This window comes from Coenobita brevimanus, chromosome 48 (genome assembly GCF_032717465.1).
Source record: "Coenobita brevimanus isolate Jiangsu-jjx chromosome 48, ASM3271746v2, whole genome shotgun sequence".
Classification (NCBI taxonomy): domain Eukaryota; kingdom Metazoa; phylum Arthropoda; class Malacostraca; order Decapoda; family Coenobitidae; genus Coenobita; species Coenobita brevimanus.
This window is the reverse complement of record NC_137001.1, coordinates 21,632,643-21,704,731: the sequence shown is the minus strand read 5'-3', so window position 1 is coordinate 21,704,731 and position 72,089 is coordinate 21,632,643. Positions and strand designations below refer to the sequence as shown.

The window sequence follows — 72,089 nt, the reverse complement described above, 5'->3', positions numbered from 1 at the left end:
GAAAAAAACAGGAAAACTGGTGTGTATCCTGGAAGAAAAATAAGTGTAGAATCGCACGTGATGTTGATGATGCGTTTGACTGGCACCAGAACACGTAGCGTAGGTTTGGTGGCGATTTATTTGGTTAACACACCGTATCGTGTAAGGTACGCTGTTGTTTTGGTTGATGTTGTAGCGTCACCTTAGTCTGTCCTTCCCACGGCGAGGTGCAGGGAAATATGAGCAGGTTTGGCCCCCTGGTGGACGCCGCAGCTGCTTCCCTCGACCAACACAGTGCCATCGCGTGTAGGCTCCCCATTGTTCTGTACAAGCTTCACGTTTAAGTAACTTTGCTATCACACGCAGTACTGTAGGAAACAATTGATGGAAAGTAGACGTTAGATAAATTGGTAGTCAACATAGGCAGTGCTGTAGTAGACGGTAGATACACAAATGGACGATAGATGCACAAGTAGACGATAGATAAATTAGTAGGCAACATAGGCAGTGCTGTAGTAGAGGTAGATGAGTAGTTTTGGTCCCAGACGAGTTTATACAGCCGTAGACACGTTTGGTAAAGGCTAGTGAGTAGGTTGGTAGATTGTGACGTAGTGAGGATGTGACGAAAGCACTGTGGTGGTGTGGTGGTGGTGGTAGTGTGGTGGTGGTGGTGGTGGTGGTGGTGGTGTGGTGGTGGTGATGCACTGACTCATGTCCTTTTATGCTGACGTGAGGCTGGGTATGCTGTCTCTCTCTCTCTCTCTCCCTTTACCACGCCCAGCACATTACGAGGTGGCGTGAGTTTGTGTGATTGAGTGAGTCATGAGGAGGGTGCCACTCAGGGTATCTATCTATCTATCTATCTGTCCGTCTATCTATCCATCCATCTATTTATCTATCTGTCTATCTATCTCAGTTAATTTTATTCAGTTTAAAAACCACCTCAGTGAATGTTGTTGTTGTTCGTTATTGTTTTTGTTGCCAGTGGAGAGAGAGAGAGAGAGAGAGAGAGAGAGAGAGAGAGAGAGAGAGAGAGAGAGAGAGAGAGAGAGAGAGAGAGAGAATTTCCCCTCCCCTATAAACGTAACCTTTTCACCTATTCTACAACCCCCCCCTCCATTCCCCTCGTTCTTCGTTGTTTAGAGGGTAAATTATTGAAGGCTGAGTCATAGGAGGTGGAAGGGTAGTGGTTAGCGTATGTGTCGCGAAACTGGGAGGACTAGAGAGCGAATTTTCCCTCTCTCTCTCTCTCTCTCTCTCTCTCTCACACACACACACACACACACACACACACACACACACACACACACACAAACACCTTCTTCTTCGTCTTTGTTGCCTAGAGGGTGGATTGGTGTAGTGGTTAGAATCTGTGCCTGACAAGTACAAGGACGGTGGTTCGATTAGCATGGACGATGTGTGGAGGGATCTGTGTGTGTGTGTGTGTGTGTGTGTGTGTGTGTGTGTGTGTGTGTGTGTGTGTGTGTGTGTGTGAATGATTCAATATTGACGTCACGAAGGATGAGATTATGGCACCATCCTTTTTGCTTTCCCACGCTACTTGAGAGAGAGAGAGAGAGAGAGAGAAGGAGTTCCCTACCTTGACATCTTGACCTCAGATGGAGTGAAACAGGGAGGTAGATAGATAGATAGATAGATAGGTAGGTAGGTAGGTAGGTAAGTAGATAGATAGATAGATAGATAGATAGGGGAGGAAGGAGGGAGGGGTGTAGGTAGGTAGGTAAGTAGATAGCTATAGAGAGGTTGATAGGAAAATAAATAGTAGGTTGGTAGGTAGACAGGTAAGTAGGGAACAAAGTAGGTAGGTAAGTAGGTAGGGAGGGAGGGAGGGAGGGAAAAAGGTAGGTAGGTAAGTAGGTAGGTAGCTAGGATAGAGGCTGCCTACCTTGCATATTCCTGTACCGTTACACACACACACACACACACACACACACACACACACACACACACACACACACACACACACACACACACACACACACACACACACACACACACACACACAGGAAGCTGCAGCAATTAAGCTTATAGGAAGGAAGCTGTGTTGATAATGTTAGAAAGTTGATTCTCTCTCTCTCTCTCTCTCTCACACACACACACACACACACACACACACACACACACACACACACACACACACACACACACACACACACACACACACACACACAGAGGAAGCTGCAGCAATTAAGCTTATAGGAAGGAAGCTGTGTTGATAATGTTAGAAAGTTGATTCTCTCTCTCTCTCTCTCTCTCTCACACACACACACACACACACACACACACACACACACACACACACACACACACACACACACACACACACACACTTCTTTCTGTTCCTTATTGTTTCTTCTTTTTTGTGCGATTTTTTCATTAAATATTTTGCCTAAGATGGTGGCAATGATGATGATGATGATAATGATGATGATGATGATGATGATGATGGTGATGATGATGATGATGATGAGGGAATGTAGATCGTCCCATTGTTTGCTAGTTTCAGTAATGACAGTCACCCATCTTTCCCCATTTTATATTCCCATTTATATTGCCTGAATAAGGATGTAGTGTGGTAATGACGTGTAATTTATTTTTATCGTTTATATTTCAGGCGCCGACGTGGCGGTTATGGGGCGAGGAAAAGAGCGAGGGTGCCATCTATACTGTATATTTGAAAAAAGTCCGATACCACCACCCATCACGATCCATTACACAGGTACGATACGGCAACATTGTTTTGAATCAGATTAGGCAAAGATCCTTAATGGTACGTCCACACCAGACACATGCTGGTGTGGGTGGGTGTTGTGTATTGCTGTAACTGGTGGAAGTTCTCACCCACACCCAACCACACCTGCCCACACCAGTAGGTTTTTGGTATGGATTAGACCTAATCCCTTTCAGCTCAGATGATGGCCAGGTGTAGTCTGATTGGAGGGTAACTTTGACACTAGTTCATTCATTTTGATTTGGCTGAGATTCAAATCCTTTTGCTGCTAATGTCCTGTAGCTCAGTGGCTGAATAGGACATTGCTTAGGCTCCACATCCTTTTCAGCGCTCTTCTTTGTGACTGTCATCATATTTTAGTGAGATGGAGGGATGGCAGTTTTAGGCCAAGTTAAAGTCAAAGGAGTATAGTTATGAAGAAGTGCCATAACTGTCCCTTAGCTAACAAGAATACACTGGTCTTTGAATCCTCCACTTATGGTTCTGTTGACATAATTCCACTGCCTCATCTGGTATCATTCTTCATCACTTAACAGCTGTTGGAGATCATTTACCCTTTCCTTTCCTTCCCTTCCCTTGCCTACCCATCCCTACCCTACCCTTCCCTTCCTCTCTTCTCCTTTCCCCTCCTCTCCTCTCTTCTATTCATAACTTGTACCCCATTTTCTTATCTTCTCCCTCCCAACTGGATTCTCTCTCTCCCCTTCAATCTTTTCCTCCTTCCTCTTTCCACTCTCTCCCTCCATTCTTCCTCCCTCCTACCTCTGTCTCTCTCTTCCCATACTTTCCCTTCTTTCCTCTCTCTTCCTTCACATTCCCTGCTTTCCAGTCATCGTAGTAGTACCCATGTTTTGGTGGAAACATGGGATGATGATGATGATGATGATGATGATGATGATGATGATGACACCTTACTGTACTTACACCTTGAATGGGAGATGGTTCAAGTTCATTTCCTAAAAATTGGAATATTACTGATGATGATAATAGTGATAAGGATAATGATGCTTTACTTCCAGGAATGCGACGATGACGAAATCTCTCACCTGGAGTGGGAGACGGTGCGAGTGCGTTTCCTGAAGGCCGGGACGCTAGAAAAGCTGGTTGAATCCCTGGCCTCGGATGCGGGAGAACTGGAGTCCACCTTTGTCAATGTCTTCCTGGCCACGTACCGCACCTTCGCCTCCACCTCACAAGTTCTCAACCTCGTACTTGACCGATACTTGTCCCTTGAGTCAGGCCAGGCTAATGTTCCACAGAATCTCACGGATGACCATAAAAAGTAAGTTATTTCCTTGAGAGAGCAGTAGTAATAGTAGTAGTAGTAGTGGTGGCTGCAAAATCTTGTTGATGAGTACAAAGTAGTTTTTTTTTATCTTTGACTCTGGATGTATCTGACTGAGGATGAGACAGAGGGATGTAGTGAAGAGAGTTAAATTTAAGTGAGGGAGGTGCAAGTTGGAGAGAGGGCAGCCTGATAGGGGAGAGGGTGACTAAGGATGGGATGGAGGGATAGAATGGAGAGGCATGTGAGAGAGGGCAGCTTAATAGAGGAGGAGGAGACTGAGAATGAGATGGAGGGATGTGGTGGAGAGGAAACCCCATAGTTTAGGGCAGTACAGGTGGTAATGATGATGATGTTATGTTACTGCCTCATCTTTAGTAAGAAATAAAGGTCAGATTGATGATGATGATGATGATGATGATGATGATGATGATGACGACATTGATGGAATATTTCTGTTGCATTCAGGGCACTGCGACTTACACTACAAGTATGGCTGGACGCGTACCCCGAGGATTTCCGCGACCCACCCGACTTCCCTGGGCTACAGAAGCTTTGGGAGTTCACCGGTGCACATCTGTCAGACTCAGACCTGCACATCAAGGTCGGCTACAAGCTGGACAAGATGAAGCGCGAAGAACGGACCAAAGGTTAGAAGCACATATTATCCATTGTACAGCACATGGTGTCCTGAGAGATTTTTGAGAAACTATCAGAGGCATTTTTGGGACCAGTTTTGAGTCTATTTCTTTGCCATTACAGAACAATTACTGATGACCTCAAGGATGAAAATGGTCCCCCTTATATCAAACCTCTCACTACTTGACACCATCCTCATTTATATACCTCTCAGTACCTTCCTTCCGTCTCATCCTCAGTTTTCCCCTCTCCATCACCTCCTTCATCTCATTCACATATATGGTGTCAGTGTTATGTACTGGAGTGAAGTGTAATGTAATGTAACTTTTTTTTTTTTCCATTTTCAGGTTCACAGATGTTAGAACAAATGTTGTCATGTGAGGAGATGCGTGTGCACTGCTCGTCTCCGCTGACCAATGGATCCCCAGCTGGCACGACCCTAAACCAACCCTATGAGTTCCTGGATATACCTGACACCACCTTCGCACAGCAGCTGACACGCATGGACACTGTGAGTTGAGAGAGAGAGAGAGAGAGAGAGAGAGAGAGCACATGAAATACAAAAGAGTGATGATGATGATGATGATGATGATGTTGATGGTGATGTGGTTTCAGGTACTGTTCAAGGGAGAGAGAGAGAGAGAGAGAGAGAGAGAGCACATGAAATACAGAAGTGAGCGACAAAGATGATGATGATGATATTGATGTTGATGATGTTGATATTGATGTGGTTTCAGGTGCTCTTCAAGGGTGTCATGGCGCATCAGTGTTTGGGGTCAGTTTGGTCCCGGCGTGACCGTGGGAGAAGCGATGCGGCTGCGACCGTGACTGCGACCATCGACCAGTTCAACGCGGTCAGCTTCCGAGTCCAAAGTACGATCTTAGTGGACACGGAGCTCAAGCCATCCCAGCGCGCAAGACTCATTGTGAAGTGGATTGATATTGCACAGGTAACTACACTCTGCACATTTTATCTCACTTTAACTCACTTTATCTCACTTTAACTTACTTTATCTCTCTTTAACTTGCTTGAACTTACTTTAACTCACTTTATCTCACTTTAACTTACTTTATCTCTCTTTAACCTGCTTGAACTTACTTTATCTCACTTTATCTCACTTTATCTCACTTTAACTCACTTTAACTCACTTTATTTCACTTTAACTCACTTTAACTTACCATAGAATTCAGTAACCTTTATGTATGATGTAGGAATGAGTCTTCTTGGTTACTAGTCAAATCATTCCTCCAGTCTGACCACATTTGCTCATCACCCAAGCCAGAAGAGGGTTAGAAATCTGTCTTATTATAGGAGGAACACTAGGAGAGAGAGAGAGAAGTGGTATTTGAGTGGGGGAGGGGGGAGAGGAGGAGACTGAGGAAGATGTGGAGGGAAGATATGGAGATGTAAATAGACACAGTGGACAGAGTGATGAAAAGCTGCCAAATGAACCAACTCAAGTGATATGGCTTTAAACGAGAGATAACTGTAATTTTCTCTCTTTCTCACAGGAGCTTCGAATGCACAAGAATTTCTCATCCCTAAAAGCCATCATCTCAGGCCTTCAGTCCAACCCTATTTATCGGCTGAAGAAGACCTGGGGAGCTGTGATTAAAGACAAGGTGAGAGAGAGAGAGAGAGAGAGAGAGAGGTTGATGATGATGATGATGGTGTTGATATCACTGTTGATGATGATTAAGGTGAAGTCTAGATGATGATGATGATGATGATGATGATGATGATGATGTACCCCCAGGCTGAGCTGTATGAGGAACTAGCGAGGATCTTCAGTGAGGAAAACAACCAACTGAATCAGCGAGAGTTGCTGATGAAGGAGGGAACAGCCAAACACGCCCAGACCGCTCATGCCAGCGATAGACATTTGCCAAAAGCCCTGGAGAAGCTGGCAATCAATCCTTTGGTACGTACACACTCACATACACACGCAAGAAAAGTATACACAGATACAGACACTTGTACATATATTGATGAAAACACACACACACACACACACATACACACATGCACGCTTCATATACCAGCAATTGACATTACCAAACACACTGGAGAAGTTGGCTGCCAGTCCTGTGGTAAGTACACACACACACACACACACACACACACACATATATACAGGGAAGAAATGTATGCATACACCCACACACACATACATATACAGGGAAGAAATGTATGCATACACCCACACACACATACATATACACACAAAAGAAAAGTATGCACACACACACACACACACATACACACAGAAGAAAAGTATGCACACACACACATACACATGTACACACTTTGAAGAAAAGATGCACACACTGCACATGCCTATCTGTAGCTAGACACTTGAATCCAGGAGCATTGTCTACAAATAAATTGATCTATGTCACCCTGTCTTTTGCCATTAGACTGCCCTGCCTCCAACTCATACCACCCTCACTGGCATCCTTCCCCACCCCATCCTTCCAGTAGTGTCAAATAACTCTACCAACCATCCTTGTCTTACTCCTTCAGGGTCGGAGTTATGGCACCATCCCCTACCTGGGCACATTCCTCACTGACCTCACCATGATTGACACGGCCATACCTGACACTGTGGCCGATGGACTCATCAACTTTGACAAGAAACGGAAAGAATTTGAAGTGTTAGCTCAGGTGAGAATATTCTTATCAGTTATTCTCAAAGCATTTATTCTTTCTTTTCCTTTGTGTCTGGATCCTGTGCTCTTTGTGCTCTAAGTTGGCCTAATTGCCATGTATTATTAACCCTCCTCACCCCACACCCAATCCTACCCCACCCCACCCCACCCCACCTTAACCATTCCATCCCTTTGCAGATTCGGTTGCTACAGGGTGCGGCAAATGCTTACCAACTCGAACGTGATGAGAGATTTGAGCGCTGGTGGGATTCAGTGTTAGTGCTGGACGACAAGGAGGCGTGGCGGCTCTCATGTCAGATTGAGCCGCAGGGATCCTCAGCCCAGTCATCAACCCGGGAAGGACGCATCAGGAAGAGAGCACAGTCAGTATATAACCTTTTCTGTTACAGTTGTTATGAAGTAATGCAGTACAGTATATCATATATTTTATTATATACTTGCTATTGTTTCTTCAGACCTAACGTTACAACTCATCGGAGCTTTTTCTCATCATTTTTATCATGATAATCATTACCATCATCCATACCCCTTTCCCCACCTAAGGATGGGAAAAGGTGGGATCCAGAGAGCAACAAAAATCTTGACAGAAGAAGAAACTAACCAGTAGTTTGCCCACTGAAATGGGCCACACACTCATTCGCTCACCATTCAAGCCCCCAGAATTGTGACTTCACCTCACAGGCATAAACATTCACATTTAGGCAGTTCATACCACCTGTCAAATAGAATTAGTCCAGGTCAGCTTGAATCATATGCAATGTACCAGAATCTAACCTAACCTAATTTGGTCTGACCTAATCTATTGTATTTTTTTTTAATTCACAGAATTGGTCATCGCAAAAACGACAGCATTGCCAGTACATCGAGTGGGTCATCTAGTAGTCAGTTCCTCTTTGATAGTGAGAGTCTAAGTCCACTGAGCCACAATGACTCTTGTTCCCTGGAGAGAAAGGTTGGTGTTACTGTTCTCTTATGTGATGGGTTATGATGTTTTGTCCTCAGACACCCTTGAATATAAACCCAGTGAACTGCAGGCTGAAATTGCCCTCCTGCAGTCCTTTGTCCTTCTTTTGGGGGACAGGGAGAGAGTTGAGGGATGTTTGTATTACCAGGCACCAGAGCAGCAGAGCCTTGTTGGTGCCACCACATGAAGGCATCCCTCCCCAACTCCTCTGATGTGTGCTGGCTGAATGCCTCCTTAAGTGAAGGGAATGGAGAATGAGAGACTGGTAGGGTGTGCGTGAGTGATATGGAGAGGGGAATAGGGAGGGGGAGACTGAGGATGAGATAGGGAGTTGGGGTGGAGACTGGAGAGGTATATGAAGGAGGGTGGTGTTAGAGAGAGGGGAGCTAGGTGGTTGAGGACAGGGTAACATGAAGGTGAACTGTTTGTGGCCGTGCCTTCTGGGATTAAGGTGTCTGGCTTATGGTTTAATGTTGAGGGATAAAGAGCACAACACACCTTCATGTCTGACATCAGGACAACTACATTTTTGTCATCGATACTACAATGTTTTCCATATTGCATGAGTCAGACGGGGTCACCTAATGTTACTTCTCCATCATGCATTGTGTTGTGCCATCTTACTAGTAATACCTTTATATCTGGTCAGTGCAAACTACCTCGTTCCATGTTAATGAGTCAGTCAGTCAGCCAAATGATGCCATGGTATATGTTCTGTCTTCTATGGACTGTAAGCTAAACCAAGTGCCAAAACCAGTAAATTACATCACAGCAGTTATTGGAAACTGTTAGGAAAAAATGAATATGAGATGTGTAATAAGATATGTAACAATGTGAAAGTTTCAGCTTGGGATTTGATTCTGTGTACTTGTGGCTGCATGTTTTGTGTGCGAGAATAATGAGTGTGTGGCTAGTTACCAAGCATTTAGCATTCTTCACTCTCATGGCAGCACTTCCCAGTATTTCAGCAGCTTAATAATAAAACAGTGATAAAACAACCTTGATACAAATAACTCTAAATGCATCCATACCATAGCCATTTACTCTTTCAGATGTCCACTTCGTCTAGCAGTTCGTCGCTGCCCTCTCTTGATGTTTCCGTTCACTCTGGGGGTACGTCAGCTTCTGGCCGAACCCCAGAGCGATCCCTAGGTCCATCGCAACAACAGCATCAACATCAACAGCAGCAACAGAAGCTCTCTCATCAGTCAACAGCATCACCATACATAACCCCAGATTTCTATATTATCAGAGTGTCCATTGAAAGCAATGCACATGAGGTGGAAGGTTAGTAATAATAATAATGATAATGATGATAATGATAATAATAATGATGATGATGATGATAATGATGTTGGTGATATTGATTATAAGGATATATTTATGGCTGCATATAGAAATCATTTGCCATGCTAGCATCTGTAGGACAAAATTCGGCGCCGAGTTAAGGTGAAAGTGCCATAATATATTTGTATCTTTTCACTTGATGGGTCTACCTCATTGCACAGATGTATTTGTATGGTTTAGGGATAATGATGATGATAATGAAACTAATGACAACCCTTTCCATTTCAGGTGTAAACTTGTACAAAAGCATAATGTTGAGCAACTCTGAGCGAACAACATCGGTCATAAGAAAGGCAATGGAGAAGCATGGATTTGAAGGCAACCCCGAGGACTACACTTTAGCTCAATTCCTGCCTGATGGTGGTAAGTTTATTTGTATTTTTTTTTATTTATTTTATATATATTTTTTTTCCCTCCAGTTTGGTGGTGTAGTGGTTAGCATGCCCCAGTGAGATCACCAGCCTTGCACTGGTGTCTCTGCCCATAGATGATTCTCATTGATGGGTTGATTTTGAAAGGAAAATAATGAGAAATATAAGTAGTAGAATAGTAAGCACGTTTTTATCCTTGACTGTAGAGTTGAGATTTGGAAAATTTGAATGATTACATGATGTAGTGCTGCCGTTGGGTGACTACACTGAGGAACAAGTCAGATAGTTTCATGTAAACCAGCAAACATTTGGTATGTTGGGTGGTAACCATTTAACCAAGTGATGTCTGGTTGTTTAGTGGGTTAGGCACTCAGACTGGATTGAGCTGCAAAGGTTTCTATCTGAGAGATGGTTAGGGTTTGTTGCTTATATAATGCCACTCAGGGGAATGTGAGGGTGGTCACCCTCACTAAATGACAAGCCAGATGGTTTCATGTAGTCCAGGAAACCAGTTACTGTATTGGTTGGTTACTGTATAGCCCAGTGAATGTTGATGGCCTAGTAATATTAATATGACAATGATAATAATAATGATGATGATAATAATGATAATAATAATAATAATAATAATAATAACTACAATAATAATAATAATAATAATAACTACAATAATAATAATAATAATAATAATAATAATAATGAGAACAGTAATAACAATAGGAGCATCATTTCACCCACAGAAATGCTCCTGCCAGCCTCAGCCAACGTGTACTATGCCATCAATACTCAATATGATCTGAATTTTGTTCTACGGCGACGGAGGCACGGCGACGAAAACACAATCATACGCAAGAACCCGGGCAAGGACCACAAGGCACGAAAGAAGCTCCTGGTCACGTAGCATAGACCATACAGACCATACAGACCTGTCCCTTCAGATGGCAACTAAAATCTTTTTTCCGTCTCAAATGGCATAAAATTATCATCTCTCAGTCTGTTGGCATCTATCCTTTGTTCACTTTAGCTTGGCATAAAATTACAGTAAGCTTCCCAATATCCATACTTATCCATACTGGTAGAGACAAAGCCTATACAAATAAGTGGAATCTATGAATAATCCACCACACTGCACCCTTGTTTATATGATCAGTAAGAATTTAAAACATTTTTGTTTTGCAAATTCTGTTTACACATACAATTGCTGTGATGCCCAGCTTCACCTTATACAGTAATTTTTCTTGCTTATACAATTGCTACAAATATCACAGTTGTAAAAGGAGGACATACCATACTGACTCTCAAAAATCCCATATAAAACACAGTATTTCTTAGGATTACCTCAGCCCACAAAAACACAATAAATTAACACAAGACACAGGTAGTCTATGGGTGTTGAGTTTCGGCCTCGCTGTAATGGATATGTAACTAGAAATTAGCAAAGTAACAGAATATGTTTTGAAAAGTAGAGAACCATAAAAAACATGGGTTACAAAAAAATATAATGAAAAAACAAGCAGAGATGATACTTTGAAAAACCAAACTGATGATCTTTGAAAAACTGATGATACCGTAAAAAGAAAAGATGAAAGAAAAAGCAAAGTAAGTGATATTTTGAAAAACTTGAGTTAAACAAAGATATATGGAAAATGAAGTAAAATTTGAAAACTGAAAGAAAGTGATTTTAAAAGAAGAAATGGAGTGGAAAAAGAAAAAGGTGTACTGAAAAAATGAAAGTGCTGGGGCAGAAGGGATCCTGTATGATATATGTGTGTGTGTGTGTGTGTTCCCATGTGTCAGTGCTGTCAGGTGTACCCAGTTGTATGTGTATCGTTCATGGAAGGTATTTATGCGATATTGATATGAGTGGTATGCATGCTAGAATTTCTCTGTCTGTTTTCTGTTTTTAGCTGGCTACTTGTCTCTCTCTCCCTGTGTCATTCCATCTGTCTCTCTGTCCGTCTGTCTGTCAGTTTACTGGCCATTCTGCTTGCCTACCTATCTGTCTGTCTCTCTAACTTGAGTTTCCTTTGTCAGTCATTCACTCCATTCTCTCTCTCTTATCTGTGTAGCTATCTGTCTGATGGTCTATTTGTCTATCTACTTAAATATCTGTTAATGATAATACTCAAAGAAAAGTGCACTCATCTCTGTTATACACACACTTCACATAAACTAGAGATTTTATACTTGTAGTGAGTATGTATTAGTCAGCATTGGCCATTTTGGTGTCACCTGTGTATGTTGACCATTTTGTGTCCTGCAGATGTTGGCCATTTTGTGTCACCTGTGTATGTTGGCCATTTTGTGTCACCCACAGACATTGGCCATTTTGTCACTCACAGATCCATTGTCAACCCCTTTTGGCTGGGGACATAATTTATTTTTTATTCTTGCTACATCCAGGTGATTGTTACTCAGCTTCAGAGACACTCTTTGAAATGGAGGAGGTAGAGAGCAATTTTTTTCCAGAGTAGCTAATATTTTTGTGTCACATTTGAGTCGTGTATACCCATACAGTGTTATTTTTGTCCTTAAGTGCAGTGCAGTGATGTATGTATTGCTCTTTTCATTCTTGTTACTGCCTGACGGTGAATGCTGTATCTTTGTCGCAGCTGCACTGGAAATATCTTCACATGGTGGTGCTGATATAACCAGTCAGTTCGGCTACCCAGCTATGCAAATGTTCCTGTCCTTTCCCCAAAAGGAGGATGGTGGACTGCATGATAAGGGCAGCTTTAGCCTACAGTCCACTAAGTTTACATTTCATTTGAGACCTGGGGCCACTACTACTGTACTATCACCTATATTTTCCCATTACAAGGGCTTTTACAGGTTAGTGTTCAGGGCTAATCCTTTATAAAGCCATGCATTGCACCTCACTTTGAGTTTCCCATTTCCTTGCTGCACCTTGGAAGAAAATGGGAGTGTTGTTCTGTCTCTTTATGTTACAACTTGCTGACACACACACGCTACTTCATTTCAGATTGTACATCTATTCCCTTTTTGCGTACCCTAATTCCAGGGGATGCCTTTTATATTTTGTTCTTTCTGCATTTTTTTTTTCATCTTTGGGAAGAGGTGCTGATAAGGAGCCTACATGTGGTGGCACTGTGCACCCTGGGTGGAGTAACTGCAGCATGCACCGATTAGCCCAACCACCTCATGTTTCCCTGCACCTCGTTATGGGAAGGACCCTAGTCCAACCCTGGTGAGGTGCTGTGTACCACAAGGGGGTGTTGGATCCCTACATGGTGTGTGTACTGTAGGACGGCCCCACCCATGGCTGTATCTAACCTCTCCAGTTTGAAAAGTCTCCCTTGAGCAGAGTAATGTTGTCAGAATGTAAGAAGAATATAATAAAAAAGCCTGTTATTAGATTAAAGGGGCCTGGAGGTAGTAAGAATAAGTGACGGAGTATGTGCTTGAACTGAAAGGGTTAAATCATAATACATGTATTTCCTGTAAGCACCTGGTGGTCTATTGGGTCAGGTGCCCTCATGGCAGTGACAGCCGTGCATAGGTGTGATCCCCAGGAGGTGACTGGAGGTGGTTCAGTCCTGTAATGCCACCAAGGGATATAGGCTGGTCATCAACCCTATAATGTACTGGACTACCCTGGCCTAGCCTTGGCACCGTACACTTTAAAGGTGGTAAAATGAGACTAGCCTTTTTTTTTTTTCTAATGTTTTCTGTTTCTTCAGAGTACTGTACATGTTTATTTAGTTCAAAGATTTTAATTTTGAAATGTATATATTGTGTAGCTTTTTTGTAAAGTACTGTACATGTAAAAGAATTATTGTTACCTTTGTAAATAAAGTTTATCATTTATATTGTTGATTTTCATGTGGAGGTGTTTGGAGAGACTGACAGATGCTGAAATAGAACCTTGTGGTGTTGATGTGGATCTGGAGTTACCTGGAGAGACTGACAGATGAATGAGGAAGTGAAGGAGCATTGCAATGTTGATGTGGATGTGCTGGAAAGCATCAGGAAACCCCCTTGAGGTGGTCTGGCAGTGTGGAATGGATGTGGAGTGAGACACTGGCTAGAAAGGTTTATGTGAGTGAGGTGGAGGGGAGGAGGGGGAGACTGAGGATGAGATAGAGGGATGGGATGGCATGGAGGGAGAATGAGTGACTGACAATGAGAGGGTATTTAAATGAGGTGGAAAGGGGGGGGGGTGGAAGATTGAAGATGCTGTGGAGAGGTGTGTGAGGAAGCGGTAAGGAGTGAGTTGGAGAGAGGGCAGCCTATAAATGAGTGAGAGGGGTGTGAGTCAAAAAGAGGACTACCTGATTGCAGAAAACAAAGTGACATGGAGATGATTTGTGTGTGGCCACCCCTTCTGGAATTAGGCATCTGGCCATAGATAGAGAGAGATAAAACAGACATAGATATAGAGATAAAACAGACAAAAGCAACAAAAACATTAGCCATCCAAAATTCAGACGGAATCAGTATGCATGTCTTCAATTTACAATACTGTGCATCATCAGCCTGCTTGTAAATACTTGACAATAGCACTACAGTATATATTCAAGACATGTTTTACAGATCCTGAATGGGCAACAGGACTGTGGAGTTGAGAAACACCATTTTCTGTCACAGAAGGAGTGATCTGCCCCACCCAGTGCTACATATGTATTGGTAAAAGTGTGAAGGCTTTTGGTGTGTGTGTGTGTGTGTGTGATTTATAATTCACCGGGTCTGTCAGGATCACTTGCTGGTCGTGATGCCATAAAGACATAGTTAGAACCTTGCCCCCTACTTTGGCCCCCATTTAAAGTTCTGATTGTACACTGTACACCAGTAGGCTCCCCAGAATAGGGCATGGTCCCATATCAACATCCTATTTGATAAAGACTGGCTGTGACACTGACTACCAGATAACTATGGCTGGTCTAACGTCTACTTCTTGAACTGAAGGCTTACTGAATGCTATCCAACCCTTCCGGGCAAAAGAAGTGTCTCCTAAGCTGAATAAAATACTGGGAGTGCCAAGAACAAAAATACGACTTCCTTTCTTAAATTTTTTTATGTTCAAATCCTGCTGAAGTTTTGTTGACGACACACGCAGACTGTCACTCACAAACACAGCCGCTCCAGCACCACATTTCTACACACACACACACACACACACATCAGAGGAAATCTGTAGTAAAGACATAGAGGAACACAAAAGGTTAGGGAAATACGAGAAAAGCAAGACAAGACCTCTAAAGGTGACTTTCCAGAGTGTAAACACTGTGGAAGAGATACTAAAAAATGCAAAGAATCTTATGGAAAAAGAGGAGTTCAAAAATGTATGGATAAAAAGATGTCTAACACAAGAGGAACTGGAATTACTGAAAGAGAAAAGGGAGGAAGCAAAAACAAAAAATGAGGGAAGATCAGAAGAGGACAAGAAGAAATTTTTTTACAAAGTACAGTAATAGGATTGCAGGTACGAAAGTGGTACACAAACAGGATGGAAGAAAAAGGAGGAAGTTAGTAGAACCATGTCATGACAAGTATATAAACAAGATGATAAAGTTGATGTACTCAAATGTGGATGGAATGGTATCTAAATTACTAGAGATGAATGATTATGTCAGAGAAAATGAACCACAAATAATATGCCTAACTGAGACAAAATTAACACCAAGGATATCCAATGACATACTAAACTTAGAGGAATACAATATATGGAGAAGAGACAGAAATTTAAAAAAAGGAGGAGGAATTATAATATTAACTAAGAAAAATCTAAAAGTCAAGGAAATAAACCTAGATATACCATCACAAGTAGAACTGATTGCAGTAGAGATCGACACATCTGAAGGTAAAGTAATTGTAGCCAATTTGTATATGCCACCCAAATCAAACACATGGGAAAGAGACGAATATGAGGACCTAGCAGAGAGTACAATTCAGAGTATAAGATCCTTGCTACATAAAATGGAAGAGAAATCGGAAAGAATTATACTAACTGGGGATTTCAATACAAATATAAATTGGAATACTCTAGATATAAATAGCCAAGAAAGCTGCTGGGACCAAAAGCTCCTGGATCTCGTACAAGAGTTTTTCTTAACGCAACATGTGAGGGAAACCACTAGAAAAAGAGGACTTGATGTACCTTCAGTGCTAGATCTAATATTTACTAGGCAAGAAAATGACATTGACAGTTTAATATATCACCCTCCACTCGGCAAAAGCGATCATGCAGTACTAAATTATAACTTCAGGACAGCATATGACATAGTAAACAGCACTGACAGTTACAAAAAGAGACTAAACTATAAAAAGGGAAATTATCAAGACCTAAAGAAGTATTTCTTAGAAGTTGATTGGGAAAATGAGCTTAGAGGACAAGATTTAAATGCTGTATATAAAAAATTTTGTGAATTTTATGAAATAGGAGTCCAGAATTACATCCCACAGCACAAAGAAGCAGATAAGAAAATACAGAAATGGTTCAATACAGAATGTAAAAAATCTAAAGAAAGAAGAGATTTGTTGTGGAATAGATACAGAAGACACAATAGTGAAAGGGCATATAATAATTACAAACAGGCAAGAAACGACTATACAAGAATAAGGAGGGAAGCCCCAAAACAGTTTGAGGAGGATATAATAAATAAAAGTAGTGATCAACCAAAGCTGTTTTACAGCTATATCAGAAGCAAAACCAAAGTAAAAGATATAATACAATCCATCACGGACGAGGGAATCACTTATACACAAGAGAAAGATATTTGTGAAGCACTAAATAAGAATTTCCAATTAGTTTTTACAGAAGAAAAAAATTTTGAGAGAGACTATGTGGAACACGCATGTCCACACATACTACCAGATATACAAATAGCAGAAAAAGTAATACAGGAGGAGTTAAGTAGATTAGACAGAGGAAAAGCAAGTGGTCCTGATGAAATTTCATGTTGGGTGTTACGAGAATGTGCAAATGAGTTAAGTAAACCATTATTTTTAATTTTCAAGAAATCTTTGAGTCAAGGGAAACTACCTGATATTTGGAAAAAAGCAAATATAGTCCCCTTATTCAAGAAAGGAAATAGACAAAATCCTCTCAACTACCGACCAGTATCACTGACTAGTGTTGTAAGCAAGGTAGCCTATTAGAAAAACTTATAAGAAAAGCTTGGGTAAATCATCTAGAAAAACACAGTATGATAACAGAAAGTCAGTTTGGTTTCAGAAAAGGAAAATCATGTGTTACTAATCTGTTGAGCTACTATGACAGAGTAACAAACACAATACAGGAAAGGGAAGGATGGGTGGACAGTATCTATTTAGATTTCAAGAAAGCTTTTGACACAGTACCACACCAAAGACTTTTATGGAAGCTGTACCATCAAGGAGGAATTCGAGGCAAACTGTTTTGTTGGATGCAAGACTTTCTCATAAAAAGAGAAATGAGGACAGTACTAAGAGGAAACTACTCATCATGGAAAGAAGTGACTATTATAGTGGAGTACCACAGGGTTCGGTGCTGGCACCAATCATGTTTTTAGTGTACATAAATGATATAAACAGTAACACTGGAAATGAGAGCTATCTGAATATGTTTGCAGATGATGCAAAAATACAAAGGAGAATTACTAGCACAGACTCTTGTAGGGAGCTACAAGAAGAATTAAATAAACTTCATGAATGGAGTAGTACATGGCAAATGGAATTCAATGTGGACAAGTGTCATGTAATCAAGTTTGGTAAAAGTGGAAAAAGACCTGATTGGGATTATAAGTTAGGAAATAAAACCCTATACACATCAGAAAGAGAGAAAGACCTAGGTGTGATTATCAATAACAGACTATCTCCGGCTGACCACATCAGCGAGAAGGTACGGAACATGTATACACTGCTTGCAAATATGAGAATAGCATTCACATACATAAATGAAGACATGCTAAGAAGGATAATAACATCATTCATTAGACCAACCCTGGAATATGCATCAGTAGTCTGGAGTCCTCATCTCAAAAAGCATATAGACAAGATTGAAAAAGTTCAAAGGGCCGCTACAAGATGGATACCAAGCTTAAGGGACCTAAGCTATGAAGAAAGACTAAATAAACTGAATCTACCAACACTACAGGAGAGAAGGAAAAGAGGTGACATGATAATGCTATATAAGTGCATATCAGGAAAGGAGAAAATAGACATAAATGATTACTTAACATATGGAGAAGCATCAGCAAGAGGACACTGCAAAAAACTGCATAAGAAGAGAGGTGATAAAGACGTAAGGAAATTCAGTTTCCCAAACAGAGCAATTGATCAATGGAATGCACTACCGAATGAAATAGTGTGTGCCAAAACAATTCCCAAATTTAAGGATATGTACGATAAATATGGTTTAAGACACGGAACAGTACGAGCTTGACTCATTCCTGTAAAGATACAATTAGGTAAGAACAATTAGGTAAGAACACACACACACACACACACACACACACACACACACACACTGCTCGCTGGTGCAGTGGTAACGTTCTCGTTTGCCAACTGGTGGACGGGAGTTCGCGCCTCGCTCAGGTTGCGAAAAGTTTCACTGACGAAGTGGGTGGTTACTGTCCCCCTGGAGCAAGGGGACGGGGGTGTGCTTGTGTGAAGGTCACAGCCTTGCCCTTAGATCGGACTATATGAGCTCTCAGCTCCCTTCCGGGAGGGTAAAAGCTGACGATCACGACCATCAAGTGATCCTGACCGACCCTGTGAATTACACACACACACACACACACACACACACACACACAGAGGGGGGGGTGAGAATCGAACATTTAGGCTGTTTCTGAGCTGTTTCACATTCATAATGAGAGAGAGGGGGAGAGAGAGAGAGAGATCAATGCGTTTTTGAGAGATCATGCGTTTTAAATTTGGGTAGTTTTCGCGCTGTTTTCTCGCCGATACTCAATGTAGCCATAGTGGCTTCAAAAGCGAAATATGGTTGAAAAAAGCATATAAAATGATCATGTAATGTTTGTCTTGGTATTTTAGGAGAATAAAACACAAATATATAAACAAAATTTTCATATTTTTACTTCTAGTGGATCCGTTTCGAGTTTAAAAGGCAAAGCAAAACAAACAAGTTACGGTAAAGGCCAAGCAGCTCAGATGTTTTGACCCAATATGTTTCCTACCCGGGAGACTTTCAAGGAGATAGAATTGACTAGAAGTATTGGCGGAGAGTATAAGGTAGGTGTGAGGAACTCTTTGTGCTGCAGGCTTATGGTAATCTCTTCCTCATGTAGTTCACCAGCCTCCTTTCCATGGGTACCGAAGGGAAGTGGTTTAGAGACGTTTGTTTTCCCTAGATTTTAAGGGAAATAGAATTAACTGGAAACTTTGGCGAGGAGTATAAGGTGTTTGTGGGGATCCCGGTGGACTGCAGGCTTCATTTGCTTTCCTTTGCATGTAGTCTGCCTGTCTTTCATGGAGCGGGGAAGTAGTTTCAAGATGCGGAATTCGTATGTTTCCCAGCCTTTCAAGGAGATAGACTTAGTGAGAAATGTTGATGAGGAATATGATGTGGATGTGGGCAGTGGTATTGGTGTTGTTGTGGCCTGGGGCTGATGTGAACCTGGTGGACTGCAGGCTTTAAGTTGCCCTCCACCAGCAGTCTGCCATCCTCCTTTTGAGGGATAGGGATGTAGTTGAAGGATGTTTATAATACCAGGCAGTGAAGCCACCTGGTTATATCAGTGCCACCACATGAAAGCATCCTTTTCTGGACTGTCATGGCAACCAGGAGGGGGAAGGCATTGGAAGAGATTTAATGGACAAGTTTATTGATTATAACTGGGTGAAGATTTGTGTCATTTTTTAGCTTATATCTGTTAGGTTGGTGGAAGAAAACACAGTAGCATCCTTCCCATTAAACGTTTTGTGATTTGCACCATATTCACAATTAAGCTTTATGTGGTTTTGAAGTGTTTTGGTAAAAATTTCACTTTTCACTGTGTACCATGTGTTTTTGGTTTTCCTGTTATTCATAAGTTGCATTTCCTCAGATTAGTGTTTCTCTTTTTCTGTATGAGTTTTGGTTTACTGTATATTATTATAAAAGGCAATAAAGTAAATGCATATTGGCTGAATCTGCTAGCATGGCAGCCTGGAAAACAGACACATGCAGAGAATGGTAAACCATGGCCAATGATTTTAACAAGGCAGAGATTTTGTTATGTTGGCAGTTGTTTCCATTAGGTTGGTGGAATACGAGATAATACTGTGGCTCAACATCCTTGTTATAGGATTTCTTCGTGACAAGCACTGTATTTTACTGGTAATCTCTCGCTGCAGTTCAACATGCAAGAGAATTTGTGAAGTTTCCGCCCATCTGGTACAAGTTCTTAATGTAGCCTGTCTTAACAAATTTGGAGGGATGTTCTTTACATCTTTTCTTTTGGAAATCTATCTATCTGTAGCCAGATTCCTTAATCCCATAAGGAGTGGGCAAAAACATATCGCCTCCATGTTGCCTTGTCCCCTGCCATTTCACCGCCCTCCCCCCAGCTGTCACACCCCTTTTTCTCATATACATCTCCACTCCAACTACTGCATCTGTGTTGAAATTAGGTTGGGTTAGGATAAGGTATGTTCTGTTAGGCAGTGTCAAAAAACAACAAAATATTAAAAAAGCTGGCAGGGCTGTAGTGAGACTGTCTAATAGCAGTTATGAAGTGTACTGTATGTGGAACATTTGCCTATGAAGTGAAGCTTGGATTCTAGAGCAGAGTTAATGAGTGTGTGGCACATTATATACAGAATTTTCATTCCATTTATCTTTTTATTTTATTTATTGTCTTAAGCCTTTATAAAGATATGAAATGAATGGACAGTTCTGCTTCACCCCATCTTTAGGTAGGAAAAGAGGTCTGGATGATGATGATGATGATGATGATGATGATGAGCTACCCTTGTTTCCAGGTTGTCAGCATCCACACCAAGAAGGGCACCAATGTTTTCCCCAAGAGACGGTTGTGTGAGGTGGTGTCGGGGGCGGGAGAGCGAGTCATCATTAAGGCCAAGAACTCCGGGATCATCACGCAGGTTTTGGTGAACGTTGATGATGTTATAGTGGATGGGTGAGTGTGTTTTGCTGTTTGGTGCAGTGTTTGATTAAAGGTTGGTGTGTTGGGGTCATGGTTTTGTGTTTGGTTATATTTGACTGGTTTGGTTAAGTGTTTTGGTGTTTGGTTGTATGTGAGCAGTGTTGCATTGTTATATCAGTGCTGCCATTTGAAGGTGTAATAAAGTACCATAGTGATGATGATAAAGAAATAGGGATAGCAAGGCAATGATTACCGTACTGCTGTTATTATTAGTAGTAGTAGTTTTAGTAGGACGGTACAGTATTAGAATTAGTATAAGTATTACTTTTGGGATCCCACCCCACCCCATCCTTAGGTGGGAAAAGAGGTATAGATAATGATGATGATGATGGTGATGAGAATAATATTGATGACAGTGATAATTTTTTTTTTTTCCACACCCACAGAAGTGCCATAGTGGAGCTGGAAGCATGTGGGCACACAGCGCTGATGGGAAACATTTGCTGCGACTGTGGTGTTTTGCTGGAGGAGAAGGACATGCCCAAAACACAGGCAGTCAGCATGTTACACTCCGTCCCCGATCTAAAAATTGCTAGAAATGTTAGTGGTTTGTCTGTCTGTTTGTCTGTGTATCTGTCTGCTTGTCTGTCTTTGTATAGTATATATCAGTCCATCCTACTTGTTAGTCTGTCTGCACTGTCTGTCAGTTCATCCAACCACTCATCTGTCTGACTATTGGTCTGTGTATACTGTACATAGCTCTGCACACAATTTCCATCAATCTGTGCATCTATTGTTCTTTCGTTTGGTTGTGTATCAAGGCTCCAACATGCTTCGGCCAGTCCCGTATCCCTGAGGTGGCACTGTATGACCTCTTCCTAGGTCATTACCAGTCTGCCTATTGTAACTGTACCATCTCACCTTCCACACCCGGTTGTCATCCTTCTTTCTCTGCACATACCCAAACCATCTTGATCTATCCCTTCTCATTACAGGACTAAAATGCATTAAAGTCTCATCCTAGCTCTCAGCTCTACATTTGCAGCCCTAACCTTCCACAGCCCTGTCATGCAAGGATACACTACACATCCATCTAATGATCATCATCTCTGTATGTTTGAGCCTATGAATATACTCCTTTACCGCCCACGTCTCACTACGGTACAGCAGTACATTCCTAACACATGTGGCATAGAAAGGCCCCTTAGCATGGGGGAACAGCTTTCATAATGTCTGTAAAGTAAAGTAGAGATTTGGAGGCTTGATTGGTGGGTGAATGAGTGTGATGTTCATTTCAGTGGGCATGGCGTTGATAGTTCTCACAGTGTCGTAGTTTCTCGTTCATTTTTTTCAGGAATATACCTCAGCCACTCTTTTTGGTGAGAATTAAGGGTTGGAATGGTGATGATAATGTCTTTGGATTGTATTTCACCCTCTCCTGATAATGAAGACAGTGACAGTAAAGCTGATAATGAAGTTAGCAATAATAATGATAATAATAATGATATGGTAATTTCAGGAAGCGCGTAAACTTGGCGAAGAAGACATTCGAAATTTACTAAAGCTGAGAAAGTTAGTGTTATTGGTTGACCTGGATCAAACCCTCATACACACCACCAACGACAACATACCTCCTGATCTGAAGGTGAGAGACAGTCAGGATTCCTGGGACTATAATAGTAAGTGTGTGAGTGTGTGGCCCAACTTTTATTTTTATTTATTTATTTTTTTTCTGGACTACTTGACCTTTTCTGTGGATTGGAAAAGGAAAAGGGATGATGATGATGATGTACAGAGAGAGAGGGAATTATAAGGAAAAGTTAGTACAGTGTCTCAGAGATCTTGCAGTTGATGATGATAATTTTTCTTTCTTTCTTCCAGGATGTATACCATTTCCAGCTCAGTCAGGGAGGTCCTTGGTACCACGCTCGCTTACGACCACACACAAGGCAGTTCCTGGAGAAGATTTCACGCTACTACGAACTCCATATCAGCACGTTTGGGGTTCGTGAGTACGCACATCACATCGCACACTTTCTTGACCCGGACCGCAAGTTGTTTGGCCAGCGAATACTCTCAAGGAACGAGTGTCTGGATATGATGTCCAAGAAGGCGAATTTGGAGTAAGAAACATTACTATTTATGTATTTATTTATTGTTATTATTATTTTTTTTATCTTTTATCTGTGTATTTCTCTATTGGCAAACACCTTAATCCCTTAAGGGTGGCCACAAATAAATTATGTCCACATCACTTTGTCCTCTGCCATATGACTGCCCTCCCTCAAACTCATATCCCCTTCTCACATACATCTCCAGTCCATCCCTCCATCTCATCCTTGGTCTACCCCTCCTCCTCACCCCATCCACCTCACCCACATACATTCCTCTAGTCAGTCTCTCATTTTTCATCCTTTCCACATGGCCAGTTCAAAATATTTTACTCTTGAGATAGAATGAGGATTATGATGCTAATGATGATGATGATATCTCCCTCTCTCCATCTCAACCCATGAAACTTATTAATTTTCCAGTTCGCTGTTCCCCTGCGGTGATAACCTGGTGTGTATCATTGACGACCGCACTGATGTCTGGAACTTTGCCCCCAATGTGGTACAGGTGGTGCCGTACCACTTCTTCCGCCACACGGGAGACATCAACGCACCATCGGGACTTCAGAAAACAGAGCACGATGACAGAACAGGGATTGATTTCAGATGCCTGGGGAAGGAGGACCTTAGTATGTGGCATTGTTTTTTAGGTCAATGTGGTATTTATTTTATGGGCTTCTGTTTTTTGGTGGTTTTCCTCCTTATAACTTGTTTTGATTTTTTGATGCTGATGGTTGTTGGAACAGTGTATTTAGAAATTAAACCACCCTCGTCTGTCCTGCATAAAAAGCATAATGAAGGGGCTGAGGTGTTTAGTAAGGGATGTTCACCTTGTGTTGTTGCACGTGATGATGTAGTGTCATCTGAATACACTGTTATCCCTTTTGGTTTGGTTAGATGAGATTAGTTTGGTATTTAAAAACACATTTCCGACAACCTTAACACCAAATCAACCCATGCAGGACAAAGCCAAAGTGGTGGAAAGGGGAAGACTGCTGAAATGGAGGAGGTCATAAAGTACTGTAGGTATTGACCGTGTTTTGTTGGTCATTTTTTTTTTCAGGCTCTGTACCTTGTTACACCCCATACAGAGGCGGGAAAAGAGGTGTGGATGATGATGAAATAACCACTCTGATAGATAATTATGAAGCACATGTGTGTAAAAAGATGCCAGTTGTACAAGAGTCAGGATTTCAGGGGCTTGAATGGTTGCTGAATGGGAGTGTGGCCCATCGAGTTGGGCAAACTTTTGTTATTGTTTTCAGTTATTATTATTTATATATTTTTTGTGGACTTTACTTCATTCCATCCTAGAGTGGGAAAAGAGGTATGGATAATGGTGATGATGATGATGATGATGATGATGTGCCTGTGAGGTAGTCAGGATTGCAGGGGCTTGAATTGTGAGCGAATGAGTATGTGGTCCAATTTGTTGAGTGAGTTATTGGTTAGTTCTGTCACAACCATCATTCTTTTTCCTCCCCTTCCCATCCTTAGGTGGTAAGAAAGGTCATGATGATGATGATGATGATGATGATAAACGCACAAGCATGGATTGCAGACACAACAAGAAGGATGATGTAAAGGATGATTTAAGTATGTGTTGCTATGTTTTTTGTAGATCTGTTTTTATCCGATGGAGCTGGACCGCTTTCACAAGTCAGAGTAAGTTGTAGTGACGTTGAGTAGCCTTAGTTTCTTAGTTGTGAGGTCAGAATGAGTCTCCTTGGTTACTATACCTCTTTTACTCTAACTTGGCCTGACATTGCCATCTCTCCACCTTGTATACTGAGATGTAACAGTAGCATAACACTTTGAATATGATGCTAGTCATGAAGAAGTGCCATGGAAAGGATGTTGAGCTGCAGCATTGTTGTTTCCAAACATCAAACTGCACAAAAGGATAAAAATGGGCCAGGTTAGTGTGAAAAAACTGTAGTCTCCTTGATTACCAGTGAGATTTGTCCTCCAGTATAACTACACTTGGCCATCATCTAAGCTGAAAGGGATTAGGGATCTTTACCAGGTAAGAGTATATGCACTACAGCCACAGGCATCACTCTCAGGCAGGTAACTCAGCCACAGTACACTGGGTCAGATTCTAAGGTACAACTCTCATTGTCACACATCCGAGATTTCTTTTCCCCCAATAGTTTCCAGCAACTGTTGTGAAGTAATTAGCTGGTTTTGGTCCTTGGTTTAGCTTCCAGTCCATAGAAATAGTTGCATCATGACCACCCTCACTATGGAGGATTACTTAAGAGGGTACATGGCATCATTTGAACTAATTTAATTTAATTTGAATGACTGTAGGTATGGTGGATGATATGACAAGCATTAGGCAACCCATATTTTAGCTTGATATGTGCAGATAGTGAGGCCTGTGATGTAGAACCAGGATTCAGGGGCTTAAATGATGAGTGAATGAGTGTTCGGCCCTGTTCACTTGGAAGCTGTTCATAGTTCTTTGCCTTGCTTTCTTGATAGGTGAGGGTAATGATGATCGTACGTTCCACTAATTTTCTTTATTATATTCCAGGATTTCCAGACACAAACACAGTCACTGAAGAAGAAGAAGATGAAGACAAGAAAAATTACAGCTCAGACTCGGAAGGTGATGACAAGGATAGCACGAAAGGGGATGCCAAAAAAGGCGGTTCATCAGACTCGGACGTCAGGAAGAGCAAGACGACAGAAAGGACAAATTTGAGCCAAGAAAATACATGTTCAGGACAGGAAAATGCAAGTTTGGGAGGAGAAAATGTGAGTTCAGGCAGAGAGGATGCGAGTTTGGGACGAGAAGATGTGAGTTCGAGACAAGAAAGTATGATTTCGGGTCGAGAAACGGGTCCTGGTGATATGATGGAAAGTGAAGAATCAGAGGAAAGGGATGGTGTTAAGGAAAGTACAAAATTGGAGGGAAAAAATACAGAAATAGAGGAAAAAAGTACAAAAATGGAGGAGTGTGATACAAAAGTGGAGGAAAGAGATACAAAAGTGGAAAGTGGTGCAGAACCGGAGGGAAATAAATGTAATGAAATGGAGGCGAGTGAGGGAAACAAAATGGTGAAAGGTTGTGAAACTTCTGAAACTTCTTTGCATTCCCCCAGTGAGGAAAGAGGAAGTGAGAAGCAGAGTGAAACAGAAGGAGACAGCAAGAAACAGAGTGATAGTGAAGCAGGTGAAACTGAAGCTACCAAAAAAGTTGGTAGTAAGACAGTGAGTGAGGAGCAGACAGAAAGCACAAACGAAAGAGACATTGATAATAATAATAAGGTAAGTAAGGGAAATGAAATAAAGGTGAATAAAGAGAGTGAGCAAGCCAAAGAGGAAGAAGACACAAAGAACTCACACTTCAGACCTAACAGTAAGAAACAGAAGGACAGAAAAGAAGCGGAAAGCAATAAGAAGTTAACGGAAATCTCGTCAAAAAAAAACAAGAATCAGATGTTCGATGTTGTAGATAATGACGACTACCTCTTGTACCTGGAAGACATTCTTTTTAAGATCCATCGAGTTTTCTTCAAGGAGTATGATATTTCCTTGAGTAAAAAGGCAAGTAATGGCAAAGGTGAAGCAGCAGAAGATTGGAGTAGCAGAAGAGAAGGCAAGAATGGGAGTGAAAGAGGAACAGAAGAAAGAGAAAGGAGTAACAGGCAAACTGAAGAAGCAGCAGAGATCAACAGGGAAAGTGAAGAAAGAGCAGAGAGTAAAAAAGAGAGTAACAGGGGAACAGAAGAAAGAAAAGAGAGCAAGAATCCAAGTAACAACAGAAGTGCAGAGAGAGAAGATTGGAGGATAGGGAGTAACAGAGGAATTGAAGAAATAGACAACATCCCCCTGCCCGACCTCAAACAAATTGTGCCGGCCATACGCAAGACGGTACTGAAGGGCGTAAACATTGTATTCTCCAGCGTCATCCCACAGCAAATGAAACTCCATGAATCCAAAGCCTACTTCATTGCAACGAGCTTTGGCGCCCACGTTTCGGAAGGGCTGGTACTCAGGACAAAAGGAGATGCAGGGACCCCATCCGAACCCAGACGCTACACCACACACCTAGTGGCTGCAAACAGGCGCACCGAGAAAGTCAACGTGGCCAGAAAACACAAGTACATCAAGGTGAAGTTGGAAAATTTAGTACAGTCACTGTGTAAGAAAGCATGTTCCTTGGGTGGGAAGAAGTAGGATGATGACGTTGAATTTTTAGTGTGTAATGAGGATTGAAAGATTACCTGGAGAGGTGTGTGGATGAGGGTGTGAGAGGAGATAGGGCAGCCTGATGGTGGAAGACAGGGTTGCATGAAGGCAATGTTTGTGGCCACCTCCTCTAGGATTAAGGTGTTTGGTATGTAGATAGATAAGTAGCTGTAATGTTGTCTTCTCACCCACCCCTCAGATTGTAACCCCAAATTGGCTGTGGAAGTGTGCGGAACGATGGGAGTTGGTGGAGGAAATGCTGTTTCCGTTGAGCAGAGAATCAGAGGGAGAAATCCAGCGTCTGCCTCCACACCACTGCTACTTTCTTGAGCCACCCAAACAATGCTCCCCAGCACTGCCCCACTCTGCTGATGGCAGTGACCGTGATGAGGAAGGTACGTGGAAGTGGTCATGTTGTTGAGTAACTACAGTATGGCTGGCTGAGCAGACCCATCAAATACAGGCAAGCAACTTCACCTGCAGGGCCGTTTTGTGCAGTGAACCAGTCTTCCTTTGCAGCAGACGGCTTCTCGTCACAGTGAGGTGTGGGAAGCAGTTTAGTTCTGAATGGACACTGCAGTTGCATTTCTCCACCTAATTAACTTGCACCATAGTAGGCTCCACATCACTCTGTTATTTGGTTACATGGATGCCACTCAGCACAGTATATGGTTTTCTGGCCTACAGGAAGCAGTTAGGCTTTTCACTTAGTGTAGAACCACCTTAAGTGAAAAGAAAAGTACAGTAGTTAAACATGACAGGAAGGATGGATGGAACAGGAAGAGAGGATGGCAGGCACGGTAAAAGAATGATAAAGGTGAAGGAAGAAGGAAGCAGCACTGCATCAGGTTAGTTGATGATGGTTGCCACTACCTACAATGTAGGAGTGTAGGGGGTTGAGGCTAGGCTGTGGTTTTCTTCATATAGCTGCCCTGACAGATGAGGTGGGGAAGATACTTAATGATGACAAGGCAGGCTGATGATGATGATGATGATGATGCTGTGTGTTTACTTTTTCCAGGTAGCAGTGATGAATGAGGTGAAGAAAAGTATGTAGTGGTGGTGATGAATTTAGGTTAAGGATGATGATCGTGATGATGTGCTTAGTTTTGGCAGGCAGAGGATAATGTTAGGCTGTGGATGATGATGATGATGATATACTTTATTTTGGCAGGTAACAGTGAGGGTACTGTAGCGGGTCCCAGCAGTCGCACTCGCACCCCAAGCGGCACACTGCTGGAGGACGTCAACCCGCTGATCTACTTCAGTTCTGTCGATCGTACCAGCATGACTGATGAGGTGGAGAAGATACTCAGTGACGAGGATGATGGTGAGTTTATACATCCAGGGACTGATGAGCAGCCTACACCTGGTGATGGTGTGTACCTGGGTAGAGTGAAACAGCTTCTGCATCCACCCAGGAGTCAAACCTCCTCATATTTCCTTGTACCTTGCTGTGGGAAGGACCCTGGTCTAACCCTGGTGAAGTGCTGTCTGCCAGCACACACTGTGCAGCCTCATATTGAGGTTTGCCGTGGCACAGCTGTTTTCCATGGACTGCAAGCTAAACCAAGTGTCAAAACCAACTGATTACTTCACAAGATTTGATGCATTCCAGTAACTTAATATTGCAACCTTCAGATAACTCTTTTTTCAACTTGGGAGGCACTTTCAGTAATGAATGGGTTAGATTTTGTTTCTGTTGTCCCAAGTTCATTGAGACATTAACCTGATGGACTGCAGACTGAAGCTGGCCACCTCCCACAGTTCACCATCTTCTTTTGGTGGGACAGGGAAGGAGTTGAGGACTGTATCACCAGCCAAGCTATATCAGTGCCACCACATGAAGGCATCCCTCTCCAGCACCAGTATATCTTTACATTTCAGTGTATTTTTTAAACAGTCACCCAGGAAAGTCCTATTATTGCACCTGTTCTGTTTGTCACATTACTCCGCTGGTGTATTCCTAAGGTTGAGAGGGACTTGGTGTGTTTCTCTGGCCATTATATTATTAGTACAGTATTATTATTATTATGAAAGGGGATGTGTGGTGGGGAACGGGGTCTGGATGATGATGAATTTTTGAGATAATGATTATGGTGATGGATATTCCAGATGATGATGATGATGAATTTTCCAGACGATTCATATGATGATGAAGGTGACGTCTCTGAAAATGATGAGGCACATTCAGAAGAGGACGAAGAGGATGAGGAAGAAGAGGAAGATGATGATGACGATGGAGAACCACAGAAGAAAAAGCGACGACGCGACGACGACGACGAAGAGATGGACAACGAGGATGAACTACCCAGCGTGGTTTTCAGGCAGGGTGGAGGTCTGCCCAGCGATGATAGTGATGATGAGGGTGAGACTGATGATGAGGGTGATTTGAGTAGGATGGGAGCTGATCTAGAGAATTTATTGAGCTAGTAGATGGATATGAAACTATCAGCACTTATGTATCTGTCTATCTACTTATCCAGATAGTGATAGTGAGACAGATGATGAGGGTGATTGGAGTAGGATCGGAGATGGTCTGGAGAATTTATTGGGCTGGGAGATGGAGACAAAACCCTCTCTCTATCCGTCTATATCTGTCTGCATACTCAGTGATGATGATGATGATGATGATGATGATGATTGTATCGTTTACATACAGTGGCTCCGACATGGTTGTGTGTGTTGGCCTTGGTCACTTGGTGGCGGCTCTCCATGCCGTTCGACCTCTGGCAGCCTCTCTGCTCAGTCCTGTATCCTTGATGTCACACTCTATGACCTCATCCCAGGAATTATTTGGTTTGCCTCTTGAAACCCTACCCTCGATGTTCACACTGCTCACCTTCTGCACTCAATTGCCATCCTCCATCCACTCATCATTCCCTTACTATCTCAGTCTGCCCCTCCTCATCATGACACCAGTACACTCCACTCCCATCCTTCCTCTCAACTCATCAGTCACAGTCGTTACCCCCTCAGGCATCACATTTAAGGATGCATTATACTTCCATCTAACTACTGTCATTTATGTTAATTTAAGCCTGTGAATATCCTCTTCCTTTACTGCCCAGGTCTCACCACCATATAGCAGTACACCCTGAACACATGCCACATAGAGAAATCCCTTAGCATGGAGGGATGATGAAGTAGTTTGAGTAGAATGGAGGTCGATGTGCAGAGAGTATTGAGCTAGGAGATGGAGAGGAAACTATGTCTGTCTATATATCTGTCTATATGTCTATTGGTTTGTCTCACTGTATGGCATAGGTATGAATGCTTATGTCTGTGGGGTGGAGACAGGATTCTGGGGGCTTGAATGATGAGTGAATGAGAGTGTGGCCCTCTCAGTTGGCCAGACTTGTGGTTAGTTTCTTATTTAATAGTTTCTTGCCCTCTGGTTCCTGCCTCACCCATAGGTGGGAAAAGGTATATGGATGATGGTGACAATGGGGATGATGATGATGTTGAACATGTCAGGTGGTACTAAGATGTAATATAAATAACCTCATGTGACCACTCTCTGGCCTGTATTCTAATTGTCCTTATAATTTCTTAACACCCCTTCCTTGGTGACTTCTTCTTCACATTACACCCCAGCGTCCTCGTGTATATTAGATGCCTTTGTCCCATGTTGCCCTGTTCTCTACCATTTGACTGCCTTCTCTCCAACTCACCTCTCCCTCTTTCATGTATCTCTCCACTCCATCCCCCCATCTCATCCTTGGTCTCCTCTCAGTCACATCCACTCTTCTTGTCAGTCTCCTGTGGTGCATCCTCTCCACATCACCTAAGCATCTCTGTATTTCTCTTGAAATTCTCAAAAGCAGATCCACATCAACACCACAACACTCCTTCACTTCCCTCACTTGTCTGTCAGTCTCTGTGTAACTCAACATGAAAACATACGCACACCTGCACCAACATACACATACACTCTCCTTGTCAGTTTTTCATTCTCTACCCTCTCCACCTGGCCAGACTATCTCAGAGTACAATATTTCACTTAATGCATTCAGTCACATCCACAGCACCACAACACACCACGTCAGCACCATAACACTCCTCAGTCACATCCACATCAACACCACAGCACTCCACAGTCACATCCACATCAGCGCCACATTGCTTCTGTGCTTCCTTATTTGTCAGTGGAAGGTTATGGTGTAATAAGCAGGATAAATCACTAAGGAAAGGGTGACAAGAAGCATACCGGAGAGTGGTGAAGGTATGACATGCAGAAATAATAGAAAGGAAGCGGTGGGAAGGAGGCTCATATGGCACCTAGAATTCCGCTCTCTGGGTTCACAAATTTGGTGATGAAAAAGAGATATTTTATACGAGATACATAATAACAGATGAATTTGTGAGAAAGATTTACGGTACTTATTTTTTCATTTCAGTAGTTTTACCAATAGCACGTCACATTTATTTTATAATTGTAGCTGAATAAAAAAAAGACTGTGACCTTTTTTGTTTGAACTTTGTATCCTAAAATTTGTGATGGGGGAGTGTGTGTGTGTGTGTGTGTGTGTGTGTGTGTGTGTGTGTGTGTGTGTGTGTGTGTGTGTGTGTGTGTGTGCTTGCACACGTTCATAAGTGCGTGAGTTTTATTGATGAGGATGTGGTATTTTTTTATTTTATCTGGGAAAAAAAAAAAAAAAAAAAAAAAAAAAAAAATTGATTTTTAAGTTTGTATCCCTCATGTCTTGAAATCTATGGTAATGTTGGCGTATTTGTTTTACTTTAATCTGACAGACACAGCCTGTACACTGCAACAGAACAACCTCAACACACTGCAACAGAACAACCTCAACACACTGCAACAGAATTACCCCAACACACTGCAGACACGGATCAAGAACAACAGGCCGACAGTCACCCGAACCCAATCCACCAGCACACTCACCACCAGCGGTAAACATGAACACAGGTACATTACTCCCCCTTACAATACACTTAACAATGTACATGTGCTGCATACACCCTCACTAATATCCCTAGACTTACATATGACACCTGACCCACCTTCAAGGACCACTCAGGGAACTACAGGGCCAGACTTGGGCAACTAAAAGAAATAATAGATCAGTGATGTCCCATGCCTCCCCAACCTGGACTCCATTCCTATCTAATATGCACTACAACACCCAACAGATCATGCAGAACACCACCCCACGCTTCAACACACAAACACAAGCACAACAGGCTAGATCAGATGGCCTGAAATTAAGCAACTACTCTTATCTGGGTGATGGAGAGGAATTCACTCACATGGTGGCAGTGATAAAACCAGGTCACTCAACTATATGGTTATACAGATGTCCCCCAGCTACTTCCCTATCCCCCAAAAGAAGGATGGTGAGTGTCAGAATGTAAGCGTAAGTCTGCAGTCCACCAAGTTCACATTTAAGGTGAATCAGGAGGGCTGCAACTGCGACTACTACTCTAACCATGCCTAAAAGTGCCTCATCTCCATCTTGAATGTTGAGCTGTAAGATCAGGTTAATGCTAGGATATAGTGCTAGTCACAAAGAAGTGTTATATTGCTGTTGTCATAGTATATACAGCATTGGAATTTCTAACCACAGAACTACATGAAATAAGCTACAAAAGAATAAAAATCTTGGCTAGGTTAAGGAGAAAATAGTAGAGTCACAAAGATGTTGCTATGGGAAGGATTTACAGTAGAACCAAACTAGTGTCTTTTTCTGTCCCTGAGCTACACGATATAGGTTACAAGAGGATAAAAAGTTACATGTGGAAGGTGTGCCTATGAGGTGGGTCCAGGATTCCAGGGGCTTGAATGGTAAATGTGTGGCCTGTCATTGGTAGCCATGCTGTTGAGAGAGAGGAGGAAGCTAGGAAGAAGTGAAGGAAGAGGAAAGGGTAAAGGAAGGAAGGAATAAGGAAGGGTAAATTAAGGAGAGAAGGAATGAATGAAAGAAAGACAATGAAGAGGAATGAAGGAAAAGAGGAAGAAAGGAAAAATGAAGAGGGATGAAGGGAGAGGAAGGAAGGAAGGACAAATCGAGGAGGAAGAAAGGGGAGAAGAAAGGAAAGAAGGAAGAGAGGCAGGGAGGAAGGAAGGAAAGAAAGAAGAGGAGGAAATGCAGGGAGGAGGGAGGTAAGGAAAGAAAGAAAGAGGAAGGGAGTGCGGAAGGAAGAAAAGGAGGAAGAGAGGAAGGAGGAGATAAGTGAAAGAAGGAAAGGATAGAAGGAGACAAGGAGGAAAGGAGATGGGTAAATGAGAAGGGAGGGGAGACAGAGGAAAAGACCTTAAGGAAAGAAGGGAAAGGTTGGGAAGAGGAAAGAGCACTTTTCTATTTTGACATGAATTCAGCCAAGCGGTATACATTTAGCCTATAAAAATTGATCTGAACTCCATTAATCTAGAAAGGCAATTAATTAACGCTGGGCACGAAATTATATCCAAATTAATATGCATTTACGGTTTGTGTAACAGTAAAGTCTCTTTAATTACTTCCCACAAAAAGGTGAATAAAGTGACAAGAAATTAAAGCAAAAGAGAAGAAACTTAAGATTGTGTTGGCAGTTTGCTATATGAATTAAACAGAATCAACTTTAACATAGTATTTATTGGCAAAAGCCGCTAAAAATAAATAAATACAGCAGACTCCATTTTAAGGCTTCCATGGCGACGCTCAAAGCATCGTTCCCACAAAGTTATTTGTGTTTTTCTAGACACCGACGTCTTTGATTTTGAAAGTGAGTATTGTTATTTTATTTTTAGGTATGCAAGAGTAAGGGGAAGGGGGAAAAGTATATGGAAGTTCGTGATAATGGGGGGAATGGCTGATGATGTACGGGGAGGGTGAGGCAGCGAACCTAAAATTTTCATCTCATTGCTCGTTTTCATGGAAGCTGTGGTGCTGGAGGGGGGCACCTTCCCGCGGTAGCACCAGTATAATGAGGAGGCTCCCCTGTCTAGATATACAAACTATTAACTCCATCCTTAAGCCCAGAAAGGAGGATGGTGGACTGTGAGAGGCCAGTTTCAGCCTAAAGTCCACCTGGTTGACGTTCACGCCAATATATATAATTGTGGTGATGCTGAATAGTGCTGGAGGTGCCAGGCCTATCTGAATATCAACTTTGTAAACTGGAGGGTAAAATTAAGCAGCTTTCTTCTGCAGTCAGCCATCATCCCTGCAGAGAATAGGGAAGGAATTAAGGACATATAGATAGACTTACTAATATAATTCATAAGATTCACAAATAAACCACATATATTCCACTGCTGGCCTCCAATTTTATGTCCAACTTAATATATGTATTTATATATGTTGTTTCTGCCTCTGAAAGCATTTACAAAAGTCCCTCAGCACTTACAACATTTCTGTCAAGTTTTTCTCATCCTTTATAATTATGTGCATATATGAGAGATGGGTGTGTGAGTTGGGAGCAGGGCAGTGAAATGGCAGGGGACAGGGCGATTTGTTTGTGGCCACCCCGAACGGAATTGAGGCGTCTGGCAATAGATAGATAGATAGAAGGTGCTTTTCATTTGAGTTTATTATACATTTAGCTGGGAAGAGAAGTTGCTCAGTTGTATCTGCCAGCACATGGAGGGGAAGGCCAAGGATGAGATGGAGGGATGGAGTGGAGAGGTATATGAGAGAGGGAGCTATCTATCTATCTATCTATCTATCTATTGCCAGACGCCTCAATCCCGTTTGGGGTGGCCACAAACAAATCGCCTCCAAGTCACCCTGTCCCCCGCCATTTCACTGCCCTGCTCCCAACTCACACCCCTCTCTCTCATATTTTTTTTTTTTTTTTTTTAATGCGAGGAAGAAGGAACCAAAGGCCATGGCCCGCAGTAACAGTTCCCTCCAAGAGAAAAACAAAATACAATAGAGAGCCAAATTCAAGATCCGATCATTTTGAGATGCCTGGACACACTGAGTTTGAAAGACTGGAGATCATAGGCAGCAGGAAATACAGATAGAGGGAGACAGTTCCAGAGCTGACCTGTTGCATAAATGAAAGACTGGGAGTAACGGTTAACTCTTGCATTAGAGAGTTGGACAGAAAAGGGATGAGAGTTTGCTGCCAGACGGGTGCTACGCGCCCGTCGTAGAGGTGGAGGAATGCAAGCAGACAGTTCAGAGGAGCAGTGACCATTAAAGTAGCGATAGAAAAGAGATAAAGATGCAAAAGTGCGGCGAAGAGACAGAGGTTGAAGGGAGTCAGTAAGAGGAGGAGAGTTAATGAGACGAAAAGCCTTTGACTCCACCCTATTGAGAAGAGCTGTATGTGGGGAGCCTCCCCACACATGAGAGTTGTACTCCACACAGGGGCGGATAAAACCTCTGTATAGAGTCAACAATTGTGCAGGGGTAAAGAAAGAGCGGAGTCGGCTTAGCACACCCAATCTCTTGGAAGCACCCCATCCCTCCATCTCATCCTCGGCCTCCCCCTCCCTCTTCCCCCCTCCACCTCACTCACATACACTCTCTTCGTCAGTCTTTCACCCTCCATCCTCTCCACATGGCCAAACCACCTCAGTGTGTTCCTCATAACGCTCCCTATCACATCCACATCAACACCACAATGTTCCTTTATATCCTCATTCGTCAGCCTATCTCTCCATGTGACTCCACAGGCTCCTCTTAAATAACTCATTTCCACTGCTCTCACTCTTGACTTGTGTCCTTCCAACAATGTCCAAGCTTCACTTCCGTACGTTAGAGTTGGTATCACAATACTGTCATGTAGTAACTTTTTCACTTCCATGCTCACTTCCCTGTTTCTTATCACTGCTTTCAAAGAACCAGCAACCTTTCTTCCCTGCTGTACCCTTTCAAGCACTTCACCCTCCAAACCTCCATCCTTACTCATCACACTACCCAAGTACTTAAACGTACTCACATTTTCCAATTCCTCACCATCCAACCTCGCTGTACATTCACTGACTTCACCTCTTTCAAAGACCATCACTTTACTCTTCCCTACATTCACCTTCAGATTTCGTTTCTTACACACTCTCCCAAACTCATCCACCAAGCCTTGCAGCTCCCCTTCGTCTTCACTCAACAACACAGTATCATCTGCAAACAACAGTACAGGGAGTTTCCAAACACTATCCTCTCTCACCAGGGCCACTCCAACATCCACTACCCTACCTTGTACCTCTTTTATTACCCCATCCATGTACAGATTGAACAACCATGGAGACATGACACATCCCTGTTTCAACCCAACTTTCAAAGAGAAAAATTCACTTAGTTCACCATCCACACGCACTGCAGCCTTCGCACCATCGTACATACTCTTCACAGCATTCAACAACTTCCCATCAACTCCATATATTCTTAACACTTTCCACAATCCTTGTCTATCCACCCTGTCATATGCTTTCTCCAAATCCATGAAAGCCGCATACAACTTCTTTCCCTTCTCTAGAAACTTTTCCACTAAAGATCTAAGGATGAATATCTGATCTACACAACCTCTTCCCTTCCTAAAGCCTCCCTGTTCCTCTCCAACTAATTTCTCTGTTCTTTCTCTAACTCTGTCAATAAGTATCCTACCATACACTTTTCCTATTATACTAAGAAGACAAATGCCCCTATGATTACCACACACTTCTTTTTCCCCTTTTCCTTTGTACAAGGGAATAATTATACCTGACTTCCAATCCTCTGGGACTCTACCTTCCTCCCAGGCCAATCTGCACATCTTCCACATCCATTCTACTACTATCTCTCCCCCATGCTTCAGCATTTCACCACACACTCCATCAATTCCTGGGGCTTTCCCAGATTTAACTTTCTTCATTGCTTCCACAACTTCTATCCTACTGATTTCTTCCTGTCTTCTCACCTACCTCCTTCTCCCAGCCATTCCCCAGCCACTTATACTCGCATTACTTCCATCCTCTACGTTCAACAATTCCTTAAAGTGTTCTCTCCTTCTGCTCACTTTTTCTCCCTTCTCCACTAGTAATCTACGATTTTTATCTTTCACTCCCCTGCTAACTTCACTTCCACCTTGTCTTACTCTTTTCACCTCTTTCCAGAACATTTTCTTACAGTCCCTCCACTTTACACTCAAATTCCTTCCAAATTCCTCATCCACTCTCTTCTTACTCTCTCTTACTAATCTTTTCACCTCTCTCTTTCTTTCTACATATAACTCTCTCTTCCGCCTCTCAACTTCTTCCACGCCCCTTTTTCTCATCCATTCATTGTATGCTTTCTTCTTTTGTGCCACAGCCTGTTTCACCTCTTCAGTCCACCACGCTGTTCCTTGCACCCCCCTCCGTCTTCTCTTTCTTCCACACAATGCAGTGAAATGGCGGGGGGACAGGGTGACGTGGAGGCGATTTGTTTGTGGCCATCCCGTATGGGATTAAGGCGTCTGGCAATATATAGATAGATAGATAGACATGGAGGCATCACAGGGTACTGTATGTAATGGACGATGGTGGTGTGTGTGTGTGTTATGTTGTGAGGGGCAGACTGAAAAAGAACTGGGACGAGGCCATAGAATGTGACGTCAAGGATAGAGGACTGAACAGGGAGGCTGCCAGAGATTGAGCAGTGTGGAAAGCTGCCATTAGGTGACCAAGGCTGATGTACGTAAGCAGGTTGGGGCCGTTATAAATGATACGAAACAATATGACTTTTGGGCAGGGGTTGGTACTGAAATGTGAACCCAGTGGACTGCAGGCTGACCTTGTCCTCCTGCCATCCACACTCCTCTTGTGCAGGGTTAGGGAAGTAATGGTAGTTAAGAATGTTTGTAGAACGAGGTGGGTGACGGTTTTCATGGTTATAGTGAACAGGGCATTGATGGGTATAGTTGTAAATTAAAACTATAGTAGTAGATGGTTGATTAATTATTTTTCTGGCAGGATGGTGGTGATATCTCTTGTTCCAATGTGGTCTAATGTATCTTTTTTCTTGCAGGATGGTGGTGGTGGATGTTGTTACTGAGATGGAATGAGAGTATGTGCCTTTTCAGCTGTGTTATCGTCTGTGTTAAGGTGAGTGTTATTATGGACGGAGAATGAGAGACTGACTAGAAGAGTGTGTGTGTTAATGAGGTGGAGGGAAGACTGAGGTTGAGGTGGAGGGGATGGAGAATGAGAAACTGACTGGAAGTGTGTGTATGAGGGAGATTGAAGGGGAAAGGGGAGGGGGAGACTGAGGATGAGATGAGGAGGGTGTGTGACCTGGAGGGAGAGCAGCCAGATGGTAGAAAACAGTGACATGGAGGCAGTTTGTTTGTGGCCAACCGCTAAGGGAGGAAGATGGACAGATAGATAAGGTAGATAGATAGATAGTGTAGGTAGATAGATAAATTAGACAGACAGATAGATAACTCGTACAGAAATAACTTCCAAAGATGAAACATTTACTCCATATATATGTCTTGCAGATCAGTAATAACTATAATCCATTTAATTTCACTTGGCAAAGATCCCTAACCTCGTTTAGTTCAGTTGATGGACAGGTGTAGTCAGATTGTAGGATAAATTTGACTAGTAACCAAGGAGACTCATTCCTGCTTCATAACTAAGGCATGAGTTAGATGATGATGATGATGATGATGAGGAGGAGGAGGATGGTGATGGTGATGATCATGATGATGATGATGGTGATGATGATGATGATGATGATGAGGAGGAGGATGGTGATGGTGATGATGATGATGATGAGGATAATGATGATGATAATGATGATGATGATGATGATGATGGTTGATGGTACCTGTGTTATATTGGTATGACATTTCTCTTATATTTTTCAGGCAGATTGCAAGATGACCATCACCACTTCTACAACATGATCATTTGACTCCCCGAGGAAATGCATCCCAAGACTACGTCGATTCTGCACGAGACGAAGATGCCTGGACGTACACAGTTAGATAGATAGATAAATAGATGCACCAAGTCCTCATTATAATTCTCATTTTTGTCATTTTTTTTAAACATTTGCTATCAGTATTAGTCCACAGTAACTTATCAAAAAATTGCCACAGATAGTAATAGCAGTGCTTACCGTACCTGCTTGGCCAGTTAACCAATTTACAGTGTGTTCAACCTGGCAGAGATGCGTGTGCCCTTGCAGCTCAGTTGATAGCCAGGTGTTGTCTGATTGGAGGGTTGATTTAACTATACCTCATACCAATTAATCTGGCCAGGCTTGTATGGCAACACTGTTCCTGCCAAGATTCTGATTGGCTGGAGGTGTTTGTTCAAATTCGTTGTTGCTTAAACCGATACTCTCTTTATTATCAGATGTGATACTGAGTTTGTCGACAGTACAGTCGTCAAAAGCAATAACAAATCCGTTATATACTTAACAACAATGAAATTTTCATAGGAAGATAGAGATATGAGTCAACAAAGTATTACAATAGTCCAAGTCAAGGTCAGCATTCGAACAATTCCTTTAAATCTCCGACACTCCGTAATATAACAGAAAATTAAGGAAACCTACTTAATCTAAGCGTTTGTATGACACATTTAAATTTTAAGATCAGTCCGTACTGTGATAATAGAGGATATATAATGAAATAGTTTTCCTTTAGCCTACTCTGATTTTCGCAATTTTTTCAAACCTCCCTCCCCGCAGAACTCGTCTTTTCATTACAATTTTTAATTACTCAGAGTTGTGGCACGATTTAAGGGTGCAGACTGATCTTATAATTTAAATATGTGTTATACAAACGCTTAGATTAACCCTTTAACCGCGGGTATTGTTTTGGTCTGACTGTCCTCTCCCGCGGGGGTTTCAGCCAAATGTAAACAAACCTTTAAACCTTAATAACTCTGCACAAAATAAAGCTAGAGAAAAAAATAAGGTACCATTAGAAAGTACTAACCTTCAGCTTTCCATTGATGTAGGTTTCATGACTTTGTTGACTTTCACAGGACGGGCAGTGCCGTTAGAAGTGAGGGGTGTAAAATCACTATTTTTCGCTCACACATCATTACCTTCGCTCATACACCATTACCAAATGCCAACCTCATTCTGATAATAATACTATAAACATATATGAACACTGCACATACGATAAACACCCACTCTGTGTTCACTGAGGCAGGTAAAAGGCACTGTAATTACCTGCACTTCACTGCCACATCAGCGGTGTTGTAATCACTATTTTTCGCTCACACACCATTACCAAATGCCAACCTCATTCTGATAATAATACTATATACATATATGAACACTGCACATACCATAAACACCCACTCTGTGTTCACTGAGGCAGGTAAAAGGCACTGTAATTGCCTGCACTTCACTGCCACATCAGCGGTGTTGTAATCACTATTTTTCGCTCACACACCATTACCAAATGCCAATCACATTCTGATAATAATACTATAAACATATATGAACACTGCACATACGATAAACACCCACTCTGTGTTCACTGAGACAGGTAAAAGGCACTGTAATTGCCTGCACTTCACTGCCACATCAACATGTGTTGTCACTCACACAGCTGGACAGATACTGATGCGCGCTTGGTCAGGGGTGGGGTGGGGGGCCCAGGGGGTGGGAGGTGGGGCCCCAGGGGGGGGAAGAGGGAGGTGGGGGTCGGCTGGAGTGAAAGAACTTAATAGCTACTCTCCCTTGAAACAATTGGCGCACGGAAAAAACGCGGGGTATTCAAAATATTCACAAACATTCGAGAATGACACCCGCGGTTTGGTCCAGTTTTTGCAACGTCATTCTGGAATGACACCCGCGGTTAAAGGGTTAAGCAGGTTTCATTAATTTTCTGTTATATTACGGAGTGTCGGAGATTTAAAGGAATTGCTCGAATGCTGACCTTGACTTGGACTGTTATAATACTTTGTTGACTCATATCTCTATCTTCCTACGAAAATTTCATTTTTGTTAAGTATATAACGGACTTCTTATGCTTTTCACGATTGTACTGTTGACATACTCTGTATCACATCTGACAACAAAGAGAGTATCGATTTAAGCAACAACGAAATCAAACAAACACCTCCAGCCAATCAGAATCTCGGCAGGAACAGTGTTGCCATACATGCCTGGCCAGATTAATTGGTATGAGGTATAGTAACCAAGGAGACTCATTTGTACCTCATAAGTAAGGCTCAGTTGATGGCCAAGTGTTTTCACATTGGAGGGTTGATTTGACTAGTAACCAAAGAGACTATGTATTGGAACATCCTTGGCATTTTCATTTCTTTTTTCTTTTTTTTCCCCTTTTTTTAATATATGTAGATTCTGGTACCTGCTGTTTTTAAGGTCCAGATTAAGCCATGAAATAAGTGCCTTGATTGCCATGGTAACTTGAAAATTGATTGGATAGTTTCCTGACAGTTTACAGTGCCAGTTGTGTGTAAAATTGTACTGTGTTTTTAAGCATATCTTATAATGAGGACGGAGTGTTGGGGAAATGTAACTCTTTTATTTGTGCAATTGTTATTTTTTTTTTATTTTCAGCCCCTTAACAACTTCTGTCATTGGTCTGTTGTTAAAATCCAGTCATGAACCACTTAGCTGCCAGCCGTATTGATCTGTGGTTGCATTCAGTAACCATCTCGTATCAAAATCCAACTATCATTCATTTTTTTGGAGTTGTTAGGGGGTTACAAATATGTGCTCACGTTTCAGCCCATGTTTCGGCGTCTGTAGAAGTGGCATTCAGGTGAGAGTTATTGTTTTAGTATTAGATATTAAGGTTTAACCCTGTGAATGTGTTTACGTCTTTTATATTGTTCTTGCCACGTCCAAACTCGTGTTATTTTGCTAAGGATGGATATTTTTTTAACTGAAAGGGTTAGATATAGCCTTCCTAGAGTCCCAGTGTACCACAAGCCTTAAATACAGCCTTCATAGGGTCCTTCAGTATGAAAGGCCTGAGATGCAGCCTTAATAGAGCCTTTATCCTTTCATTATACATACAGCCTTGATAGATCCCTTCAGTACCACAGGCCTGAGATGCAGCCTTGATAGTGCCTTTCATTATACAATACATACAGCCTTGATAGAGCCCTTATTCAACACACGCTTCTCCTGATGTGACTAAAATAATCTCATAGTGCCAAGAATGAATTAAAAAAGATGTTAATCACATTCCTGGGGTTTATGGTTGCTTCCACAGTTGACATTTGCAATGTAAATAGTATTTGCAACCCCAGACTCATCCGAACATGAACCCAGTGGACTGCAGGCTGAAGTTGCCCTCCTGCAGTTTCATATACACCTTTTGTGGGACTTGTACATTGGGAAAAAAATGAGATATGTATGATAATGTGTAACAAGTAAGAGTCATAGCTTGGACTTTGTGTACTTGTGGCTGATTGTTTGCTGCCTAAGAGTGATGGCTGTGTGGCTGGTTACCAACTTTGTAACCGCACTTCACTCTTTGTTTGGTCGTCATCATCATCATCCAGACCTCTTTTTCCCTTCAGTGGATGATATGAGGTAGGGTTTAGAGAGAAAGAGGAAAAAAAGATAGAAGGAGACTCTTTGAACAAAGTCTGCCACACACCCCTGGAATTCTGACTCCACTTCACTGATACACCTTGCCACACCTACTTACATCACATTTAACAGTCAGACAGTACCTTAGCAAACACTAGAGACTGTGGAAGCAACCTAAAGTTTATGTTGTCTCTTGCATTGCTGAGTAACGCAGACTCACGAGTATCATTATCCAAGAATTACTTTATGCAGGATAGGATGATATGTTTGGCTCAGGGATGCTCATCCAGCCACGTTGCACATAAAGGTAAATTCTTTGTGGTCTCCCTCTGTATATCAAGTGAAAGTGATGCAGTATTGTGTTCAGGTAATTGAATGGTAATGTGGAATAATGTTGGTATTGTGGCCTCAGGGTTATCTTGACGTGAACCCGGTGGACTGCAGGCTAAAGTTGACCTTTTCATCATGCCGTCCACAGTCTTCTTTGTGAAAGACAGAGAGTTGAGGGATGTTTGTATGGCCAGGCAGCTCCACTGCTTGGCTCAATCTACACTGTCATGTGAACATATCCCTCTTGCATGTCAATAAATATATCGTTCATTCATTTATAAAGGCTCCAGCATGCTTGTGTTGCCCTTGGTTAGCTAATGGCGGCTGTCCGTGCTGCTCGATCTCTGGCAACCTCCCTGTTCAGTCCATTGTTTACAGTTAATGGAGTCCAGCTTGTGTCGTATGCATTGATTAACTCATTTTTGGTATGGGTCGCCAAGTCTGTTTAGTGTAATGGATTAGCCTGTAAACATTAATGGTTGAGCATCCTTCAGTCAGAGAAGCCTTGTTTTTTCCATTTTTCCATTTTTCATGTATATTGTATTTTGTTTTTATTGACCAGTTTTTTCATAATCTCTTAATCATCCTTGCCCACTTTGTCACAGTAAGAGGGATGATCATTAGCCCTTTCAGCTTGAATGTCATTTTCTTGCAACTATTGCCCCATCATCGAGCCTTTTGCTGAACCATCAGGAGTTTAGGGCTCTGAGGCTAGGTTGCAGAAGGTGGGCTATACCAGGGGAAGTATGTGCTGTGAAAGTGAGTGTCTTAAATTTAGGCCAGTACGATGTAGGTTGAAAGGTGAGAGGGATGGGCAGAGAAGTGAGCAGGATGGGTTGTCAGGCTTATACTTCTCTCACCTTCACTTGGCTGTACTGTCATTCACTCAGACTGGCACTCATCAAAAGAAGGGAGTCATTCTGTCATTAAGTTTTCAATCCAAGGATCTTATCATTCTTTCTGTCTCCAGGTAGTTTTATGCAGTATGGGAGAGAGATTTTGAATAGCAAAGGGCAGATGAAGTTATAGTCTTCAACACCTCATAAGTTAACTGATATTCTCTTACGTGCTTACTGTCTCCCTTGTTTTACAAGGCTTAGGAGGAATGTTTTAAATACCAGAGGCTGATGGTGTTAGAACCATAAATAACCCACTAAATATGATACATTTTCCCTGTGTCCTTATGATTATGTTCAATATAGGCCAAGGATGAGATGGAGGGATGGAGAGATCTATGAGATAGGGAGGTGTGAGCTGGGAGCAGGGCAGTGAAATGACAGGGAACAGGGCGATACGGAGGAGATTTGTTTGTGGCCACCCTGTACGGGATTAAGGCGTCTGGCAATAGATAGATAGGAAAACGTTTTGAGTACCAGGTGTTGAACATGGCCTTCAGTGACTCTCAAGTCCAGTGATTGTATATCCTTCCTGTCAGCTGATTTTATACAGTTCAGGAGCTTTGGAGAGATTAGATATAGCCTTTATGTTGCAGTCAGAATGGGATAAATCTGGTACCCAAGGAGACAGTTCTACCTCGTAACTTTGGATCACTGAATATCACACAACCATGACAAGGTATTTTAGGATTGGCATAGTTCTATCTGATGAAAATGTGCCATCTCTGTCATTATCTCTCAAGTATCTGAATAGAATCATTGGATATTGAAAAAAGAAAATGACTCGGGTCGAAGGGGTTAACTATACAGGACTTTATTTCCTACTTTGGTACTAACAGTTTCTCTCTTCTTTTCAGGTGACTGCAGACTTAATCCTCACCCTCAATTCATCCCTCCTTCCCCATCCTTCCTCCTTACCTCCTTCCTCCCTCACTCCACCTCTTCAGTGAGCTGATGCAGTTTCCCAGGAGTCTCCATCTTCCCCTTGATCTTCTCTTCCTGTGTGTGTGTGTGTGTGTGTGTGTGTGTGGCTTGTATTCTCATTGGTGTAGGACCTCCCTAGCACCTCTATCAGAATGATTTATTTTGCATATTACATCTATGTAAAACTTAGGTGTCAATATGTATAAATAATATGGCAAGGAGGAGGTGGTAGGGAGTGTTCTTACCAGTGAGAATATGAGGCATGATGTGCAGGGGTGGTGGGGGAAGGGGAAGGGCTGGGAGGAGGGGAGGGAAAGGTGGGCAGGGGTTTAGATAGGGACCAGATTACCATCCCCGGTGGGGATTTCCGGGGTTGGCCTTGTCGGAGGGGCAATCTGTCTCCCCATCTCGGCCCCAGCCCATCGTTTCTCTCTTCTCCTCCCAGCTTTACCGCCTTTCCCTTCCCCTGCCTGGCCAGCTCCAGTGGGTCTTCCCCCCCCCGGCCCACACCTCCACCAGGGTGTCTGACCCAGTCACTCACCCCAGCCAAGATGGTGGTGGTGGTGGTGGTGGTGGTGGGAGTGTGAGTGTTCTAGATGTGTGTGTGTGGCAACTGAGCCACACATACATACACTCTCACTCCCACCACCACCACCACCACCACCTGGTACCACCATCTTGGCTGGGGTGAGTGACTGGGTCAGACACCCTGGTGGAGGTGTAGCTGGAGCTGGCCAGGTCACCCCACCCCTGCACATCAGTGTGAATGAGTTCTTTCGTCTTCTCTTATATTTCAGGGGTAACTAATATATTTCTTTTTCAGTGGTAACTGTTTTATTTCAGATTCTACACTGAAAGGACTTCAAAGCAGGTAATACATTTTTTTTTTATATATCTTACACCTGTATGTCCCTTCTACTATACAGTACTGTACGTGAGCATTATTTGTAATTACTGTACAAATAAAATTACATTATTGTACATAGGAGTTTGTCTTTCCCCATTGCTAGGGGACAGCAGAAGAGAAGGAGAGGAGAGGTGGAGGAGAGGAGAGGAGAGGAGAGGTGAAGGAGAGGAGAGGAGAGGAGAGGTGAAGACCATAGGAGTGTAGAGGTGAAGACCATAGGAGTGTAGAGGTGATGGAGACCATAGGAGTGTAGAGGTGATGGAGACCATAGGAGTGTAGAGGTGATGGAGACCATAGGAGTGTAGAGGTGATGGAGACCATAGGAGAGGTGGAGACAAGAGGACAGGAGAGGAGAGGTGAAGGAGACGAGAGGGGAGGAGAAGTGATGAAGATGAGAGGAGACGAATGGGGAGGAGAAGTGATGAAGACGAGAGGAGAAGGGAGGAGAAGTGATGAAGACGAGAGGAGAAGGGAGGAGAAGTGATGAAGACGAGAGGAGAAGGGAGGAGAAGTGATGAAGACAAGAGAGGAGAGGTGAAGGAGACGAGAAGAGAGGAGAGGTGAAGGAGACGAGAAGAGAGGAGAGGTGAAGGAGACGAGAAGAGAGGAGAGGTGAAGGAGACGAGAAGAGAGGAGAGGTGAAGGAGACGAGAAGAGAGGAGAGGTGAAGGAGACGAGAGGTGAAGGAGACGAGAAGAGAGGAGAGGTGAAGGAGACGAGAAGAGAGGAGAGGTGAAGGAGACGAGAAGAGAGGAAAGGAGAGGAGAGGAGGAGGAGACGAAAAGAGAAGACAAAAAAAAGAGGAGACAAGAGGAGACGGAGATGAAAAGAGCGGAGAGAGAGAGTAAAATGAAAGTAGAGAGAGAGAATGAGTAGACACAAAGTTATAAGAGGTGAACAAAATACAAGATCTGAGAAATAAAAAGACAAAGACATAGTGGTATTTAACACCTTAGATGACAAGAGCCACTTTCAAGTTGCGTACAGAAACTGGGGAGAACAAACATTTACATGTACTTAAGGTTCACAATGTAGAGGACCAACAGAACTTCATCCAATGGCAGAACTTAACAAAATAACTTGATATAAAAACAAAATGATGTGCATAATACAATATAAAGAGAAATGTATACATCAAACAAAATGTGATAACTTATATGCAACTTTAATATGAACATAATAATATAAACAAAGAACATACATTAACATGGAACACAAGTGGTTCTACCTTCTACAAACTTATTCCAAATGAGGATGAATATTTATGAATTCCATCTCTAGTGAAATATGAAAGATAAAGACGAAGAACTGCCTCCAATACACATGATGAAATAAATTCAAGACTGCCTAAACTCCATCTACCATAACGTGGCTTAATAGGCTTAATACTGTCCTCTCTCCATCCTGAGTTATGAGCTGTTACTAGACACTGTTATTAACACCAGTGTCATGCTAATCACAAAGATGTGCTAAGACAAGGATGTAGAGCCATGGTATTAACTTATTCTACTGCTGAGATACAGGAAATTAGCTTCAAATGGAATAAGATACCAAGTTAAGGTGAATGAGGTGTAACAACATAGATAAAGAACTGGGTAATGTGTAGTCATGAGTTGTTTTAACCATCCTGTATTGACTGGGAAAGGCATAAACTTTGAATGACTGCACAAGATAACAAATATGCTCATATAGATTTAAGTCCTACGCTCATATATACTGATCCCGAGTCACACTACCACACAAACTGAACCCCTTCAACGTGGTGATGTCTTTTTACTGTTTATTCCTGCTGCCTGCATATGATTTTACTTAACTTTAAAAAGATCTCTCCTACTGAAAAGGTTAATGATGTCTGTATATAAACTCCCACAGCTTGAAAAGTCTCCCCCATGCTGGACATGAAGGGAGCAAGGCTGGTTAATGATTGCTGTATGTAACCTCTCAAGTCTCTGTCTTTCCCAAGTTGAATGGCCTCATATGAAAGGAACATGGCTGGTTAATAAAGGTTGTATGTAACTCCTAGTTTGAAGAAATGAATAATGAATTAGCACCATGGCATTATATGACTATACTGCACTGTAGGAGCACAGGGAAAATAAAGGCTGGAAGAAATATGAAAATATCAAGATAGAACAGATGATGACAGTGCAGAGAGAAAGACTGGAGGGACAGGCCCCCTTTACCCTACTCCAACAACAACCAGGGTACTAAGGATGTATTCTTCTCCCCCCCCCACCTCCCCAAAGGGATTCTACAGTTTGAAAAGTCTCCCCCATACTGAATACATCATTTAAAGACTGCAAGAATGGTTTATGATGGCTGCATCTAACCTTTCTGCTTGTCACCCCAAGCAACTTATCTTCAGTTCTCATGTACTGAACAGATAAATGAAAGCTGCATTAATCCCCTCAGTTCAAAATGTCTTCCATGTTCAGTCACTGAAGGTAGCAAGAATAGTGAACAGTACTTCACTGCTGTTTAGAGAAATGAGATGCTTTGACTATGTGGAGAGGATGAAGAATGAGACTGACTGGAAGGATTTATATGAGAGAGAGAGAGAGAGAGAGAGAGAGAGAGAGAGAGAGAGAGAGAGAGAGAGAGAGACTGTACCAGAGCGGACTGCTAGAGGAGGCAGAGGTAGGCTGAGGGAAACCTGGTTGAGGACGATGAAAAGAGAAGCAGGAGAGGAGTGTTGGTGGGACCTGAAGGTCACATATTGGTGGAGAGAGTTCATCGAGGCCCTATGCATCCCGTGGGGTGCCACAGGAAATGATTTGTGTGTATATGTGTATGTACGAGAGGTGTGTGAGCTGGAGGGAGGCAGTCAAATGATAGAGGACATGCCAACATTAAGGCAATGTTTCTGGCCACCCTATTTAGGATTAAGACAAAGGTGAAAACATCTTGGGGTCTCTGTACTGTCTACCACCTTGTACCTAATGACATTATTTTACTCTAGCTATTACTTAACCCGCCCCGTCCCGGCAACTTTTCGACCACTGGTACCCTCCAATCCCGGGCAATTTTCGACCTTTTTTTTTTTTTTTGCTTAAACTTTCGCTTTTGGTCAGAAACAATGGCCGGTGGCAAAGAAAGTGGTCCCTGGGGTCCCTAATTAGCTTAACCAGGTATGCGATGGTCCCACCTGGCCCCGTGTTCTCCCTATGCGGTGTGAGCATCAAACGTTTTCTATGGTATTATAAGTTTGGGAAACCAATGAAAGTAAGTAGAAATGAATTTATTACAAACATAAAAACATGTGATAAAAGAGTATATTGGATTTTATACAAAAATAGAGCAGAAATAACCATTGTACCATCGTGAGAAACGAGCAAAATCGGCCAACTTGGTTCCCATGAATCGCTAACATTCTAAAATCATGATACATATAATTTTTTTACTTACATAATACTTCTACAATAACATTATACCATTTTACATTATATTGAACTGTTTTTACGTATTCACAGGCCTTTTGATAACATTTAGCGTAATGCTAGCGCTAATTTACGTAGTGAGTGAACTCGCTGTGACTGATGTTTCAACTCGTATTGTGCTTTTTCTACTTACATAATACCTTTCTAATATTATTATACACTTTTCAACTTTATAGAACTGTTTTGAGATTATTTCAGGGCCTTACGTAAATATATAGCGTAATAATAGCGCATAGTAACACACACGGTGAAGTCGCTATGACAACTAATTCAACTTACAACCTATTTTTGTACTTATATAATAATTCTACACTAACATTGCACATGTAAACACTTGATATAATTGATATTACATCATTTCTGAACGTAAGATGGAACTTAGCGTCATATTTGCGCGTACTTACACAGGGAGTGTTATCGCGATATCATTTGTTTCATCTTGCACTAGTAATCAACTTATAAAATACCTTACTACTAACATTACAACATCATCCACTGTATATAATTCCTATCACATACTTACTGACCAGAATGTGGGTGTACTCGTGACATCAATTATGACAACTTACAGTAATGTTCAACTTATACGTTTTATTCATGCTAACATTACACCCGTTTCCACTTTATTTCCTTGCTATCACATATTTACTGACCAGACTTACACAGTGGGTGTAGTTTTGATAACAATTCTTTCCACTTACACTAATTCTCATCTTATACATTACTTTTCTGAAAAAATAACACCCGTTTCAACTTTATATTTCACTTAGCACCTACTGACTGGCCTTACCATTATCATGAGCGTCATTTCGCCTTCCCACACAGTTTCAGAAGTGTACGAGATTATGGTATTCCTTGAAACAAGGCTGAAGGCACAACGCAACATTGCACTCGACACACTCGTATCTTGTGTCTTTTCTCTGCGTTGATGGTCTGACTGTCAGTGCTTACATACATGGCAGCGACGCTGGGGTTTACGACGGTTTGGTTTGGAAGGGATTGCGTTGGGGTAGTGTCGGGCTGCAAGACGTAGGGGAGTCTGAGCAGCACGGGGCGCGGGGGCGGTGTGGGGGTCTTTCCTGGGCATGCTTGGCGATTATTTCACGTGCCAGCTCCCTCACAAACCCCTCAAAGGTCTCGGATACTCCGGTGGTCATTGCGTGCAGGTAGTGGGCGTTCAGGACCGTGATGTCGAGCAAGTGGAAAAAGTTTCTTGTACCACTTCATCGTTGTCCTGGCACAGTCAACACTTGAAATCATCGAGTCTGACTGATCAACTTGCCTCATGTTCAGATTATAGGCAAGTACAGACTCTGGTTTCCATACGTTGCGCCTCCTCTCGCTACGGTGATCCACGGAGTCTGTGCGGTGCATCAGGGGCTGTGAACAGTTGATAGGAGGCAAACTTCCCTGTTGTGGTTCCACAGGGTTGCAAGGATGTTATTGGCCTGGAAGAAAACCACCTCATTCTTGTCAAGTTTCCTCCCTATCTTGACCATATGGCGACGGTTTCTCTTGACTGTACCACAGACTCCGGTGTCGTGTTGGTGGAGGAACCTAGCGAGAAGAGGGCTAGTGTACCAGTTGTCCAGGTACAAAACATGACCACGATGAAGGTACTCTTCTATCATTGTCTTCACCACGGCCCCAGAGAGTTCTATACTCCGATCTTCTATTATATCTGTCTGTGCGCCCGTGTACAAGACTATGTCTTGCACATAACCAGTCTTACAGTCACACATAACAAAGATCTTGAACCCGAAACGGTGTCTCTTGCTGGGTATATACTGCCTAAAGGAAATATTGCCTCTCCACAACACAAGACTCTCGTCTATGACGAGGTCTCTGTAGGGATAAAATGAGGAGCGGAACATTTCCCGTAAATGATCAAATACCAGCCTAATTCTCCTCATTTTATCGGTGTTATTTGCATTGGCTGGATCATCTGCATCAAAAAAGTGGAGGCGGCCGAGAATAAACTGAAATCTATTACGACCCATCACCTTTCCAAAGAAAGGTGTTAGGATGATTGGGTCCGTTGTCCAATAGGCAGGAATTTGATTTTTCTTCACCACACCCATCAAGATTACCAGGGCCAAAAATAGGAACATCTCTGATATAGTCACGGGAAAGTCATACTGTTCTGCATGCTTGCTTGTGGTTCTTAGGCGTTCACTTTCAAGGCGCTGGGATTGTGAAAATATATTCGTCTGTTCTAATATGCGCCCAACAAACGCCTCATCAAAAAACAAATTGAAAAAATCTAAACGTGACGACCCAGCATTTACACCTGGAGCCGTGCAACCTGACCGCCACTCCTCAGTGAACTGGTGAATGATGGGAGTAAAATTACTCCCATCCTCCCAGTTCCACGTGACACCACCGTCTCCAGCCACGTCACCATCGTCCCCTTCGTCAGGGTGGGGAGGTGAGGGTGGTGGGGGAGGTTGGGGAGGTGGAGAGCGGCGCCTCTCATCACTCGCACTTCTCTTCCCTCTCCCTTTTCCTTCCCTTTCTTTCCTTTCCCCACATCCTGGGGCTGTGGGGAGGAAGTTTGGGCATATTCAGGGGCGAAAGAAGTGCTGGGGAGTGACTCAACCTCCTCTCCCCTAGGCCTACGAGCACCACGTGCTCGTGCTGCCTCCCTCCCACCAATGGCCCCTTCACCCCGCACTACCCCCACACCACTCTCACTTTCACCCCGCGCTGCCGCCACAACACTTTCCCTTTCTCCCAGCAATCCCACCACACCACTTGCTACTTCCCCAGACAAAGTACTTGAACCATACCTTAGGTGTCGTCTCACCCCACCTTCTGATCCACGTGGTGATATTTTTCCTTTCCCAACCACTCGGCGATATCACGTCCTAGCCTCCGTCATCCTCATCGTCCTCATCCTCGTCCTGATCAGAATCGTGATGGAGAGATAGCTGTGCACGTGGTTGGGGAGCAGCCTGGCCTTCCCTTGCCTTACGGTATGTCACATACCGCGTTTTTCGGGGCGAAGGGACCTCCTCATCACTGCTACTTATTTCTTCCTCTGGCTGGACGTAATCGCGATCCACCACATCATCATCGAGTGGAGAATCACTGTCTCCAGTGAAGGCTTCCAGGACGGATGCAATTTGCTCATCTGAGAGACCTTTCCGCGCCATGTCTGACCTGGGTCACTGCTGGCAGGTGAGTGACCGAGACAAGGGCGAGCGCGGGTCACACGGGGTCTAGGACGCTGCCCGTCTGGCGGCAGGTAGGGGAGGCTTGGGTACCCGGGCGAAACGAAAATCTCCCGCGAATTTTGAAATTTGTGGAAATTATGAACCTTGCAATTGCAGGACGTTGAAGTACGTCCTCGGGACTGGCTGTGACAAAACGTGAGGACGTGGAAGTACGTCCTCGGGACGGCGCGGGTTAAATGTTTTTATAAAGTTTAGGATACACTGCATGAATTGGAGGGAATGAAGACCTAATCAACTCCTTTACTACTTGGGAACTTTTCTTAGTGATTAAAAATGCTTATTGGCTCAGTTCTGATGAAAACCTGGCCAAAGGGGACTCGTAATGTGATTTAAACTTCTAAGAGTATATTTTCTAGCATGACATGGCCTCTATCATGTAGCCAAACTGGAAAAATGATAAGACTAGAAACCAGAGAGATGTTGAAGCAGAACAGACTGGCAAAAGGGACTCCTTAAGGTGACCAAAACTGCCCACAAAGCATTTATTCTAGCGTAACACAGACTCCTGACCCGTTTTGGCTTGATTGATGGCCAAGTGTTGTCAGCCTAGAAGATCAGTGTGACCAGTAAGCAAAACTCATTCCTACCTCAGTTATGATTTATACCAAACACCCATTACTTCCAACCCTGAGTGGACCAGCTCCTTTAGATGAAAAACTGCCTATACAGCATTAGTTCTGGCAGAATCCTACCCCCTTTCAGCTGAGATGGCAAAGTACAGCTAAACATGACTAGTAACAGAGAAGACCAATTTTCCTGCCTCATGCTATAGTAACCCAGGAGACTCATTCCTACCTCATACAGTTACTGAATTCCACCTAACAAGGACTTTGCTGTGTGGCCAATTTCACAGGCCATTACAGTACTGATAATCTCAAACTATGCTTTCTCTAACTCGGGCTTCCAATGATGATTGTGCGAATGAGTATGTGGCCTATTTCACTAAGCATGCTGTCAATAATTCTTTTAATATCTTCTCTGTCTGGTTCCTACCTCACAAACGCTTTTTAGATGGAAACTGGGGTTTAGATAATGACGGTTGCAAAAGAAGTGTTTTTTAGGATGGTTGGGTGTCTTGTTGAACAGATAACAGACAGCAAGAATGTGTCTGTGGTCCATTTACTGAGCATACTGTTGATTTGCTGCTCAATATTTATCTAAATTTCTACCTTGTTACTAAATCCTTCTTCACCTTTTGCATGTGGTAATTATCTCAGGACGGTGGTGGAGAGATGCCTTCAGGAGATGGTACCAATATAACCAAGAGACAGAGCTGCCCAGGTATTACAAGTGTCTCCCAACTCTGTGTCCCCCAAAATGTGAATGGCTGATTGTACGATGAGGGCAGCTCCAGCCTACAGTCTACCAGGTTCAAGTTTACATGAATCTTGGGCTACAGCTACTACTATTACAGTGACGATGATAGTAATAGCTCTCTTTATATATTTTCAAATCTCTCATTCCAAATTTATTTTCATACACTCTGTTCCTAGTCACTCTCTCCTAATTCATTTCCATACTCTCTCCAAAGTCCACACACACAAACTTTATTAAAACTCTCACTCACCATACAACCAGAGAGCAGTAAAGAGTTGAACAAAGACTAACACCTCATGAGATGTTTATTATAACCCTTAACCCCTTCACCCTCGGAGCCAGAAGATCCAACCAACCACAAGCAAGATAAGCAATATTTGTATGTGGCTGGTTAATAATACGTTTTTTAACCAGGGCACGATGATATTAAAAGGATTTATGTAACAAACACAACACTCAGGTGTACTAAACAAACTAAATCACTTAGGAAAAGGTATTAGGGAGCTTTCTCAATTGATGACAATGTGGGTCTTTGTGTAAAACTTCCACCTTCATTTTAAATATTGAATCAGGTCAAAACAATCAAATACACGCTGATGCAAACAAGACTGAATTTGATGAATATCCCCCAGCATGATTTTTTAATGTGTTTTGAAATAGTGGAGGTTTGGTACAGAGCTGCAGTGGTATATTGTGAGGGGCCAGTGTTCCAAGAAAAAATAATGGTCCATATATTTAATGTTAGGGAATTATGCCATGGCTGCCAGAGCAAACTGCATGATAAATTCCAACACAGGCACCATGGCACTACATTATACACAGAATGGCACTATGAAGACATGGCAATACATAAGACACACCTGGAAAATGAAACCGTGCATGAAAGACTACAAAATGGCCCCCAAATTGAGTAGTAAGTGAAATATAGAAATGAAATAGTCACTACTTAAGAATATTGATTTGTACAATAATTCTGAAGGGCTCGGGTGGTAATTCTCTTGGGGCTTCAGGGAATGGGTTATTGAATCTATGAATTACAGATTTATTCCCTTCAGTGTGATGGCACCCTCGCACTGAAGGGGTTGTCTCAAAGCTGGTGGTTGGCTGATCCGATCTTCTGACCCCGAGTGGCTCAATGTGACTTACTGAATTTAACAGACTTGATTTAACCTGCTATATTTAATCTGTTCTAACTTTTAACCTTCATGGGATACAAGGGATTAAGGGTTATAAATCTTACAAGGGATTCACAAAACAGACTTAGAATCAATTTCCTTCGTAACCGAGAGACGTTGGATATGGGATAAATTCTGCTCTCTGCTCTGCTCTGCTCTGCTCTGCTTGTCTGGCCTGAAAACAAGAATCGCAGCTATGGAAGGAAATTGATCGTAAATCTGTCTGTGAACCTAAATACAATACCAAGCAACACTATGTAACTTCTTCCTCATACTCAATCAGTCCATCCTCTTTATAAGTCTGGGATGCTTTGCAAAAACATCCCAGATTTTATATATTTACTTGTAGCCAAGAGATGTTTTAAAAATATTGCTTTTCTCTTTTTTCATGTATGTCAGGCATGTATTCCAAATTATCAAAACATTTCCCCACTTCAGACAGGGATATATTCCAATATACCCCCAAATTTTTCCAATAATTTAGAGAAACAAGCAAATCAGCATAAGAACCAACTGAATAAATAGGCAAATCCTTTAACTGTGGTTTGAATATCATGTCTAAAAGGATTTGGAAGTCTGAAGCTACTTTGTTCACAGATGTTTCGGTACTTGGCTGAAGAAGAACCAAAACATGCTTCATCACTTAAAAACATTTGTTGTGATTTTACAGCTCATTTTCCTTCCTTTCTTAGTTTTCTCTTTCCTTCCTTCCTTCTTCCCCCACCCCCTCTCTCAAACCTGCATTACCATTCTGCCAGCACACATCCCAGGCCTATAAAGAGGACTTCTGGCCATATTATTACAACTGAGAGTGCCAATGTATGGGTAAAGGTTCATTTGATGTGATCATTTGTACAGCATGTCAAAGCATGCTGTACCACTGCTGACTACACTATTATGTGGGATGCAGGCTAACTGACTTATAATTACAGGCGTGCATCTATTTATCTATCAATATACATCTATTTATCTATCTATTAATCCCAAAAGGGTGGGCTACAAGCAAATCACCCAAATCACCCTGATAACCCATCTTTTATCATCAAAAATCTGTTGGTGTTTTCCGACACTTCTGCACTCTCAGTTTTAATAATACGACTCTGATCGTATAAACATTAAATATTAAACATCTCATGAGGTGTACATTTAAAAAGGCCACATCCAGGTTCATTCTTCCCTCCCCCCCCTAACCCACCACTGCATATTTGGCTCCCATGAAACTGATATATTTATTCAGGAGAAAATGTATACAGGGTTAAAAATAAATCAACAATTCATATATATCAATGGCTAACCTTTGTACTGCCTTCTGGATAACTCTTAAATACAAGAGATGATGTATAGAACAGTATTTTGATTATAAATTCTCATTCTTTTACAGCAATCATATTAAGTTTCTTGTTTTCATTTTATCTGACAGTTTTATTCCAGCAGATGTTTTATACTCAGTTTAAAAACAATAATCTTAATTTTTCTACATGGTTTAACTTGGGTATTTTACTGTACTTAATTCCTGATGATTTTATTCCAGGAGAAAATCTTATTCTTCTTTCTTTATGGTTTAGCTTGGGTATTTTATTCCATTTAATTCCTGATTAGTTTTATTCAAGGAAACAACTTCAAAATTCTGATGTACCAATCTTTTATTCAAGGAGACAACTTTATGATTCTGATGTAGCAATCTTTATCTTCCAAGAATATTCAAGGAGAAGGGTTCTACGTTAATCTTGAAGGCTGAACCAATACACAGTGAAGGGTTAAAGGAAGAATAATGATCTGGATGCGGCATAACCCAGGAGAATTTTATCCCCCCATTTATTACTGCTCTCTCTCTCTCTCATTCATACACACACATCTCAGGTCACTCAATTCTTATTCAAATGACATAAAAAGAGCTATGCACAGCATCAACAGCCCTATTCCTGCCCCCCCTCCCCCTCCCCCTCCCCATATAAGGTGAAGTAGGATCCAGCACCAATATAAAGCACAAAACAGGGGAAAAAAATCAACAGCAATGCATTTACAATTTTGAAGGCCTTGGCTGTGTATGGATGCATCGGCCTTTCTTCTTATCACCATCTGTTGTACGTTTAAGGTCCCTAACTTCTACTAGCTCAGTTCATGGACCAGTGTAGTCTGACTGGAGGGCTGATTTTGACTAGTAACTAAGGAGACTGCATGTGTAATCCATTTTTTGCATTCTGACATCATCTAAAGTATGTTTTTTTGTAATGTGATGAAAGTCCTTCATCCCTTTCAGCTCAGTTAATGGGTAAGTGTAGTTTCAGTCCAATGACCAATATGGAGTTGAGTTCCCCACCCTAGAGTGTCGTGCAAGGCTGACATATCCTGCCTACCCCAGTGAAGAGAATTTAGTTATGTAAAAGAGATATGTATGTGTTGTAGTCTCATCCTGGATACTGACTACTATGTACATGTGGCTGAGTTCCCCGCCTGGGAGTGTTGTGTGGGGGCAGATACCAGGATTTTGTGCCCCCACCACTCCCATGGTAGTACCTCCCAGGGACAATGGTCACCACCCATCTACTACCTAATCAACTATCAACAGTATGACCAGTGAAAATACACTCATTCAAGCACACACAATCCTAGCTTCACCTTACATTGCAGAAACCCTTATCTGAAACCTGACACAATATTTAAACTACAGACAGCATGGCCAGAGAAATATTGCCTACATGTTACACTGTCCTCCACATCCACTCTGCCCTCCCTCCGCCCACCATGAAGTACTGTACGTTTATTTGAACTGTTAACCGTTTCACATTGTCATTTTCCAGTACACTCCAGCTCTCTCCAATTCTAAGCACCTTATGGGGAATTTGTGACACTTGAGGGGTTACATACAGCTTACACTAACTCCTTCACTACCACAATATACTCCCAGGCTGAATTAATAGTTTGGTGCACCAAGAAATATATGAATAATAATAATAATAATAATAATAATAATAATAATAATAAATCACAGCCTTCAATAACCTCCTTCACCACCTGAGTTCCAAAGTTGAATGTATTGGTTGTTGCCGTGGGAATATGTAATTATAGTGTCATCAAGTTGAAGGGGTTCACACACACACACAATATCACCTTCAATATTTAAAACGATACCCTAAACTGAACTCAGCATTAGCCAAACCTGACAGTAAGTTCTGTATGTTGATACACCTCATTATTGAACAAGTGATCCAGTTCCATCAGATGAGAAGACTAAACAATTTCAAGGTATACATTACTATATCCTAAACTGTGGCCAAGTATGAGGGCTGCAATCATAGTGGCTGTGGATATTCCCTAACACCTCTGTCTAAGTAATTTATCCAGAAGAGATGGATACACATGTGGACAATGTTATGGTACACCAGGGATATAAAGATGTGCTTGGAAGTCTTGTATGCCAACCACATCAACTATTGTGCAGTCAAATACATTAGTTCATTCCCACATATACAACTGATCAAAAATTGTAAAACCTTCCACCTTACATTTTGAAACTGTAGAGGAAATATATGAAAAGAATCTCCAATAACTACTCGTTGTTGTAAATGGCCATTAATTTAATCAGTAAAACATGAAGAAAGAATTTTTGCAAACGTGATGTAAAGTCTGAATTATTTGGAGTAAGACAAAACATGATGAACAGTGCTCATTGTGAAACTCAGTGAACATTTTTTTTATCGAGTGTGTACATTTTATCAGCCACAAATTAATGATAATAGGCAACTCAATCCACTACGTTAGTGTCTATGAACCTGGCCATGAAACAGAGGCGGCAGAATTCAGTTAAATAAATTTTCTCATTACTGGATTCACAGATAATTCCATGTGATGCAGTGGACAGAGATGTATATTATCATTCACCGTTGATCATAGGAATAGGAAGACTGCCAGAGATCGAGCAGGGTGGAAAACCATCATTAGGTGATTTCGGCCAGGCTGATGAACACAAGGATGCTGGAGCCTTTATAAACAGTGCAATAAGATACAATGCACCCTAATCCACTGCCTCAAATTTAATGTCTCTGAATGCAGCTGTGGAAAAGAGACAGGACAGGCAAAGAGACTTAAAGCATTTGACTGCACATTACAGAAAATGTTAACATGATTTTCTCACCCAGTATTTCAAAAACCTTTCACGTCTGTACCTACACAAGGCGGGGGCAGGTCATTTCCCCAATTACAGAGTGATTATCCTCAGTCCTATAGAGTACTTGGCTTTCAGGATACCATAAAGTACAGCTTGAATACAGACAGAACAGTTACCCATGTTACAGCACAGGCCCTATGTTAACAGTACACACAGTGTGCTTGCATGTTCCTTGTGTATACACACAACTATTTCAGAGATGGTGCAAGTGGCTACAAAAATGATACCAAACTTATGGGATTTGCAACACGAGGCAAAGGTTGAAATTGACTACATTCAGAATGAAGAGAAAAAGGATAACTAATGATGATGCGTAAGTGTATGCATGGTATAAGGGATACAGGATGAACTAGAGGACGTGGTTTTAAATTAAAGACACCAACTTGTTCGGGTTATGTAAGAAAATATTGACTTCCTGAAGAACTTAAATGGGTTAATACAAAAAAGTTCATTCATTCATTGCCAGACGCCATGTATCCCAAACGGGGTGGCCAAGGGCTTAGAGTTAATTGTTTTACAGGGAGGGGCACTAATCCTCCACCAACCCCACTTGACACAGGGAGAACAAAAAAGTAAATCATACATAATTCTGATTATTATACAAAAAAGAAAAATTTATTTGGTTATATGGTTACCACCCAGCATTGTAATGGTTTCCTGGTTTACAAGAAACCATTACGCTTGTCACTCGGTGTAGAGCCACCTACAGTGAAAAGACTATAAAAAAGTGACAGGAAGGTTGGAATGAAATAGTAAAGCGGGACACTATAGAAAAAGAATGATAAAGTGAGGGAAGAAGAAGGCAACACTACATCAAGTGAGTGGATGATGGTCACCATCACCTACCACCATGTGTGTGTGTTTCATAACTAAGTGGCATTTACAGTACTGATGTTAAGTAACCACTGAGTTAAAATTGTTGTTGATTACCTCAAGTGTGAGGTTTACTGATGTTAAGTAACTAAGTGGCATACTGTAGTGATGTTAAGTAACCACTGTGTGAAAATTGTTGTTGTTGATCAACCCGTGTTTAAGGTTACTGGTGTTGCATAACCCCGGTCTTCCTTTTCTGGAGACCTGTATTCGGTATCCGAGTGGATGGTGTTTTTTTTTTCCTCCACCCCAATAGCAGAGATACCGCAAAGCTCCACGTCACTCTGTTATGGTTATATGGTTACCACCCAGCGTTATAATGGTTTCCTGGCTTACAAGAAACCATTACGCTTGTCACTCAGTGTAGAGCTACCTAGAGTGGAAAAAGACTATTAAAGAGCAACAGGAAAGATGGGAACAAATAGCAAGGAGGGAAGACACAAACAAATGATAAAGGCAAAAGAAGTAGGCAACACTACATCAAGTGAGTGGATGATGGTCGCCACCACCTACCACCCAGTGTGAATGTTTCAGAACTGTGTGACAGTATCGAAACCATCTGTTTCAACAGTGTGTGTGTTTCAAAAAAATTCAAATAAAAACTGACAATTACTCTCCCCTTACCTACACATTCACTTAACACATTATCATCATTACCTAACCTAACCTACCATCAATAATTTACTATTGCACAGGTACACTTGGTTACAAAAGTGTCCCTGCACAATGGTAATTCAGAGGGATATACCTGAAACAATGTGTCAGAAATGGTACAAGAGAATGAGGAAGAGACAGAAGATAGACACAATGAATACATGTTTACCAAAATGAATACAGGCTTCCAAGCACCATGCAGTAAAGATCATACTGCCATAAATTATAGGATTTTACAATGATTAAAAAATAGCAGGCAAGGATAAGGAAATGAGAAGAAATAATAATAATAATAATGATAGAGATAATATCTGTGATAAATAATGATCTATCTATCTATCTACTGCCAGATATCCCACAAAGGGTGGCCACAAACAAATTGCTTCCATGTTGTCCTGTCTCCCCCCCAATAATAGTGATAATACTTGTAATAATAAGTAAATAAATAAAATGAGGATATACAACCAAGACAAGCTAAGACAGTCTTGTACTTCCAAACATCTTACTGTATTTCTTGGCTACATATTATGAACAGCAACTTCATAAAACCTGTACTTTGGCAAATTATTCTGCCTCTTCACCTTAACAACCATTTGTAGGTTACTGATGCAAAGTATTTTGATACTGAAAGTATGTAAATAATATAAACTGGCAGAGGAGGAGGATGCCTTCATGTGGTGGCACTGATATGGCAGGGTGGCTCCACTGCCTGATTACATGAACATCCATGAACTACTTTTCCATCCCCAAAGAGAAAGATAGTGGACTGCAGGAGGGCAAATTAAGCCTGCAGTCCACTGGGATCACATGCATGTCTGTCCTTTGTGGTACTTGACTTTTCCTACTATATTTTGTCATGTTCTAGTCAACCATTACAAAATGAAGAGTTTTAGTGTATTTGTTCTTAAATTCTCTCAAAATCCACTTCAAACAAATATATTCAAATGTCTAGTGGCACAACAAAGGGTATTTAGGCCATCACACACTGTAGTTAAATTATGGTTGTGGTGGCCATTGTTTAAAGTGTCATTACTTCATGGAGATGCTTTACTAATCCCTGCCATGGATACAATTGCATTATTTTCACTTATTAATTATATCTATACCTCTATTCCATACCTGAAACTGGATGAACACATATATAAATTTTACTCTGGCATCTAGTTGTCTGTCTACCTATCTATCTCCCTGTCTATCTATCCATCCATCCCATACACAGGAAGAAAGAAATAATGAAGAATTATCACCAAGCCATAATATGGCTACATGGCACTGCAGTAGAGGCAAAATAAAGAACAGAAATAACAATGAAAATGTCCAGAAGAGAAGTAGGACAGAAAAGCAGAAGAGGACAGAAGGGAAAAAGACTGGAGACAAAATGGCCCCTCTTAGTCACCTCTTCTGACAAGCAGAGGTACTGGGGAAGTGTTCTTATCCCCCCTTCCCTGGGGGTAGACACAAGTTGATCTAAACTATCTATCTATAGCCCAATGCCCTAATCTTGCAAAGGGTGGGAATAGACAAAATGCCTCCAAGTCGCTCTGTCACCCACTATTTGACTGCCCTCCCATCCTCCCTCATGTACCTCTCAACTCCATCCCTCCACCTCAGCCTCCAGTCTCCCCCTCCCTTTCCCTTCCTTCACTTCACCTACTGTACCCATACACTCTCTTAGTCTCATTCTCCATACTCTCCACATGTCCAAACCACCTCAGTGTATTTCTCCTAATTTTCTCAATCACATCCACATCCACCCCACAACATTCATTCATTTTTCATCCATCAACCTGTCCCTCCATGTCACTCCACATGCTCCTCTCAGATAACTCATATTCACTGCTCACACCCTTGACTTGTTCCCTTCTATCAAGGTCCATGTCTCGTTTCCATATGTCAGAGTAGGGATCACAAAACTATCATGCAGTGACTTCTTAACTTCCATACTCTCCCTATTTCTCATCACTGCTTTCAGTGAACCTACAACCTTCCTTCCCGTCTATACCCTTTCAAGCACTTCATCCCCCTATACTTCCATCTTTACTCATCACACTACCCAAGTACAGTACTTGAATGCACTCACATTCTTCATACCATCACCATCCAACCTCACTGTCCATTCTGTGACTTCATTCCTCTCAAACACCATAACTTTCCTCTTGTTTACATTAACTTTCAGATTCCTCTTCTTTCACACTGTCCCAAATTCATGCACCAAACCTTGCAACTCTCATAAATCTTCACTCAACAATACTGAATCATTGGCAAACAGCAACACCTGTAATCTTCCATACCTCACTCTCATTCATTAGAGCCACCCCCACAGCCAATGCCCTACCTTGCACCTCCTTTACAACCCCATCCATGAATATATTAAACAGCCATGGAGACATCACACATCCCTGTTTCAGTCCCACACTTAGATCAAAGAACTCACCTCGCCATCCACTCACACACGCAGCCCTGGCTCCCTCGTTCATACTCTTCACAGCGCTCAAGAATTTCCCATCCACTCCATATAATCTTAATATCTTCCAAATACCTTGCTTATCTACTGTCATATGCTTTCTCCAAGTCCACGATGGCAGCATACACTTTCCATTCTCTAGATACTTCTCTACTGAACATCTTGGAACAAAATATCTGATCTACTGTACACAACATTTTCCCTTCCTAAATCCCCCTTTTGTTCTTCTCCAACCAGCTCTTCTGTTATTGGCCTATCAATAAGTATTCTACCATATATTTTTCCAATCACACTAAGAAGGCAAATACCCCTACAGTTCCCACATACTTCTCCCTCCTTTTCCTTTTGCACAATGAAACAATTATACCTGATCTCCAGTCCTCTGGAACCCTTCCCTCTTCCCAAGCCAGTCTACACAACTTCCATATCCACTCCACAACAATCTCACCCCCATACTTCAGCATTTCGCCACACTCCATCAATTCCTGGGGCCTTTCCCATGTTGATCTTCTACACTGCTTCTACTACTTCTGCCCTACTGATCTCTTCCTCCCTCCTCTCTTCTTTTCCCAGCCATTCCCCAACCACTTATACTCACACTTCTCCCTCTCTCTACATTCAACAAATCCTCAAAGTGCTCCTTCCATCTCATTTTCTCTCTCCTCCACCAATAATCTATTATTCCCATTTTTCACTCCCCTACTATTTCCCCTTTCACACAGTTTTACTTTCTTCACCTACTTCCAAAACAATTTCTTACTCTCCCTCCATTTCACGCTCAGATTCCTCCCAAACGCTTCATCTATACACAGTACTTTATCATTCTCATTTGGGGTGGGGTTATGAGGGGTAGACCGAAAAGACATGGGATGAGGTCATTAAGTGTGACCTTAGGGTTAAGGGACTGAACAGGAGAGGCTGCAATGGATCGTGCAGCATGGAGAGCCGCCATTAGGTGACCAAGGCCGACACATGCAAGCATGTTGGAGCCTTTAAAAATGAAAACGAACTGTTGTAAGGAGGTTAAATTTCTGTAACTCTGGCATCTATTAATGTCTATCTGCCTATCTATCCATATACAGTATACTCAGTTGCTATCAGGGTGTCTCAAATAATTACTTTGACATCAATCTGTTCATCTATATCTGCATCTATCCACAGCCACATGCCTTGGCCACCAACAAGATGCCTTCATATTGCCTTGTCCTAAGCCATCAGTCTGTCCTCCTCACATCATCTTCATTCATACACCTCTCCACCCCATCTCTCCATTCCTCCCTCTACCTCACTCACACTCCTAGTCAGTCTCTCATTCTCCATCCTCTTCTCAGTCCCTGATCATACCAGCACCGTTTTATTCCTCACACTTTTTTTTTTTTTTTTTTCACCCAATGATAGACTCAAGTAAGATTTTTTTTTTTTTTCACCCAATGACAGACTCAAGTAAGGTCCAGAAAGCAAGAAAAAAATTAATAGGAGAAAGTATCAAGAAGTCTGACCCCCAAATGGGCCACACTGTCATTCACTCATTCAAGCCCCTGGAATCCTGACTCCACACCACAGGCATACACATAAATGTGTGTACTTCATACTACCATCTTCCTGCTATAAAGTACTGTGGTGATGGAGGGATGCCTTCATGTGGTGACACAGTTTAATGATTACCGGTGCACGTGTCTATCAGTTCCCTCCCTACCTACCCATAAGGAGGATGGTGGAGTGCATCAGATGAGAAATTTCAGTAGGTAGTCCACTGGGATCACATTAAGATAAGCCAAGGTGACCAAAACATAATATTCTCAACACAACATAATATACTTTACAATCCTAGAACAAAACATACTGTACGTCATGGCACCATCCAATAAAAGAATTGATTTGCTCTCATCCCTGGGCATACATTGTAAATACCAGTACAAAAAAGGCTGGCAAAGGGTGAGAACAGGTATTTATTGCTTTTAAGACTGCAGCATGGGGTGGTCAATGCTCTAGAACATCAAAGCTTAGCATACTCTAATGTGCAGTGCAGTGCCTCTAAGTGCAGTGGCTACTCGTGCATCTATACTTCGCTCACTTTAACTTGGTTTATTTTTTCTTTTTTTTAGTGATTCTCTTCCTTTTGCTGCCCATATCAGTAGGTCAATGGAAGAATACAGCAATACTATGACCCTGTGTACGTTTCATAGGACTTTCATGACTAGCACCATATTCTAATGTTAGTCCTATCTTGTGGCTCAGCATTCATGATGGAGAGATAGTAATTGTATGCCTAGTTAAAGTGAACAGAGTACAGCAATATGACTACAGTATCTACAGTACTCTTTTACCTGTTCTCATGGTGCTGGATGGGGAAACCTTCATGTGGCTGCACCAATACAACCGGGCAACAATTACATGTCCCTGAACTACTGTTTGTTCCCAAAGATGAGGCAGGTGGACTGCAGGAGAGCAGTAACTTCAGCCTGCAGTCCACTGAGTTCAGGTTGAAATAAGCTCAGAGCCATAAAACAAGCCAATCTGTTCTCACCCTTTGCCTGTATTGATCACCTGTTCTATCATTCATTAACAAATCAAAACTGAGCCTCTGTTTCCCCATAACCAATACTTATATGGAGGTTGGCCATGGTATGTCTGATTTCCCCTCCCCCCTCTCTAAGGACTGGGAGCTAAACCAAAGTGCCAAAACACTAAGTACTTCCCTACAGATGCTTCTAGTTTGACTTCATGTGTCTGTGACTGAATGTTCAAGTGATGTTTGTGTGGCTGGTTACCCATCTTGCAGAAGATTCACAGTAACCAGTCTGTTTCTTATTTTTTTTTATTATTATTATTTTTTTAAACCAAGTGATTTTGTGTGCTTGTTCTAACATGACATTTATTCCCAACCCCTCCCAGCTAACATGACAATGCCTGACCACCCACACCCACACACAAATTCCTACCTCAAATCTAAGGAGCACTAACATTCATGCAACCACAACTTAGCACTGAACTTGTGGGAGTGGGTAAGCAGTCAAGTGAAAGCTGACTACAGGCTGACATGACTAGTAATCAAGGAGACTCATCCCTACCTCACATTTCAGGTTCACCAAAATTCATGTAACCACAACTCAGCATTCAATTTGCGATGGTGGGCAAGTTGTAAAAGTATTTGAAAATGGAGTCTTTCACCTATTTCCAAGTTGTTCCATCCTTCACTTTCAGGCAGGTGCCCTCTCTTCAATGTGCACACCCACCCTCATTCATATACCTCTCTACCCCACCCTTTCACCTCAATCTCCCCTTCCCTTTCTCCTTCCCTCTCCAAACCATCTTCATTCTTACCACTTCACCCATCCCTTCTACCCTCATTCTCAGTCTCCCTCCTCCCCTTCACTTCACTCCCTGGCAGTCAATCTCTCCTACTCCAGTATCTCCACAAAGCTGAATCATCTTGGGGCACTTCTCCTAACACCTTTTCAGCAAATCCCATATCAACACCAAGGGACCCATTCCTTAACTTCCTCCTTGCTCTGTCTCTCCACATCACCCTACATGCTCCCCATCCACATCAGCACCACCTACTCTCTCTAAACTTCCTCTTTTACTCTCCACAAAAGTCCACATCTGTATCAAAACTACAAAATTCCTTAACTTCTTTGCTGCTCTCTCTCTCTCCACATAACTCTACACAAAAACACACATTTACACATACAAATACACAAACACCCTAACACCACAACTCTCTCTCAACTTCCCTTCTCTTGTCTGTCTATGCTTCTCTCCACACAATTCCCACTTGCTCCCTAACTAAACCTAACCTAAACTAGCCACACCTCAACAAGAATTTAACCTAAAATACCCAAAGCTGAAACAAACATAAATTCCTCAAATAATAATGTAAGCCAACCTAGGGGAAAAATAACTAACCAAACTCTCCCTAACTACAATGCTCTATGCAACTCTACAGGCTTCCCTAACTAAACCTAACTTAATCTACACCAGTCCTTCTAGTGGAACTGACAGAACCATACAACCAAACACGTAACTGAACCCAACCAAGACATTTAAAAACTTCCACCAACCTTGAGCCTAACCACAATGCTCCCACCAATTTCAGATAAAGGAAAGTATCAACTGCACTGTCATCTGGCCATGAGTCGTGTGAAATGATATTTATATCGATTATGCTGAACTGAGTATCCTATAATTGTCCCTACTGCAAAGGCATCACAAATCATATAGCATTAACTATATAATAACATGCTTTACCAGAACTTTATGTATCAGGTAAGGCAAATGGCATAAGAAGGATGAGGAAATCACAAAAAGGAGTACAAAAATGATAATAAAAATAAAATTAGGGATGGCACAATCAAGAAGAAGCTAAGTCACAACCAAAAAAATCAATGAGTTAGGAAATGTAATAGTTTCATAATGTTACTGTAGATCTGACCCCTTATATCTGAATGGCATTTTCTATTATCATTTTACTTTCATGCATTTTTATTCCTCATAGAAAGCTATCTCCCTTATATTTCTCTCCATCCTCAAATGGAGGTAGTAAGACTGCCTATTGCTGTCATCAGCATGACTGAAGGGTAAGACATGGAGGCAATTTGGTTCTATTGACACCCTTTATAGGACTGACATCTGGCAATTTACAAAGATATAAAAACAAGATTAGATGATATAACTAGGAACATATAACTATAATCTTTTACCTTATCTTTGGCTCCACATTTTTGTCATTTTGCAGCTCGTTGCTACGTAACTCAATGGCAAAAAGACAATATCATGCCACCTCTACATCCCTTCCAAAGTAATTCTTATGAACCAGCATCATATTCAAGCGTTAATCCCACATGTCACGCTGATTTTTGGTAGGGGTTTAGCTTCCCTGAGTCAATTTTATAACCAATGTAAATTGTATCCCACATGAGGCTGCAGCTTGGCAAGGGTTAATCTTTTGCTGTACAGGTAAGCATACAGCATTCATGATGAAGTGAGGCCAATTTTAGCTCGTTAGCATTTGCAGTAAATAGTGCTATTACCACACAAGTAAAAAATATAAACAATTAAATCAAACATACCAAAGAGTATACTGCATAAAAATCCCATATACAGTACTGAAGCTTGATGCTTGTGTAACCTGGGAGCATAATACAGCACAGTACCAATAAAAAAAACTATCTTTAAAAACTATTTATATTTTGAAACAGTGGAAAAAAACATAGGAAAATATTTTCCAATACTTAGTATATGGCCTTAGTAATTTTGTCAGTATGACATGAAGAAACAACTTTAAGCACTGTATGAAGTACGCAGAAGAGTGGAATGAAGTGTTTATTGGAGATATGAAAAGAAGACATGGATGAGTGAAACTGTGCCAGTAGGGTGAAAAAGGGTAGAGGATTGGTAACTTCAGTAAGCAAAAATAAAAGTGGGCGAAGCGAGTGCAAAGAATTATCGTCGCATACAGTCTACTGGGTGTTGGTAGTGGAAGGTGTAATGAAAGAATTATTATAGAGAATGTAAGAGAGATACAAGAAGTCCTAGTGAGTGACAAACAGGGTAGCTTTAGGGGCAGAGGATGTGTGGATCAAATATTTGCAGTGAGACATAGTGCAGAAGGCTTGAGAAGGACTACAAGGTGTTTATGGGAATTTATGGATCTGGAAAAAAAGTATACGACAGAGTAACGACGGAGAAGGATTGTGTGGATGGTTTTGCATATGTATGGTGGTAGATGGTTAACCTGCTAGGTGCCGTCAAGAGTTTTTTATGATGCAGTACTGAGGCATGTGCAAACATGTAATGGGCATCTAAGTGAATGGTTTAAGGTCAATGTGGGTGTGCACACAAGGCTGTGTCATTTCCCCATGGTTGTTCAAAATATATTTGGATGGGGTGATGAGAAAAGTAAAAACATGAGCAATGGAGAAAGGGATGGTGTTGGTAATGAAAAGGCGATGGATGGAATCTCAGAACTGATGTATGCTGATGATGCAGTGCTACTTGGATATACTGGACAAGAGCTTGGTAGACTACTGCAGAGCTTGTTGATGTCTGTGGAGCTTTGTGCCTTAAGAGTAAATGTCGTAGAAAAGAGTAAAGTGATGGTTACTGAGAGAGAAGGTGACTCCCAGTGTGATGTTACAGTGAATGGAGAGACTGGAAATCGTGTGTTCAAATACACAGGTACAGTGATAAAAAGGGAGGAAAATGTGCAAAGTGGAAAGCAGAGTGACACAATGAAGGAGGAAAGTAGCTACGGTGCAAATGAAGGCCTTGGTGATAAGAAACACAGGCTTGACTGTTGCAGCTGCACGGAGGACTTACATGGAAGGAGTGTTAGTGCCAACTTTCACATATGGTGTGGCAGTGAAAATGAAAAGTCAAGAGTAAGAGCAGTGGAGATGGGACTGCTGAGGAATATATGTGGAGTACAGAGAGTGGACAAAATACAGAATGATGTGATTCGTGAAAGATACGGGAGTGAGGAAGTCTGTGGACACCAGACTTGAAGAGTGTGAACTGAGATGGTATGGTCATGCAGAGAGAATGGATGACAACAAAGAGTGAGAAAGGTGTATCTGAGTGAATCTGAAGGAGGGGAGAGGCAAGGTTGGCCAAGGAGGTGGAGAGATATGGCAGATATGTGTGTGAGGAAGAGAGGTACGGAAGTAGGTGAGGCTAAGGGACTGACTAGAGATCGAGCTGGCTGGATGAATTTTGTGCGGAGAAGCGCACGATGGAGGATTTAGCACCCCCCTTTTAACATGACAGCATTTGGATTGGCTCAGTCAGATAGATTTATGTGAAGCTAAAGAACTTTGTGAAAGTTTTTGTGGCCTATCAGATAGAGCCAGGATTCCAAGGGCCTGAAGCTGATGAGTGTAGATGGAAGAGTGGCCCATTGGATTGAGCAAACTTTGGCTATCTGGACGTTGCTCCTCGCCCACCCTAGGGTGGAGAAAAGGACATTCGGATGATGATGACAAAGTAAGCAGCTTATTCAGAAATATTAACCTACAGCAAAAACACAGTAAGCTACAGCACTGAACATAAAACCACTGGTCACCCATGTATAGTTTTTTTTTTTGGACACTGTACAACCTCCTAAATCCAAACCTTCAACTTCCAAAACTTCCACTTTGAAAACTACTCTTTTTCACATACTGGTTGAGACACAGTTACATACCTATATGACATACCTCATTATTGGATGACAGAACATATCGAGTGGCACTGTCAAATATCAGCATAACCAACCGCACAGAAATGACTGACATTCATTATGATATTGAAGACTTGAAGAACAACCAGACAGTCTGCATAATGTCTGACATTATACCAGCTGGAAATTTATACATTACTTTAACATCTTGAAAAACAGGCATTACACTGACAAGAAACATAATAACTGTCATAGCCCTTAGTGCAGCTTACACAGAGGATGGTCATGTTATGCAGAGGATTACATTACACAGGCTGAGCACTCGAAACCAAGAAACAGTAGTGGAAACAGTGGTACATAAGTGTGAAACAGTATACCAGTGAGTACAAGATGACTTGGTTTGGTATCTGTATTTCAATGTCAGTCCTGATACATGTACCATGGAGTACAGAGTAGGTCTGGCACACACTGGAATAGCCAATGCCTTGCAGGCGATATATCTGGGAGTCAGATAAAGATTGATATAGAACAATTAAACAATATGACGCTGGAGAGGATTTTTTGGACACTGCTACAGAGCTATGCGATGCACGGACCACAGCTTATGATATCATTCGCAAAGTTTTTCGTGACTGGAGGACAGTATGCGAGTGGATGGGCAGTCCTGGTCCTCGTGAAATGTGAAATCGTGCACTGTGAATACATAATCTTATGGGAAAAATTGCATATGGGCGGTACCCACTCATACCTTGACATTTTTTGACCCTTTGAGACATAATAAAGGGAAAATTTTTCAGACATAAACTATAGATCTAGCTACAATAACAAAAAATATGGTCAGTCACCTTAACAGTAGACAGCAGGCCTGATGGACCTTAATAACAGGGGTTCCGAGGCACTGCAACACGCTTAGAGTGTGCCCACCGCCACCCCGCACCACGCTTGTTTAACAGTCGCCAGTGTTGTATTATTCCAGGCTTTGACAAAGAAATTTATGGCCTGTCGAATGTTATATTTCTTCCGGAATGCAGAAACAGTCATTATGGTGGGGGTTGAAGGTATGCCAGGTGAGTCAGGTGTGACTGTGGAGGTGGAGGCAGCTGATGAGTCAGATGGGGCAGTGAAGGAAGAGGGGACGGCAGCGGGTGAGTCAGGGAAGGTGGTGAGGGGAGGATCTTCCATCTCCTCGCTACTGCTCACATTTTTGGCAATTTCCTTCATCCCTTCTTGTTTGTGTTTCATTCTTAATCTTGTTATGGATGTATTGGCAGTATAACAACTTGGCATTCACGAAATAACCATCATTCAGGTGAATCCAAACATTATTATAGAAACTGGGTATCTATTCTAACTTACTGTTACAGCCAAAAACGTTATTGTCGAAGTCGTTATTGGCGAGATCTTAAGGCAGACTCCTCTTAAGCACCTTCCCCACAAGCCTCTAAGTCACTATTGGCACATCCTGCAGGGAGGGGGGGGGGTCGCATAGTCTGGGAAAATAGTGGTTTTGGGCCACTCCTTGCCTCTGCCTTGTGTATTGTGGGATAAACTCGCATATTCAAAGTTTCTGTTCATGATTCTTGGTCACTTGCATGCTATGTGATTCGCACACTGTTATCACGCATATTATGCAAGCGTACTGTACTTGAACTGTCCTGCACATTCTTGTTGTTTATCTATCTATCTATCTATTGCTAGATGCCAAAATCCCATAAGGGGTGGCCATTTGAGTTA

General features: G+C 42.0%; 2 protein-coding genes across 5 annotated transcripts in view; both read left to right on the top strand.

The window, feature by feature from the left end:
• Nucleotides 1-12,077, top strand: part of Rgl (Ral guanine nucleotide dissociation stimulator-like) — a 36,445-nt gene extending 24,368 nt beyond the window's left edge. For 3 of the 4 annotated variants that reach the window (XM_080271910.1, XM_080271909.1, XM_080271908.1), the window contains 13 exons: nt 2,615-2,719; nt 3,751-4,013; nt 4,485-4,666; nt 5,003-5,166; nt 5,393-5,605; nt 6,168-6,278; nt 6,413-6,577; nt 7,180-7,320; nt 7,503-7,687; nt 8,151-8,277; nt 9,342-9,576; nt 9,865-9,999; nt 10,748-12,076. In XM_080271910.1, coding sequence (XP_080128036.1) covers nt 2,615-2,719; nt 3,751-4,013; nt 4,485-4,666; nt 5,003-5,166; nt 5,393-5,605; nt 6,168-6,278; nt 6,413-6,577; nt 7,180-7,320; nt 7,503-7,687; nt 8,151-8,277; nt 9,342-9,576; nt 9,865-9,999; nt 10,748-10,908 — 2,187 coding nt within the window. In that variant the 3' untranslated portion in view covers nt 10,909-12,076. Of the gene's footprint in view, nt 1-2,614; nt 2,720-3,750; nt 4,014-4,484; nt 4,667-5,002; nt 5,167-5,392; nt 5,606-6,167; nt 6,279-6,412; nt 6,578-7,179; nt 7,321-7,502; nt 7,688-8,150; nt 8,278-9,341; nt 9,577-9,864; nt 10,000-10,747 lie in introns of all 4 variants that reach the window. The other variant, XM_080271907.1, reaches the window with a different exon arrangement.
• Nucleotides 12,078-19,090: 7,013 nt separating this feature from the next.
• Fcp1 (RNA polymerase II subunit A C-terminal domain phosphatase Fcp1) lies at nt 19,091-29,918 on the top strand. Its single transcript, XM_080271983.1, has 10 exons — nt 19,091-19,202; nt 20,934-21,091; nt 21,505-21,658; nt 22,578-22,703; nt 22,940-23,181; nt 23,593-23,798; nt 25,709-27,291; nt 27,569-27,764; nt 28,544-28,699; nt 29,510-29,918. The coding sequence occupies exons 1-10, from the start codon at nt 19,137-19,139 to the stop codon at nt 29,800-29,802; spliced, it is 3,180 nt and encodes a 1,059-aa protein (XP_080128109.1). The 5' UTR covers nt 19,091-19,136; the 3' UTR covers nt 29,803-29,918.
• Nucleotides 29,919-72,089: the final 42,171 nt, after the last annotated feature.

Bases quoted from the DNA above. Each gene is read 5' to 3' on its own strand.
- Fcp1 (XM_080271983.1), top strand. From the start codon at position 19,137: ATGTTTCCTACCCGGGAGACTTTCAAGGAGATAGAATTGACTAGAAGT. The intron at 23,799-25,708 runs GTATGTGGCATT...ATTATATTCCAG, and splicing joins CCTGGGGAAGGAGGACCTTA to GATTTCCAGACACAAACACA. The intron at 27,292-27,568 runs GTGAAGTTGGAA...CCCACCCCTCAG, and splicing joins GAAAACACAAGTACATCAAG to ATTGTAACCCCAAATTGGCT.